Source organism: Elaeis guineensis, chromosome 12, assembly GCF_000442705.2.
Source record: "Elaeis guineensis isolate ETL-2024a chromosome 12, EG11, whole genome shotgun sequence".
NCBI classification, from domain to species: domain Eukaryota; kingdom Viridiplantae; phylum Streptophyta; class Magnoliopsida; order Arecales; family Arecaceae; genus Elaeis; species Elaeis guineensis.
The window spans coordinates 366163-438251 of NC_026004.2; the positions used below are offsets into that span (position 1 = coordinate 366163).

At 41.5% G+C, this 72089-nt stretch overlaps 3 protein-coding genes across 4 annotated transcripts in view; all 3 read left to right on the forward strand.

Moving 5' to 3' along the window:
* The first annotated feature begins 9526 nt into the window (after positions 1–9526).
* On the forward strand, positions 9527–26540 carry LOC105055659 (uncharacterized). The gene is made up of 19 exons (XM_010937568.4): positions 9527–9796; positions 11330–11433; positions 13311–13397; positions 13524–13599; positions 13707–13781; positions 13895–13948; positions 14754–14813; positions 15176–15292; positions 18790–18884; positions 19007–19212; positions 20664–20761; positions 21191–21294; positions 21375–21540; positions 21660–21782; positions 24047–24129; positions 24482–24623; positions 24722–24751; positions 25425–25495; positions 25596–26540. The coding sequence occupies exons 1-19, from the start codon at positions 9758–9760 to the stop codon at positions 26335–26337; spliced, it is 2472 nt and encodes an 823-aa protein (XP_010935870.1). The 5' UTR covers positions 9527–9757; the 3' UTR covers positions 26338–26540.
* A 5160-nt stretch (positions 26541–31700) lies between these two features.
* LOC105055660 (GCN5-related N-acetyltransferase 4, chloroplastic) lies at positions 31701–36720 on the forward strand. Of its 2 annotated transcripts, none has more exons than XM_010937570.4 (3): positions 31701–32032; positions 32916–33312; positions 36144–36720. In XM_010937570.4, exons 1-3 carry the CDS (start codon positions 31804–31806, stop codon positions 36427–36429), a joined length of 912 nt encoding a protein of 303 aa, XP_010935872.1. In that variant the 5' UTR covers positions 31701–31803; the 3' UTR covers positions 36430–36720. The 2 variants fall into 2 exon arrangements, with proteins under 2 accessions (XP_010935872.1, XP_010935871.1); XM_010937569.4 differs by having other exon boundaries at positions 31703–32032; positions 36141–36720.
* Positions 36721–68987: 32267 nt separating this feature from the next.
* The window catches only part of LOC105055662 (uncharacterized), a 4151-nt gene continuing 1049 nt past the window's right edge, over positions 68988–72089 (forward strand). The window contains exons 1-3 of the mRNA XM_010937571.4: positions 68988–69593; positions 70524–70824; positions 71844–72089. The exon at positions 71844–72089 is cut by the window's right edge and continues 1049 nt beyond it. Of these exons, the coding sequence (XP_010935873.2) occupies positions 70537–70824; positions 71844–72089 (534 nt within the window). The 5' untranslated portion in view covers positions 68988–69593; positions 70524–70536. The remainder of the gene's footprint in view (positions 69594–70523; positions 70825–71843) is intronic.

Here is a 72089-nt window from a genome sequence, read left to right on the forward strand (position 1 = left end):
AAAATCACAGATGACACCTCTCATGTTGTTTGCATCAAAAAAGACTATCAGTTTCTTGCACTATTTGACTCTCCATGGATATGGATTGCCTCAAAGGAGATAAGACCAAATTAAAACCTCAAGCTATGATTAAGAAGCATATGAGTACTATCTGCATGGATTTGTAAGATTAGTTATCTAGTTAATCATGGTTATCGATTCACTTTCCAATATAATATGTGTCATTTGAAGAATTGTAATTACATAATTAGATCCTTTTCAAGCTGCTTACAACTCCACCACGAGAATAGTAGTATCATACAAGTTTACTCCACCTGACATCACATTAATACTAATATAGAGAAGGATAACTCTCATATTCTGCTTGCAAAACTTTTTTTTTGGGTAAAGCAAATTTTTTTTAATAATTATCCAATACAACTAATAAGGTTGTACCCACCTTTCAATCAAAAAAATAAGTCTAGTTTTGTGCTTTTTTTTTGTATGCTTTTGGTTACCTTTAAAATTAGAGAGATACAATCAAGTACTTGCTCAAGTGGCATCACTCTTTCCCAAATGCCAAGGTGATGACAGCTCAATTTCGGTTATTATCTAGCCCATGATAGGTGGGTTGCATATCATGGCTGCAAGTGGACTTGAATTTGTGGCCAAGGATCTTACCATATTTTTAATTGTATTGCAAAATAAGCTAGAATAATAGGTTTTGCTTTTTTTTTTTTGTTCTCTAATAGATGGGAATACAAGCAATCAAATTCATCATAGCACAATTAATCTTTGAGTAATGGAGGTATTCACTCATCAGAATCCGAGAAGTAATTAATGGAATATCGATCAACATAAGTAATGCTATAGCTTAAATCAATCTACCTATCATAGACTGACACTTGGCATAGCGGAGGGCCAATTTCAGTAGGCTCTTATTATCAAGCTAATTTAAATAAGAAAAACTAAAAGATAATTTTTCTACTCGGACTCAAAACTCTAAGAATTTCAATCCTAGTAGGATAGAGACTTCCCATCCACAAAAGAGGCTAAGGATACTAAGTTTACATATCAAATTATTCTATATTACTATTTTCTTTTCCCCTATTGCCCAAGGCCTTACCTACCTTAAACATTGGAGGTCTCCTAGCCAGATTAACCCCAATGACCCCTTTTGCTCTTCTTTTTTGTGTGCAGATCTACATCTTTCCATGGCAAATCGGCACTCCATCCTCTACAAGAAGTTGATTAGCGCTCCCCAAGATTCTACCATCGTCGGATAAGATTTTGGGCAACAACAAATGGCGTAAGAACTTATCTCACCTTATTTTTCATTGGATCTGAGCATTTTCGATAATGATCTTACTATCGACACATCCGTGAGCACCTCAATGGTCATCTCTGCTTTTGCGACTACCATAGAGCACCGCCTTCTCTCCACATAGGATGTGAGTCTTATGAGATCATGATACGAGTCCTTGACTTGTTGGTTGCCTCTTCATGTCGCCTGTGACACGAGTGCCATGCATATAGGATGCATGACTGTATATCGCACCAATCATGATCTTCGAACCCATTACCACCATAGCTACCATAGTGTCTGCCACAATTCATCGCCGCAAGCCCCCTCTGCCTTCACCAATGTGCCACCACTTAGCGGCTATCTCATCTTGCCATTATCAATCCTTTTATACTAAGAGATCTAGTGCCGCCATCCATAGTTCCTTCTTTGACAAGCTCCGTATGATTGCATTATTGGCTCGAGCACCATCCCATCTTTGCCTCCCTCTTCCATCCGATGAGATCTGCCCTATGATTGAGCCTTCCGTGAACCTCCAACCCCCACCCACAATAGGGCACTCATTAGGAGCAGCCATCGTCTTCCTTGTATTAGCACAATCGCAGGTCTAAATCCTTCGCATTTGATGCCTTCCACCACCTATTGCCAAGTTGTCATCACCACCATTGATGAGCCTAGAGAAGCTTGACCTAAGGTAATGAACCAAATAAGTTCCCCTACCCTAGGTCGAGCTCCCCTATGAGATTGAGTGCCTCAAAATGCTCGTTGGCTACCAAGAGCTCTACATCGACATCACCATCCTCAACTCCATCCCTTTCATCATCGGCCTCCTCACAAGCATGAATTACCAGGAGTAGAAGAAGCATCAAGCTACTCTTGTCCTATCTATCGAGGGGATCCTGCATTGTCATCCATTTTTTTTCATTAAGTAGTTCAACATTGTCACCATTATTGCAGTTAGGGTCTAAACTCGAGACCTCACAAGGAAGAAAGAGAGTGGGTTGGATTAGCTTATTCCAAATGGGTATAGCAGAAAGATCTGATCCAAATTCAATTATCTTAAGAAGAACACCAATCAATGCCACATCAGCCACTACCACACCATCAAAAAAGAGGACATCAATGCCACATCAACTGACCACATTAGCTAGCCACAACAGTAGCCACATCGGCATCAACATGGCATAGAGCCACATCATCAACTACATTAGCCACCACATCATCAAGGTTGCCACATCAACATTATTTAACTGCATTGATCGGACTGATTTAAAGAGATTTGATTTCTTTAACCACCTAGTTCACCCATTTCTGAACCAAATTTTTAGACCAATTTAGACTAGTTCCCTACATTTTCAGATGTACTCTTTCTATTTTTGGTTGGTCTTTGTTTACCCTAATTCTATCTCTATAATTGATTTTTCAAATCTATTTCTTTAGTTCATCATTGCATAGTTACAATTATGGATAAAAATGATGCCTCCTTGTCTACTTTTACTATTTTGAATGGATCTAATACATCAACATTATTAATCTGGCTGCACTAGCTTGCAAAAAAATAAAATCTATTGAGCTCAATGGCATAGGATTGAAACCCAAGCAAAGACAACAAAGTAATGATAGCCGAATCAGACTACATTATATATCAAAAGCTTCAAATAGTTATGTGCACATATGTCACGTGTGAATTAATCATTTATGGTCTAATCAATTTGAAAGATTTCAAATACATGAGACTTAGGGATGGCAATAGGTCAGATATGGGTCAAATTGGCCAAAACCTTTACCAACCCTGTAATTAAAAATTTCATACCCACATATCCACCTCGTACCCACCTTTGGTCGGGTTTGGCCAGGTCAAGTAGAGATGTAGGTTGGATCATATCAGATAAAAAAGAGGGGTCGAATCAAGACAGATAGGATCGGATAAGGAACTTATCATGTGGACATTATAAAATAATTATAATTTTGAAAAAAAAATTTAGATTAAGGTTATATCTGATCGGATTTAGGATGGGGCAAATCATTATCCATCCCCAACACGAGTCTGCTTCGAATATTTTTTTGTAACCCATACCATCCAGAGTTTTAATTGGGCCAAGTAAAATCCATTCTATTTGGATCAGATCAGATATCCGATGGATCGGCTAAAATTGTCATCCCTAATGAGATTTAGCTTTCATAGCTTAGCTCTTCTCCAAATGATGCCCAAATATTCTTGGGGATTTAAGTCTTTGAGATCGCACTATGAAAATTATCCAATAAAGCTAAGAACTACGGAACCTCATACCAAATCTTAATTATGATTAGGTCCTCAGACCACAAGTAGTGCCTTAATACCAATTGAGAAAAAATTCTAGCTATGGCTATGTGTTCAGATCACAAGTGATACCTTAATGGCAGTCGAGCTAAAATTCTAGCTATGGCTAAGTCGGATGAAAATAGTAATCTAGCTTAAGCAATCACAAGCTAAAGCTAACCCAAGGAGGAAAATCTTAGTTACGATTAGATTGGATAAAACTAGCAGCCTACCTTATTGGTGCAAGTTAAAGCCAACCAATGAGGAAAGTCCTCCCATAGTCTAAGCACAGAAATCAACTAATGACCTGTCCAAACTTAACATGAGAGCAAAGGCAACCAAAGATCAACCTCAACCACAACTCTCTAATGCTAACCTCAAGAAGATCATAACCTCGGTGATAAACCTCAACCTTAGGAAGACAACCTTAAGCATTTGGACAAATTTTTTTTTGCTCCACTATGAATGTTAGAAAAATTTTAATTTAATTCTCATTAATTTACTTTTTATGTGCGAAAAAAATCTAGATTTGTCCAACCATGAAGGTAGCTCAGATTATGCACAAAAGACCTGAATCCATCCAGACATGAAGGTGATTTTGATTGTATAGAAGAGACCTAAATCTATCTAGGCATGAACGTAGCTCCGCTTATGCAGCAAAGTCTTAGATCTATCTAGGCCCCATAATGACTCCAAATAACTATAGGACAGAAAAAAGGGATAGCCAATCTTATTCAACGGCGACTCATGCAAGGTGACCTAAAAGAGGGCAAAACCTAAACTCTAGGAGGACTTAGGTTTAAAAATTGATCTTACACCAGACTCTTATGACTTGGCCCCTTGACATTGTGAATGAAAGGCAAAGGCAAAGATAAGCAGTTTCACTTAATAACAGCTTGTAGAGTTGACCTAAAAACTTAAAGGCCTTAAAGGTCGGACCAAGGGGCAAAGGTCTTGAAGCTGACCTCATGCAGGGATGGCTTTCTGAAGCCTACCATGAAAAGGACTGTGGTCTCTATGAATCAATCATAAGCAATAACGGCTTACAGAAAGTTGATCTTCAAGCTTAAGGCCTCCAAAGTCCAAACCTGGGGGCAAAAGTCAAACAGCTGACCTCAACAACTTGCAGTTAAAGAGCCGATCTTAACAACCCAAAGGTTAAAGAGCTGATTTAATAGATCAAAGGTCAAAGAACCAACTTTAACAGCTCTCAAGTTGAAGAGCCGGCCTTAATAGCTCTTGGGTTGAAGAGCCAACCTTAGTGGCTCTTAGCATAAAAAGCCAACACCGACAATTATTAGAACAATAAATAATCTAAACTAGTAAAAAATTGCATCCTTGGTTGCACTCTTGTCTTATGATTTTAAAAGATGGGTAAAATAAGATAACCTAAACTTGTCTATAGTTAGTTTATTTGACTATGTCATCTAAGCCCAAAAGAAAGGCTCGAACTAGAAAGTGAGGGATATGTGATATGGTTAAAATAGACTTGCCTATCATAAGCCGACATTCGGTACAACAGAGATCCAATTTTAGTAGGCCTTTCATTCCCAGGCTGATCTAGATAAAAAAAAAAAATCAAAAGATGATCATCTATTCAAACTCAGAGTTTAAAAAATCCAACGCTAATGGGATAAGGACTCCTCATTTACAAAAGAAGGCTAAGATTTGTATATCATATTGTTCTGCATTGTTCTTCTCTTTTCTCCTGCTTAAGCATTGAAGGTCTCTCGGCTAAATCAACTCCAACAACCTTCTTTACTTTTCTTTTTGTATGCAAGTTAGGTGATAATAAGCAGTTTACCGTGGTATTGTCTTGTGACAGACTTAGTTTGGGACTATTTTCTATTAAAAATATAATACAAAAGCAAAGATAGTGATTTTTTTTAAGAGATATTGTACTACACTATAAAGTCATGTTTTCATGTATTTTTTTCAATAAAAAAACTGTATTTGTAGGTTTAGTGGTAGAGTCCACCACCTGTTGCCAAGTTGTCATCACCACCATTGATAAGCCCAAAGAAGCTTGACCTAAGGTAACGAACCAAATAAGTTCCCCTACCCTAGGTCGAGCTCCCCTATGAGATTGAGTTCCTCAAAATGCTCGTAGGCAACCAAGAGCTCTACATTGACATCACCATCCTCAACTCCATCCCTTTCATCATCGGCCTCCTCACAAGCATGGATTACCAGGAGTAGAAGAAGTATCAAGCTACCCTTGTCCTATCTGTCGAGAAGATCCTGCCTTGTCATCCATTTTTTTTCATTAAGTAGTTCAACATTATCACCGTCACTGCAGTTAGGGTCTAAACTCGAGACCTCACAAGGAAGAAAGATAGTGGGTTGGATTAGCATGTTCCAAATGGGTGTAGTAGAAAGATCTGATCCGAACTCAATTATCTTAAGAAGAACACCAATCAATGCCACATCAGCCACTACCACACCATCAAAATAGAGGACATCAATGCCACATCAACTGACCACATTAGCTAGCCACATCGGCATCAACATGGCACAGAGCCACATCATCAACCACATTAGCCACCACATCATCGAGGTTGCCACATCAACATTATTTAACTGCATTGATCGGACTGATCTAAAGAGATTTGATTTCTTTGACCACCTAGTTCACCCATTTCTGAACCAAATTTTTAGACCAATTTAGACTAGTTCCCTACATTTTCAGATGTACTCTTTATGTTTTTGGTTGGTCTTTGTTTACCCTAATTCTATCTCTATAATTGATTTTTCACATCTATTTCTTTAGTTCATCATTGCATAGTTGCAATTATGGATAAAAATGATGCCTCCTTATCTACTTTTACTATTTTGAATTGATCCAATGCATCAACATTATTAATCTGGCTGCACTAGCTTGCAAAAAAATAAAATCTATTGAGCTTAATGGCATAGGATTGAAACCCAAGCAAAGATAACAAAGTAATGATAGCCGAATCAGACTACATTATATATCACAAGCTTCAAATAGTTATGTGCACATATGTCATGTGTGAATTAATCATTTATGGTCTAATCAATTTGAAAGGTTTCAAATACATGAGACTTAGAGATGGCAATAGATTAGATATGGGTCAGATTGGCCAATACCTTTACCAACCCCATAATTAAAAAATTTTATACCCACATACCCACCTCGTACCCACCTTTGGTCGGGTTTGGCCGGGTTAAGTTGAGATGCAGGTTGGATCATATCAAATAGATAAGAGGGGTCGAATCAAGTCAGATCGGATCGGATAAGGAACTTATCATGTGAACATTATAAAATAATTATGATTTTGAAAAAGAGATTTAGATTAAGGTTATATTGGGTCAGATTTAGGATGGGGCAAATCATTATCCGTCCCCAACACGAGTCTGCTTCGAATATTTTTTTGTAACCCATACCATCCAGAGTTTTAATTGGGCCAAGTAAAATCCATTTTATTTGGATCAAATCAGATATCCGATGGGTTAGCTAAAATTACCATCCCTAATGAGATTTAGCTTTCATAGCTTAGCTCTTCTCCAAATGATGCCCAAATATTCTTGGGGATTCAAGTCTTTGAGATCACACTATAAAAGTTATCCAACAAAGTGTAAGAACTACAGAACCCGATACCAAATCTTAAATATGATTAGGTCCTCAGACCACAAGCAATGCCTTAACACCAATTGAGGAAAAATCCTGGCTATGGCTATGTGTTCAGATCACAAGTGGTGCCTTAATACTAGTCGAGCTAAAATTCTAGCTATGGCTAAGTCGGATGAAAATAGTAATCTAGCCTCAGCAATCACAAGCTAAAGCTAATCGAAGGAGAAAAATTTTAGCTACGATTAGATTGGATAAAACTAGCGGCCTATCTTATTGGTGCAAGCTAAAGCCAACCAATGAAGAAAGCCCTCTCATAGCCTAAGCACAGAAATCAACTAATGACCTGTCCAAACTTAACATAAGAGCAAAGGCAACCAAAGATCAACCTCAACCACAACTCTCTAATGCTAATCTCAAGAAGATCATAACCTCGGTGATAAACCTCAACCTTAGGAAGACAACTTTAAGCATTTGGACAATTTTTTTTTGCTCCACTATGAATGTTAGGAAAAATTTAATTTAATTCTCATTAATTTATTTTTTATGTGCGAAAAAGAACTAGATTTGTCCAACCATGAAGGTAGCTCAGATTATGCACAAAAAATCTAAATCTATCCAGACACGAAGGCAATTTTGATTGTATAGAAGAGACCTAAATCTATCTAGGCATGAACGTAGCTCCGCTTATGCAGCAAAGTCTTAGATCTATCTAGGCCCCATAATGACTCCAAACAACTACAGGACAGAAAAAAGGGATAGCCAATCTTATTTAGTGGCGACTCATGCAAGGTGATCTAAAAGAGGGCAAACCTAAACTCTAAGAGGACTTAGGTTTAAAAATTGACCTTACACCAGACTCTTATAACTTGGCCCCTTGACATTGTGAATGAAAGGTAAAGGCAAAGATAAGTAGTTTCACTTGATAACAGCTTGTAGAGTTGACCTAAAAACTTAAAGGCCTTGAAGGTCGGATCAAGGGGCAAAGTTCTTGAAGCTGACCTCATGCAGGAATGGCTTTTTGAAGCCTACCATGAAAAGGATTGTGGCCTCTATGAATCGATCATAAGCAATAACAGCTTACAGAAAGTTGACCTTGAAGCTTAAGGCCTCCAAAGTCCAGACCTGGGGGCAAAGGTCAAAGAGCTGATCTCAATAACTTGCAGTCAGAAAGCCGATCTTAACAACCCAAAGGTTAAAGAGCTGATTTAATAGATCAAAGGTCAAAGAACCAACTTTAACAGCTCTCAAGTTGAAGAGCCGGCCTTAATAGCTCTTGGGTTGAAGAGCCAACCTTAGTGGCTCTTAGCATAAAATGCCAACACCGATGATTATTAGAACAATAAATAATCTAAACTAGTAAAAAATTGCATCCTTGGTTGCACTCTTGTCTTGTGATTTTAAAAGATGGGTTAAATAAGATAACCCAAACTTGCGTATAGTTAGTTTATTTGACTATGTCATCTAAGCCCAAAAAAAGGCTCGAACTAAAAAGTGGGGGATATGTGATATGGTTAAAATAGACTTGCCTATCATAAGCCGATATTCGGTACAACAGAGATCCAATTTTAGTAGGCCTTTCATTCCCAGGCTGATCTAGATTAAAAAAAAAAAGTCAAAAGATAATCATCTATTTAAACTCAGAGTTTAAAAAATCTAATGCTAGTGGGACAAAGACTCCTCGTTTACAAAAGAAAGTTCAGATTTGTATATCATATTGTCCTGCATTGTTCTTCTCTTTTTTTCTACTCAAGTATTGAAGGTCTCCCGACTAAATCAACTCCAACAACCTTCTTTACTTTTCTTTTTGTATGCAGGTTAGGTGATAATAAGCAGCTTGTCGTGGCATTAGTCTCGTGACAGTAATTATTTTATATTAAAAATATAATATAAAAATAATAATAATAATTTTTTTAAAAAAAATATTGTACTATACTACAAAACCATGTTTTCGTATATTTTTTTAATAAAAAAATTGTATTTGTAGGTCTACTGGTAGAGTCTGCTATAATTCCCTCTTTTCGGTGTCGTCCGATGCCACGCACCCACCGCGCTAACCTGGCCAATTGAGTCACCGGAAATGCCGCTAGTCAGGTCACAATGCATACCAGCCGGAGCGGGTCGACGAGAGTGTTTATCATCCCAGACGATCATAGTCAAACTCGGCGCTCGTCTCTTTCAGTCTAACATTTTATTGTTTTGTATTATTTATCGTTCCTCAGCTAGTAAATGTCCACCCTGTTTTGGGACCTTTCGCGATACCACCCTGCCCTCCCTTCCGTCGCGTCAGCAGCCGCCGCAGCGGCGCCTCCTCTCCCCAATCCTCTCCTCTCCTTTCATCTTCTCTGCTATTCTAAACAAAAATACACATAAAGAACAATCCCCGCCCTTCCGCTCAACTGCGGTTTTTCTTCCCAGTCCCGCACCCCTCCTCCTCTGCTGCTGCTGCTGTTAGGGTTTCTGCTTCTCTCCATCTCCTCGCGTTTCCTCGCCAGTGGAACGGGCCGGGCTCTCCTTCGCTGCTGCCGTCCGCAAGGACCACCGGATCTTTGGAGCAGGTCCTCCGGGCCAACCGCGAGACGAGATGTTCTGGCGAATCCCCAATTTCTCTGCTTCCTCTCCAGTGAGTAGAAACCCTAGCTATGATTTCCCTTCTAGGTTCTTAATGCGGTCGAAATTCATTCTTCTGCTGGATTTGACGGGAGTAGGAGAAAAAAAAATGATGGAATTTCTCCATGTCTCGATCTCACCTGTTTCTTTTACTCCAGTCAGTGTTACTTCCTGTCCCGTAGAAATTTTTGTCTTCTCGCTCTTATAATAAGCTTACTCGTTCTCTACCTGGCGTTTGTTTGCTAAATAACTTTTGTTCGCCAGCCCTCCCAAGTATCGTAGTTATTTTTGCCGAGTTCTGGTTTGCTAGATAATCACTGCATGCCATAATTCGGGCAACATTTGGTGAGGCTTGTCGAATTTGGTATGGATTTGTTTTGTAACCGCATCAGTTGACACAGTTTTAGTGATTATTTCTCCAAGTTTTTTTCTGAAGGTACCAATTGGTAACAATCTTTTCCATTTTTCACCCCCCCCCCCCCACCCCCCCCCAATAAAAAGAAGATAAATAACCTTTCCTGGCCTAACCACTCGCTGCAGTGGAGCTCGATTCTTGCTCTGCTTGGAGTTTGCTTGGGAAACATGAGCAGGTGTACCAACGTATGTTGGATCCTATCTAGACTGTTTCCATGGATCATAAAAAGTTGCTGTTACGAGCTCTTTATGGTTTATTTGGTATACCGTGCCAGCTGATAGGTCCGAGAAAGAGAGAAGCGAACTTACTGACCACTTCAGTGGAACTAATTTGAAAACTTAAAGCAAACAGTTGCATTTGTTGTAGTATGTACAATACCATCGTTCTGTGTAACAAGGATCGAGGGAGCACCTGAAGCAAGATCATCAGTATCTCTGATTTATTACTCCACTATCGTGATGATGAATCTAGTTCACTATTTTATGTCATATGATGAACTTTGCTGGCAAAATTCCTTGGTTTTAAATAGGATAGGAAAATTTATGAAATTTGCCCCAAGAACCCCACTAATGGTGCAGACTATTTTCTCGTTTCCTTTTTCAATTGTGATTGTAAATCTAATTAGGAGATACTTGGACAACTCTGATTATTGGGTCATGTGAACCTTTGAATGAGCAAGGGAAGAACTGGTGTCTTAAAGTTTGCTATGAAGTGTATTGCGTCCAGCATCTTTGAGTAAGTCATATACTGCTGCTTTTTTAATTATTTGATCTTGACTAGATATGAAAGCTTCTAGATAGACATCAATTTTTTTTTACTTGTCCACTTTCCTGTAAAACATTACCCTTTTTTGTCATGTCTTAGAAATTGTAAATCACTAACCCTTATAAAAAATGTCACAAGCTGTGGGCCCAAGGTAAACCCTACTGAACCTGCTGATTGTAATCATCAGACATTTCTGCTGGCTATATTCTAAGTCTATGACTTTGTCAGAAATATATTGACTTTTCTTCTATTCATTTTGTGACAGTTATAGTTTAAAGACAAAACCTCCTATTCTATTTATTATCCTAATAATGTACAACTAGAATTATTCTATTATTTCTTATGTTGTTGACATCGTTTTTGCAGGTGGAATTTATTTTGGACAAAGAGAACTTCACATTGGAAGAGCTTCTGGATGAGGAAGAAATAATCCAAGAATGCAAAGCTTTAAACGCACGCTTGATAAATTTGTAATATATCATATTCTATTTCAGTCTTGTATCATATTTGTAGTGTTAGGCAATATAAAGAAATGCAGCATGAAAGCACTAAAAATAAAGCTTTTTCGTCTATGATTGTCTATCTCCATCTTTTACTATTAGGAGACATAAATAACTTAATCTGCAAGCCTTACTTAATCTACAAGCCTTATCACATCTATATCTTCTTAAATTAAAGATCTTATTCATTTCTTATAAAGTTTGTACCTTGTGCACTTTCCTTGTATAACACTTACCAATGTTGTTAAGATTGGGATTGAGCCGTAAATTGTAGAGGGATTTAGATTGGATCAGATCATGATCGAATCACAGGTCATAAGATTTTGTTCTGGATTTTCTTCAAAAAATTTTGAAACATAAAAATATGAAAATTGAAATATGAGTCAACAACAAAGTAGAGAAATAGAAAACAAAAGCTATACATATAAAAAAAACTAGTTGGTGGGTGGATAAGTAGAGAATAAAAAACTGTACTTACAAAAAGCCTATTTTCCACCAATGTAAGCCCATAACTCAATGTCATCAACTTAAGCCAATAAATAGCAGGTGTAATGAAACGAACAACGTGTTTGGTTATCCAATCTTTTTAGATGGAATGTCTTAGAAAGAATAATGATAGGAATTTAATGTATGATTGTGAAAATACAAAAATCATTTTTCTTTAAAACAACATCAGCTCCAATAACTGGTTTGCTAATTTTACTACTTGAGATGTATGAGTAATAAGTAAAGCCATACTTATAAGAAATGGACTTGGACCTAATTTAATATGTAAATAGAATAATCAACTTGGGTCTTATGATCCAAGGGACTATATAACCCATAATACTAATCTAGATCTTATGATCCTAATTGATCCTGATCCGAGGATGAGATCTAGGTCATTTAAGTCAATTTTGATCTGGATAATAAGATCTACATTGTAAATTATGAGATAAGTAAAACGAGCGCAGTCACTACATTATGTTATAACTCTTCTAACTTAGAAAACATATTTCTCTTTATGTCTAGTTTTCTTTATAGAAGTATACATTTATAAAGAAAATCATTAGGATTAGTTGAGGATAGATGATCTTTTAAAATGTGGTATATCCGATTGTATACATGCCCGCATATATGAATATGGTCCCTTGACTGCACTGTGTTGCCTATTTGTGGTGCTATATTTGACCATATTGCATTTGGGCTGCATATGTAGCCTACTTAAATATTCTGGAGTCGGAGATACAACCCACTCTTATGTAGGCTGTTCAGATGAAGCAGGTTTAAACTAATGACTAGGTTTGATGCGAGGGTTTCAAGAATGCTTGATACAGTGTTAATAACATTATACATTAATTATGTGCTAACAAGTAGTACGCACTAAATGTTAGTTGTTGTTGTTATTAATATTGATATTGCTGTCATTTTATCCAAAAAATATTATGATCGCTATTGCTATTTTTATTATATTTAACATATTTTCTTTATTTTTATTTAGCGAAAAATGGTAATTGTATATGCTCCCACCTATGCTGTCTGCATACCACATTTGCACCAACTTATGTGGCCCACATGTTGCATATGCACGATGTGGGCCCTTGACTGCCTGCTTACCACAGCTGTCCTTTATAACATGGAAGATATAGGCATCTTGGTGTCTCCCTTTTTATGTCTAAATGTTTCAATTATTTGGTGGAAACATAACAAGCACCCATGGATTTAAGTAGTTGTATTTGAGGATTTCTACAATTTGGTGGATTTATTATCATGAAAACACAAACTAGTTATCATGAATTGTAAGAGTCAGGGATGGTCCTTTTATTGCAAATGTCGGTGAACTCATTGTATGCTTTATCCATTTCCAGTCTTAGAGATAAATCTCAGGTGGAACAGTTGCTGCGGTATATTGTTGAAGATGCTCCCGAAGATGCTGACAGCAAGCGATCTTTCAAGTAAGTCCAATTAATGGGAAGTTGATTATTGCTTTATCCTTTTCTGCATATTCTCTTTGTTCTATGTTCAATATTTGACATAAATTAATGTCATGACTTCCTTTTTTTTTTTTTAAATTGATCTAGATTTCCTTTCATTGCCTGTGAGATATTTACCTGTGAAATTGATGTTATTCTTAAGACCTTGGTAGAGGATGAGGAGGTATGTAGATATTTCATAAATCAAATTGATGCATCTTCTTTGGCCTATGTAATATTAGTTCATATGCTCAAAGGCACTCATTGTTGGCTATTCTTTTGCTGTTCCAGCTGATGAACATGCTGTTTTCTTTTCTTGAACCAAACCACACGCATAGTTCGATATTGGCTGCGTATTTTAGCAAGGTCGATTGGAGGATTTCTTTTTTATTTTGTTTTTACTTGATTGTTTATGGCTTAGAATCTTTTGTCCTTACCTAGTTAATGATCTGATCAAAACTCCTCCTATTCCTTCCTAGGTTGTCATATGCCTTATGTTACGGAAGACAACACAGCTTATGAAGTATGTCCAAGTAAGTTCTGATTCTCCTCCTGACATACTACTTTGCAAAAATAAAAGAAAGTTGATTTAATGCAATTCATGGATTTTATATTGACAACCCAGAATTGGATTGGTTAATTATAGGAATAGAAAGCCCAAATAGGCTTTGCAGGAAAGACCTTCACTTCAATGGTTTGCTGGGAATATTTAAATGCAGTCATATCTTAAAAATTCTTAGCATCTCCAGTTAGTTCATTTCCCACTATTTTATTATGTTTTTGGACTTGTTTCACAAAATGTCTCCTTGTTACTCTCGGCTTGTTAAAAAAAAATATGTAAACAGAAAACAAAATGAATAAGAAACATCACTAAGTAGAAACTTTTGCTACGTCAATGGTCATGCATATGTATGGCAGCTATGGCTGAAGCTAGTCTTTAATCTCTTACTTTGTTATTGTTATTAGCTGTTACTGTTGAAGTCAATAAGGTAGAAGATTAATATTTAAATTTGTGCTAATAATGTTTGTACTTTTTCACACTTATGTTTTTAAAATAAGTGCTTTCTTAAAGTCAAACATTAGTGGATCTGTTTCTGGGTTTAAGACTTGAATTGAAACATCATGAAGGGACATTTTTTTTTCAATTCATTCTAATAAAAAAATCGTTACTTAATGGAGAAAGGGTTTATTGAATTAAAAACATATTACTGATTGAAAAACAGTCTTACTTGTGTGGAGTGAATGCAATCTCTTAAAGTCATTCTTTATGATTTTTTTAAAGGTGAAGCCTCTAGATACTTTTCCGGTTTATATTAACGTGCTTTGTTTATCAATCAGGCCCATGACACCATTTTCCGCCAATTGGTCGATATGATAGGTACAACATCAATTATGGAGGTTAGTACTTCATACAGTTGTTTCTTCTTCTTCCTTTTTTTTTTTTTTTTTTTTGAAAATCCCAGGTGAAGTCTTTTCTTATCACAAAAGTGGAAGATTCATAGTATATTCCATAAGTTATACTGTTCAAGTTGTACTATTTTATCTTTTATGTGCTAGCAACTGGAAATGTTCTTTCATGGTCATTGTGCCAGTCTCTTGTTATTATATCATTGTGGATTTATGCCATGAGATCCTGATGTTTGACTAACTTTTGTTTTTGTCAGTTAAATTTAGTTCTTGTTTCTTTGGCATTAGCCTGAGTGATTATTCATCCGCTACAGAGTATATATTTTATGCTTTTATTTGTTTTCATTGAACAGATTTTGATTCGACTTGTTGGTGCTGATGATCATCTATATCCGAATTATGTGGATATCGTGCAGTGGTTGGCTGATACCAATCTTCTTGAAATGATTGTGGATAAATTGAGCCCATCAGTAAGTGCATCAAATTGCTTGTTTTCTGTGATGTTGGAATTATCTTATTAAAGTCACAGGTACCTTTTACATAGAGTATGTTGAAGCAACCTATCATTCATATTGGTGGTTCGTGGATGCTCTACTGCTGATCACATATTATAGTGAATATAATACCATTGAATCTATCAAATTCTCAGATTTTGCCCCTAATGTTATATGACTGATGGTGTGAAGGAAAAAATGCATTTTTCCTTGTAGGATCTTCCAGATCTAATGAGATCTGGGACGGAATATTTTTTTAAAAAAAATTATCCTACTTTATTTTAGATCTAAGTTTTATTAGATCTGATTCTTATTATCTGATATTTAATCTAAAATTAAAGCTAAAACTTGAGGATTAGAGAAATACCTCTAGGGTAACTAGATTACCCTGTAGATGATCACAGCAATGTCTGAGGTTCAAAAATAGCCACGCAGTCGTCTGGCCTCTACCGGTATCCACTCGAGCAGGATCTGGATCGTCTTCTCCTTGCGAATCTCTGCTTCAAAAATCAGATCTGGATCTGATCTGGAAGATCTTCAAAAGATCTTCTGAAGCTGGAACAGCAGCTTCTCGACAAATCCCTGCAGCCTTCTGATCAGGGAGCCACCACGCCTTGGACAAGCACCAGATGGACGCTCAACTTCTTAGACGTGAAGAGGGGAGAGAGAGGACCAGAGGGGACGTGGAGAAGTGGAGGGATATCAGACTTTTGCTGGGTATTGAGCAGAGACTATAAACCCTAGGCGCGGACAGGGTTTAAATAGACCCTGCTGCGCCATGCAGTGCCACATCATTCGATCAATCAGAAAATTTCAATTAATTCTGAAAAAACTCTGATTGGTGGAGTGATGTCATCTGATTATATCAGATAAGAACCCCACCAAACCCTCCTATTGTTGGCGCCAACACTGGATAGACACAGTGAGATTGGCGCCCAACAGTTTGAGTCGATCAAGGCATAGAGTTCTCATCTCATGGGACTCTATCCTTATCCACTTGGGGCGCACGCCCAATCTGATCTTGGCGCCCACTTTGAGGCCTAATTTAGCAGGTGGACACTTCACAAAAACTCTCCAATGAACTCTTGCCAAGTGGCCTTCAGTTCAAGATCCATAAGTCAACGTTTGATCGATGTCCTAAAACGGAAATGGTAGGTGACAGAAATTGGCAGGTGTTGTCTTAAATTCATCTCATGAATTAAGATGACTTTTCTGAGCTGGACTGGCTCCAGTCAGACTGAGAGAAACCTTCTCAAGGTTCTCTGGGTGAGTCAAATCACATTTGGCTCAATCGAGATGAAAAAGATTGCACGAGGAGAAAGTTAGGCTTAATCGTGTGCTAGCACGATTTTCTTGAACCTAATTGGATCTAATCCAAATCAATCGAGCTGGGCTAGCTCAATTGATGACATCCAGACCCTAACTCTTGTTTGTGTGACCCAGTTATGTTCATTTCCGTATGGTAATGAGACATGTCGTGATCTCATCATCGACATCATCGAAACTCCTTTCGATGGACTAGAACTCTTCTGATTCAGACAATTAGAATGATCGATCATCAAGATCATTCTAATTGCTCCCAAAATCCACCAGTGACACCTAGCAGTATATGGTGGCAACCCATCAGAAATGAAGACGAATCTCTCGATGCAGCTACCTGTATGATTGAGTTTCTCTTTCATGAGTCCCGACTGAATTAGGATTAAGGTGAACTCGTCAAACCCAACATCAGTCATATAAAACAATCGATCGATCCGAGTCCGATGTGAAATCCCAATGGAAAATTCTTTTCCATTATTTCACTCTGTCATGGCCATGGGCTTAAGGATTCGATCTTTCGATCATCATAGGACTACTCCTCTCATCTATCGAAGTTGATAGATCCCATCTTGATGCAATCTGGTTCCTACAATGAATATGCTACAGCCAACATACACTTCAGGGTTCCGAATGGCTAGGAGACCGAGTTATGGTGTAGTCAAATTATAACACACTCAAGGTGAACTGTCGATGCACCTCAGATCAAAGAACTAGACACACAGCTGCAGCATCGAGCTAGTCATCGACGAGAAGGTAGACTTCCTTATGACTGCTCCAGGTGGTCACGCTCAGTACTCTCGTTCTCAACGAATACCTGTACTGTTGCTCCGGTGTCTCCACACCGTAGACTCAAGACACATCTATCTTAAGGAAGCGATCGTACACCAACCTTCCGGATCGATCACCATTCTCGTGATGATCCTATGGTCAGGAGCTGTTTATGAGTTAGTTACGTAAATTCATGCCTTAAATTTTCAACTCTTGAAAATATGAATTAACATTCCTACTAACTCAAAGGATGTATCACAGACACAATGTATACAATGTGATAGTAGAATAACCCTTTTATTCATTTATAGTCAAAATTACAAATTTGCCCTTACATTTGTACAGGAATGTGTCAGCCAATCTGGCATATAGGGCACACATCTAACATGGTGTACTTAATAATAGTCCAAGACATACTTCTGGAGATTGGTTTCGTGATTCCTTTTTTATTAGTATCTTGTATATTGAACTAGTTGTAACTATAAAAGCAATCCTTCTGCTAGAAGTGGTCAGCTTCATGACTCTTCTCTTTCACCATTAATTCCTACCAAGACCTACATCCTTTGTCTATGTTGGCCTCTTGCTTGTTTCTCACAGCAAGTGGCTTATGTTGTCATTGGGCTCCATGGAACACCCTCAAGAATGGTACTTTAATGCTATACAATCATTTGTCTTTTCTTTTCTTTTCTTTTTTCCATGCTAGCTATGAACCTAAAGGAAGACCTCCATCTTTCTTATCCAGTCATGCTGCCCATGTATTAAGACTAAATAGATGCATACAATATCAATGCTTTGGGTCCTAAATTAGTTTGGGACTAGCAATACTGGCTCAGTTTTGGTGCTGATGTGCATATTGGTCCAGGTCCAATGTTGATATTTTTCTAAGACAAAAAGGAGATTTCTACAATCAAAATATTTTATATCCAGATTTTAATGTAAGAGATGATTATCTGAAGCTAGAATTGATATTCCTGAAATACCATTTCTATTTTGTTGCATTTTTTTTAAAAAAAAAAACTTAGCAGTTAGCACTTGGGATAACTCAGTAAACGGGATTCAATTGACATAGTTCCATAGAGGGCAAGGATTGTGATGGAGATTAGGGAATAGGGATAAGCCAATTCTGCCCAGCCCTGAACTTTTACTCCTGGGTAGGCCTCTTTTGCCAGGACAAAAATATTCTAGCACGGTCTAGGTATGAAATTATGTTTTTAGTGGAGTAGGGTTTATCTCACTCTGTTCACCTTGCTATTCTATCAAGCTAGGCAGCAGAGTCTCTATTCATGGTTGCATTTTAAATTCTAATGTATTCTCATGCATTCTCATATTTATATGCTAGTTGGTCATCTGTTTTTTATTTGTCTTATTATCTTTTGCATGAACAGAGTTCACCTGAAGTTCATGCAAATGCGGCTGAGGTGCTCTGGGTCATCATCCGAAATGCTCCATCAACTCTAGCTGCCAAACTTTCCAGTCAAAGGTATTTGGTCTTGGTTATCTCTATATCATCCTTCATTTAGATGATCAGTTTTCCTCTATTCTTTATGATGTATTCACCTATTTTTGGTTAATTGTTTGGCTTCACTTGATGTTTGTATGCAGCTTTGTTGCAAGGATATTTGGTCATATGCTGGAAGATTTGCTGTGTAAATCTGCTCTTGTCCACTCATTATCAGTATGCATTGCCTTGTTGGATCCTAAAAGATCTGCTTCTTCTGCTATTATCAATTCTGTCAGAAGTCAGCATATTTATGAACCGTCTAGTCATGTTGATCCTGAGATCATTTATGCCATGCTACCAAAATTGGGTACGTCATCAACATATATTTTATGTGTTCTGTTCCCATGATGCATTTTCTGCTAGCTAGTGTCATATTCTCATAATTTATCGTCACTTTTTATTATTATTTGCCCAAAAACTTGTCATTTTTGTTATTGTGTTCTTAACTTCTCAAGATTTCGGTGGTTGTGGTTTCTTATTTCAAAAGGTTCTTGCATTGCTTATAGATTGAATGGCAATGAGGACCTCTAGCATCATTTGGTATTATAGAGTGAGACTTTTCTTGCTGAGGAACTGAAGGGTTTGGGTGTTAATAGTTAAGGCATGTTACTATGACTTCACTTGGGGACTTTATCTTGGAAGAAGTTGAAGATGATAAGGTTAGCTTGCTAAGGTATAAAAATTGATTAAAAAAAAATAGGGGTTGGAAATGAATGTCATCTGGCAACGGGTTGTTTTAGTTTTTTCTATTATAAGTCCAATATGGAAGAAGCTCGGAGTCCCTAGGCTATTAATCAGATGTAAGATTGAGCATGTCCGCTAGACTTAGGGATATGTAAGGAAACATCTCTTTACTCTTAGGACTTCTGAAGTGTCATGCCATTTAAAATAGTTCACTAGCTGACTGACGGAGGTTATAGTTCACTTGGAATTGTCCAGAGTTCCATATTGTGGGGGAGAGAGTTGATAGGATGTAGTGTTGCCTCTTTGAATAGATTCTTAGTGTTCTAAGGATCAATGATAGGCCTGCCATGGGCCAGTGGCTAGGTGGGCTATCCCAAGCCTGCACTTCATTTGGGTTCATATCAAAAGTTGAATATTAGGCCCAAGCTCATCCTGGTCCAAAATGACATTATCCGAGCCTGGATTGGTCTGTGAATTTGGAGCATGGGGGTGTTGGTTGGTGGATAGTCCAGAGGAGGAAGGAGAAATGGTTGGATCCCCTTGTGTACATGTCATTAAAGTGCTAGCTGTTGATCAGCTGGTTGATCAGGCTATTTTTGTGGCCATAGACAGAAACCTGTCAGAAGATTATTTTTGCTGCGGAGAGACTGTAGACTTGTTGGTTCCATGTGCTTACCTAGTCTTCTAGTAGATCTCTAAGCTCTGTTAATATTGAGCTCTCGAAATGTTACTAACTTTTATTTATAGTTCTCTTTTTGAAACTTTTAATTTCAGAGGCCTAGATTGTTTTCTGTCTCGTAGGGTATTCTTCAGTCCATCTTGAAGTCCTGTGGTACCTATGATCTTGAAACCATTGAGCTTTATGATTGTCAATAATAACTCATTGTTCAGACTCTGCAATTAATGCGATTCTTATATGACTAATAACTTATTACATCCTCAGTTCTTTGTCAGTATTCACATGTTCTTTGGGGACTTCATTTAGTTCAATCCATTTAGTTTAGTCTGTCATAAGCTTGAATTTAGTTTACTATTGGTTGTTAACTGCACACCTTTGACCATGTTATTTTGCAGGTGACTTGCTTAAACGTTTGGATGTATCATCTGATGCGAATACTCTGCCTACTACTTATGGTCGACTACATCCTCCACTTGGGAAGCATCGCCTAAAAGTATGTACCTGCTAGAGTATAGTCATGCTTTAATTTTGATTCCTGTGTAGGCAATGTACCTTCTGGAGCATAGTCATGCTTTAATTATGGATTGTAACAAAATGGTTGACTAATTGCAATTTTCCATTGATTCCTTTGCAATGAAAAAAAAAAAATCAAAGGTTGTAGTGACAACAAAATAAATTATAACAGTTCAGCTTATACAAGATAATAACTAATACTATATTGAGTGTGACAGATATTTTTCTCATACACCAATATTTGGCCTATTCTTTGTCGTATTTTCTGTTCTCACCTAACTTGAAAATAAAAGCACTCTATGAAATTAATAAAACAATTTTCCATCTCTTTTGCAATTTCCAAAAGGTCTTTCTGTGTATTGTTACAGATTTAAACATTGCGTATAAATGTTGTATATTGGATTTCCAGATAGTGGAGTTCATTACAGTGTTGTTAGAGACTGGTAGTGAAGCTGCTGAGAAGGAATTGAGTAGATCTGGAGCCATTAATGGAGTTCTAGATCTCTTTTTTGAGTAAGCTACATTATCTGAATTCTTGGCAACTTTATGCACTTTGCTTATTGTATTGATTATGTTATGAATGATTGGTGCAGGTATCCATACAATAACTCATTGCATCATCAAGTAAAGAGATTGATAATGTCATGTCTGGATAGCAAGCATGTTGCGATTGTTGATCACCTCTTTTGTGAATGTAATATACTTCAGAAATTTCTACAAGCAGACAAAATTCCTTTTCTTTCTAGAGATTCTAGTGCAGTAAGTATTGGTGTAGTTTCTTCTTCATGGCTATTGTAGTATATGATGCCATCATTTTTTTACTTTTTTTTTTTTTTTAAATTGCATTATATTCTTTTAAATAAAATATGGCTTTACAGGTTACCATACCTGCTGTTGGAAGACAGCCACCTAGGGCTGGCTACATTGGACACATTACACAAATTTGCAACAAACTTGTTCAACTTGGATGCAGCAATGACCATATTCGGGCTTACTTACAGGTTAACTATTTTTTGGATTTCTTCTATCTGAAAAAAGCTAGTTTCATTGTATCTGGTTGTTCTTTATTCTTATTCTGTCTGTACCTGGAATATATCATGCAGAAGCTTGTTAAGTAGCTATTGGTAAACCTTTCATGGTGAGAAAACGTTTTACAACAGCTGCATTAAGGGCTCTAACTTTTTTTCTTTTTTCTTTTTAATTATTATTATTATTTTTTTATGAGGGCTGTGCATTCTTAGTGAAAGATAGTGGAAAGTATGGAGTGGATATTTCCTTCATAAGTTAGGGCCCTTTATGGAGATTGATGAAGCTTGAATAAGGAAATGTTAAACACTTGCTCCCAGTGTCTGTATTTCATTTAACCCTCACTGAAAATTCAGGTTGCTGGCATATACTTAGCCTAACTTAAAAAGTTAGGGAGATGTAAAAAATAATACTAACAACCAATCAAGGGATGCCATGTAACTGTTCAAGGTTAGGGAGCCTCATAGGAGGCACAGACAATTGTTTATCATCTTTGTTAGTGAGGCTTGCCAACCTAGCATCAGAGATTGCACCGGCCGGCGATTGGTTCAGCATGGTACGGATCCTTACCGTGTTGTTCTAGGGCATACCGAAATAGGAAGAGCCGGAGAGGGAGGGGGAGAGGGAGGAGAGAGGAACACACACACAGAGTCAAAAGTGTTCGAAAGTCCTCTTCATCGGGGTCATCTTTTTTTTTTTTTTTTTTGGTGGTTGTGGTTGGGGGGGAGTGGACAGGGGTAACAGGGGAAGGGGTTTTAATAGGTGAACCATCGTGCAGGCAGACCTGGGGTGGGTGGAGGTGGGTTTGTAGACCAACCCTCATCTTGATCCAAGAGATTGAACCATGCTGGTCCCCAACCGGTCCCCCCATTTGATTTGCCCTGAACCTGCTGGTTCGGCACAGTTCAGTGAACCATACTTGTTAGACCCAATCCTTGGGCTTATACAACTTTCCTAATGGTTGTTGTTGATGTAAAGAAGAGAACATTGAAGATGTAATGACATTACATCTAAATTGAACTGTTGGAATTTGGAAAATGTTGAGAGAATTGGGTTGTTTTTAGTTAAGTGCATATTTACTGGGATCTTGCTAATAAGGAAACACTGGAGTCTGGATGTTTGTTGGGAATTATAGTGGAGTTAGACACGAATGCCGTATGAAGGCCTATCAACTATACTGTTATTGAACCAATGAGTCATAATGTAATATTGTGGAAAAATGTGGTGGGCAGGAATAGAAAATGCTGAGATGTGGTCAGGCTGAAGCTGGAGTGAGGAATGAATATTTTGGAGGATGCTTAGTGGTATTGAGTGAGAAGAAAAGCAAAAGATAACCATGTGGGATGATATGGACATGCATAACAAGCATTTGAGGGAGCTCTAGTAAGGAAAGACTCTGTTTTACAGTGACTTGCAGAAATGGAAGTTATGAGGGATCTAGAAAACATCATTGTAAAAAGTTGAAGGATATCCTTAATAAAAGTCATGGATGATGACCAAGATAATAAAAATCATTGGCAGTTATCTATAAAGTTTACGGCAATTGTCATGAATTGTCTTTAGGGTAATGAGTGGTAGTTTATGGACATATTAATGTATTACACATTTGTATGTAAATGCAGTGTCTTTATCAGATAAGTTTTTAAGGGGTTAATTCTTCAGTTGTTATTGAACTACATACTCCGGGACAGTAGATATTCTAATATGAGATAATTTCAGTCTTTCATGCATACAATATGGCCAATAAGTGAATGCCATTTTATACTCTTGGTTGTGGATGGATTATTGGATATCTGTTCCATACTTATTTCGTATCTAGTTGATTCTGTACATTTTTGTGGCAAATTACTGAGTTTGAGATACCAAAACTATCATGATCCTGTTTAGTCACAAGTACTCTGTTCATGTATATAATTGTTTCTCTTAAAGTTATTGCAACATCCATGTCATCTTTTTCTTAAGGCTTTTGTAGCTTGGAGGGTTTGGATTGACAAAATATCAGAAAGAGGAGCAGAAAAAGGCTTCATGTGACATGGATTGAAGCTGTAGAAAGGATTTGGGAAAACCTAGTAGTGAGAGAGATGATAGGGATGAATCTCAACGAAGAATATGTAATACTGACCCAAATGGAATGTTCGGAATACCTCTTGTTCATTGTGGTTAAGAAAGCTATCATTCGAATAATATGATTTACTTCATGAAGATAACACTGCCTTAATACGTTTTTTGGCTTTTGTAGGAATCTGGAGAGTGGACCGATTGGCAAAGTACGGTACTATGTGAACGAAATGCTATGGAAAATGTTGACCAATGGGCCTGTGGGTATGTAAATGCTGCAATGGAATATATACTATTATTCTAACGGTCGATGAAGTATCAGATGGAGAATCTTTGTCCAAGGGCATGAAAATATATGAAGAACTGGTTTTTTGTTTTGTTAAAAGTGCACAACTACACTTGAATTAGCTTTGTGGATATAGATAATTTAGATTCTTGTCACTGCTTCTGAAACAATTAACTTTTCAAATAAGAATTTTCTTTTCAATTATCAATGCATAATGATCTATCTGCTAATTCTTTGTTGAGCTTTTAAAACCTTATTTGGGTAATTCAATAAGATGATCTTTTAAAACATTTTGGGTAATTTAGCAAGTTGTTCCCTTAATCTATGCAGCCGTCCAACAGCATTGCAGGAAAGAACAAGAGATAGTGATGAAGATGAACTTCATGAAAGTGACTATGATGTTACAGCCTTGGCAAATAATTTAAGTCAGGCATTTAGATACAATGTTTATGAAAACTATGATGTGAATGAGGTAATCTTCAGAGGCCAATATCTTGGACAGCATATTTTTGCTTCTTTACTGTTTCTGCATTTAGCATTATTGTGGTAACGAGGTGATTCTTCCTTCAGGTCCAGGGGTCACTCGATCAAGATGATGAGGTAACAAGCTGGTTGTTCTGGTTCCAATAGCATAATATATATCAGATTTACTGTATTACTGAAAACATGTTTCGGTTGGACCCACTGGTGTGGCTTCCCCCACCCCCCCCTCCCTCCTCCCAATTTCTCTTTAGCGTCCCCTTTTTTTTGAAAATGTTGCAAAATGTGGTAGCAGACAATAGTTCTCGTTGGAGTTAGATCTTTTCTTGCATGTTAGATGATCAGGAAACATGCTCCACTGATTCGTCGTAAGAACCAAACTAGGCTGTTGAATTGAACAGGGTCCCAAGGTTCCAGTTTTTCGTTTCTAGTAGGCTGTGTTTTTCAGGTCTTTTAAAAAGTCGGGAAAATGTAATTTACAAGAGATGGTAGAATATGAAACCAAAACTTGAATTTTTTGCAAGCTTTTATCTGGGAAAGTAACAATATGAAAACAGATAATTTGGTGCTATACCCATGCTATAATTGTAAAGTTAGTGACCAAATTGTGTATCACATCTGTAATGTTTAATTAAATAAATTATGCTTATTCAAGCAAGTGATGCCGCTGACAATATACTGACCTACTTAGCTAATGGAAGTCTCTTTATTTTCACGTGGACTATTAAAGAGTGTTACAGAAGTTTGAATGTCTATCCTTACGTCATGTTTTGACCAACCCTGAAAACTGCAGGATGTGTACTTTGATGATGAATCTGCCGAAGTTGTCATCTCTTCTCTGAGACTTGGAGGTGATCATCAGAGGTATATTTTATACTTTTTTTCTGTGTGTGTGTGTGTGTGTGTTTAAGAGGACTATCTCCGCTTACTTTTCCCCCACTTTCCCTAAAAAAAAAAATGGCAGTTGTCTTTTCACAAATTCCAACTGGTTTGCTTTCCAAGAAGATGGTATCACTGAGCCTGTGAGCACATCAGCTTTTGATAAAATGGATGGTATCGGTATCGTTGGAACTACTGACACTGGTAACGGTAGTGATGATGAGGTGGTGGTCGGAGTAGACGAGCTGACCAAGTCTGTGTCTTCTCAAAATGAGTATCCTGTGACCAACCCAAGTTTGAAGAATGAAGTTAAACTAAATGGGTTGACAGATGCAACAAAGGTAAATGTCGTTGGTGATGTCGGCCTTTTTCGGTTTGATGCAACTGAGAATGAGGACCTGTTCAATGATCATTCACTGCCTGAATGGGTCGGATGGCGTGAACCTTCTGATATTCAAGTTGATGGCTCTGGTGAATTTTCAACCACATCAGAACCTGTGGAGACGGCTGTAATTCCTACCGCTGACAGCATGACTGGAGCCCCTGCATGTGGGAGCCCTGTTACAGCAGAATTTAATGAAGCGGAAAAGGCCAATGCCATGATGCCTTCTTTGTTTGAAGAGGATGCGGAGTTTGTAGGTGTGGATATGGAGGGAGTGGGGAGGGCGGTGGAGAGAGCTTTGGGAGAAGGCATCAATGGAGAGGCAAGCGCCATGAAAAGGAACATTGTTCTCAAGGTAGCAGAACTGCAGAAGCCTGGTGAGGAAGCAGCTGGGATGATGAGTCCTTGGCGTGTAGAGCCAGAAATGGGTGTTGTTCAGGAATAGCCGATCCCCATCTAGCAATATTTCTTTAGTAGCTGGTGGTGTACATGTACAGTATCACCAATTCAGAGGTACATCTGGCAGAAGATGTACATGTACTGTATCATATTCTAATTCTGTTCATGTAGGAAATGGCTCGGTATGCCATGTCATTTGTGTTGTTGTTTCTACTCATTTTCATAATCATTGATAGCCTTCATCCTGCACTCTTTCTTTCGTTCTTTTTGTTCTTACTCCATGAGGAGCTAAATCTGGGTTAATTTTCGCATGTCTAATTCTTAATGGAAGTTTGGTTTCATCGAGTGATTCAGATTTGCAGTGTGAAAGCTGGTTGGTGTTAGATAATCAGCGTATTTGTTTGTGTTCCAGTCTAGTCTAGCAGAATTGATTGATATGATTATTTTGATTATATGATTATATCTGCATCAAAGCAGGTTACCATTGGTTTAAGAAAGATTTTTGAGGAATTATTGTTTGGAATGGTTCTTTTATGTGTATCTTTTGCCATCAAATTTAATAACAAAGTAGTATATCATCTATTGTTGATAAAAAGGTACTGTTATCAAGTTCAATTAAAAATTTTAAATAAAAAAAAATTATTATCAACTATGATCGGTTAGTTGGTAATTTTTATTGTTTTGATAAAAAAAAATTAAGTTTGTTATTGGATGGTGTAAGATTTATGCCGTAGAATCATTTTAATCAATAATTTATCATGATCCGGTGCTTCATTTATATAGGTACAGGTATTTCCTCCCTGTTTTTTTTTTAATTTTATTTATTTAAATTTTTGTGCATATCAGGTTTAGATTGTGGCTGTCCTGTTTTATCTTTTTTATTTTATTTTATTTTTAACTTTTTGATACCGCCCATTGTGTTCCAAGCAAGTCTAGGGCATGTGGATGGCCGCCAATACAATTTGCGAATAACCTAACCGCCGGTACGAACTACGGATCTCGAGACAAACAATTGAACCCATTATCTCCTTATTTTAAGGATTAGCGATTGCATTTAACAGGTGGACTGTATAATTCCATGAAATTAGAGATAATAGATTTGCAAGATGGTTTTTTGATGGACCGCTTCTCTCTTCAACGCTTCCACCGGCGTGGCTGTTTTAAGCCTGATTAGTGATTATCGATGCAATCATTCAAATATTTTTCTGAAACTTCTTCCCAGTTCTCCATGTATCTATGGTAATTGATGGACTTTCCTTACTGTCGACCGTCTGATCTTGATCGCGTGACGTATTGACAGGTAGTAGACCAGACCGCGTGGTTGCACTCGTGCGGGTGCTCGCATCAGCATCTGTTTCCGGCCAAAGGTGCAATAAGTTTTATGCGGACGGCCAAAAAACACTAATGCAAAAATTATGGCAACACCCTCTAAGTTTGAGTATTTATATTTAGACTCTAAAATTTTAGTAGTATTAATTAGATCTTAAAACTTTAAAATCATTGCAATGTTTTTCAGCTTTCCATCAGAGAATATTAACATACGACGGTTACCTGATAGTTTAATTTTTATGAAATTTTAAAACTGCTCTTTCAATTAACTTAGCAGGGAATTCTTAGTGAAAATTCAAAGAAAAAAAATATATATATATATTTTGAGATCTATACAGATAAATAAATAATAAAAGATAGAGTACTTTAAAATTTATGCAAGCATGAGAATAGACATGACCAATGGGGCTCGGCCCGGGCACGAGAAGGCCCAGAAATAAATGGGCCAGGTCTGCCCCGATCCGGCCTGTTTAGTAAAATACCCTTCCAGGCCCGATCGAAGGCCCAAATTTATATGGGTCGAGCCTGGCCGTGCTAAGCTCGTCAGGCCCATTTTTATTTTTTATTTAATATTAAATTTTTTAAAAAATAAGATTTTTAACTTTCAAGATTAATGTTTAATTTTTTAGCTTTTGATTTTGAAAGAAAACTGAGAAAAAATGTTTATTATTGAAATATGCATATAGAAAAGATTATGAAAAAATATCTCAAAATTTTTATTGATAATTGAATTACGTGTTGTTCAAATTACGAAGAATGCAAAGATTCAAAAAAGAATAATTAAAAAAATACATCATAATTTTTATTCATATTGAAAAATAAAACTTGGTATGTTTATAAATTACAATTGTTGAAATCCTGTCTCGATAATAGAAATTGTGGTTTCGTTGGTGGTGATTGTGTTCATATCATCTTCAAAACTTGTTAGATGTCCGTCAATGTCTTGGAGTAGTCAATCCTTGAAGTAGATATATATCTCTATAGTTTTTTTGTTCATTCTGCTTCTTTTCTCATCCAAGACTCGTCCACCGACACTGAATGCAGACTCTGAAGCGACAGTAGATATTAATATGGTCAGAGGGGATAGTAGACCTCCCTATCCTCAAATATAGCCGTTATATGACTATTGGAGAGGATAAAAGTGATGTTTTTCTAAAATTTTATCATTTAAATTTTTTTAAAAAATTTGCCGGTTTTATTATCGTTACGGGCCTGTATAGGCCCATAACGACTCTAATCATGTCGGGCTCAACAAGCTGGGCCTGGCCCGGCCCGCCTTGGGCAGCCCGTCGTGCCAGGTTGGGCACGGGTAGTGGGTCGGGCTGGGCCTAGTCTTTATCGAGCTCGTGCCAGGCTCGGCCCTGGGCTCGCAAACCTCAAACCCAGCCTGGCCCGGCCTGACCGTTATTGTTCATTACGGGCTGGACCAAGCTCGACATGCTTTGGACCAGCATCGGGCCGCCTATGGGCGGCCCGATCCGTTGGCCACCTCTACATGAGAATGATAATAAATGGAGTATTTTGAAATCTGTGTAAGCAAATGAATGACAAATAATAAAATGCTTTAAAATCTGGATGGATGGTGGAGGATAGACTGTTTTGAAATCTGTACAAATGGATGAATGATGAAGAATGGGTGACTTTGAGATTCGTGCAAGTAGATGGATAACAAAAAATGGAGCACTTCGAAATTCAAGTAGATGAATAATATAGGATGGAGTACTTCGAGATTTGTGCAAGTAGATGTATTATAAAAAATGAGGTATTTTGTGATCTATACAAGCGGATGGATGATAAAGAATGGATTGCTTTAAGCTTTGATACATAGATAGATGATAAGAGCGGAGAACTTTAAGATTTGTGCATAATAATAAATGATTGAGGATGGAGTATTGTAAGATATGCACAAGCGGATAGATAATAGAGGATCGAGTGCTCTAAGATTTATATTGGCAAATGGATAGAGGATAGATAATATATGATGATGTACTTTGAGATCTATATAGAAAGATAGATGATAAAAGATGTAGTTTTTTGAGAGTTGTGCAAGAAGATAAATAATAAACGATAGAGTGCTTTAATATTTGTGCAAACAAATAGATGATTAGGATAGATTGCTTTAAGATTCATGCAAAGTAGATGATAAAAGATCAAGTGCTTTAAAGTTTATGTGGATGAATAAATGATAGAGGACTGAGTGCTTCGAGACCTGTGCAAACAAATAGATCATAGATGAAGCACTTTGGGAGTTGTGCAGGTCGATGAATAACAAAGAATGAAGTTCTTTTAAATTTGGGCATGTAGATAGATGATTTAGATCGGAGGACTTTAAAATCTATGTGGACAAATAAATTATAATAGACTAGATGCTTTAAGACCTATACAGATGGATGAATGATAGAAAATAGAGCTCTTTGAGATTTGTGTAAGTAGATAGATGACCAAGGACAATCTTTTTGAAGTAAGGTATTTCTATTTTCTTCTTCACTTCGTTCACATCATTAAGATGTAGATAGATGGTTGGGTCATATTGCAAGAAATTAGAAGTTTTGATGGCTAATTGGTACTTTCTAAACTTTTAGGGCCTAAGTTTGCATGGTCCAAATCTAAAAGAGTGTCTCTTATTTTTTTTTAAATAATTTGCATGTGAAAAAAAATCTACACATAAATATATTGGAGGACATCCACATTGAAAGTCACAGCACCCACCTTGACTCCTGCAGGTCGATGTATCTTTAAGTCTGTGTCAAAAAATTACACACACACCCTACAAATTTGAGATATTGATACTTAAAATCCAAAGGTTTAAACAAAAATCAATTAGCTATTAAACTTCAAATCTATTGTAATACAGTTTTGTCATCTATCTCCATTATAAAATATTATCACGTGAGGATCATATTATAACTAAACTTTTGTAAAATTTTGGAACCACCCTTTCTACTAATTTAACAAGAAACTATTGTTTAGGTGTAAATTGAAAGGAATTTCTTTGAGATATATGCAAGTGGACGAATGATAAAAGATAGAATACTTTGAAATTTATGCAAATAGATGAATGACAAAAGATAGAATATTTTTGGATTTATAAAAGCAAATTAATGATAGGATGGAGTATCTTAAGATCTATATAAGTGGATGTATGATAGAGATTGAGTACTTTTAGATACATGCAAGTAAATAAATGATAGAGAATAAAATACTTTAAGATCTATGCAAATCGATGAATGATAGAGGATGAGCACTTTAAGATTATGCAAATAGATAAATGATAAAGGATAGAGCATCTTGAGATATATGCAAACAGATGGATGATACAGAGTGGAGTGCTTGGAGATTTATGTGGGTGGATGAATGACAGATGATGGAGAATTTTGAGATCTTGGTAGACAAACAAATAACAAAGAATGGATCACTTTGAGATCTATGCAAGCGGATAAATAATAAATGATGGAGTGCTTGGAGGTCTATATAGATGGCTAGATTATAGAAGATAGAATGCTTTAAGATCATTGCAGATGGATGAATGATAGAAGATTGTGTGTTTTGAGATTTGTGCAAGTGGATGCGTAATAGAGTGCTTTGAGATCTATATAGGTGGATGGATGAGAGAGGATATCTATACAAGTAGATAGATGATAGAGGACGAAATGCTTTAAGAGCTGTGTAGATGGATGAATGATAAAAGATATAATGCTTTAAGATTTATGCACATTAATAGATGAAAGAAAAAATGCTTTGAGATTTATAAACGCAAAGGATGAAGTGATTTGAGATTTGTACATAAAAAATAGATGATAAAAAATAAAATATTTTAAAATTTGTATAATCGATGGATAGTAGAGAATAATGCGGGTTTTGAGATAGTGTGAAAGCTGCCGTCCATCTTTTCTGAATCAAAGGTATTTTTAGGTTTTTTAATTTTTTTGTATTCCAAATAAATGGCAATCTATTATGTCACAACGTAATTGAAGTTTTGATGGTTGGTACGTGCTTAAATAGTTCAAAGTTACAGGGGTATTGTAGTAATCTCCTCTGTCAATTTTATCAATTGTGTGGTTTAACAACGGCGCTGGATGCGTCACTTGTCGGCAACGTGGCACGGGAGAGAGAGGGAGCGAGCACCGAGAGAGCGAGAGAGGGGGTACCGGAGGCGGGGCGAGAGAGAGATTGTAGGGGAGTGATGAGCGGTAGGGTTCCGCTGGGACTTTCTCCATCTTCCTCGCCCTCCCTCTGCCCGTCCCCGGTGCTCCATGGTAACAACAACAATAATACCCAAACCCCTGCCCTCCGCGGCCCTCCTGGGCTCGGGGTAAGGGTTAGATTTTCTCGAAGCAGCGGCGGCGGCAGAGGCCTCCTTCCCTCCTCCTCCTCTCCCGCTCTCGGAATCCGGAACCCCTCGAGACCAGCAGGTAATGCCCTATCTTATCTACCAATCCAATTTTGTATCCTCCGATTCCTCTGAGGTTTTTCAAATTTGATGGTTGGCTTATTATTATTATTATTATTATTATTATTGTTATATCGCTGAAATTCGCACGCACGACGACATGATGAACATCTGCGTTCCTCGAATCGAACCGCTAAAAAATTCACGCTCCTCCTCGCCGATCTGTCTGCTGACACGTTTTCGTCGCACAGAATAGTTATCCATCCCTCTGTGATCGGATAAGTGCCGGGATCTGCGATACTCGGATCGGATCATTGAGAGCATGAAGCGACAAGCGGGCAGGATAGGATTGGTCAAGTTTCTTTGTTCTTTATCTTAATGTTTCTTAAGGGCAAAAAGGGTTTGTTCGGCTTCACATGGTATTACAATGAAGGATAGCGCGCGAGGACTGGAGCGGCTGATGATTTGGTTGTTGTTTTGCTTCCACCTACGTCATTTGCCTCGGAATTTAGGTATCTTTCACCTAATTATGAGGTTAGGGGCCAGCAACTTTAGAGAAGAGTTTTCAACTTATTTTTGCAACGACTGGATCGTTGTCCGTCCTGATTAAACTCGTCGAAGCAGACGGTGATTTTTCTACGCTCATCCAGAAAGTCTCATTGTATATCAATATCAGAATACGATCACCCAATACCACTTGTTGCAACATAGCATCCCTCTCCTCCATCTGGGGCACTACTCTTTGTCTGTTTTCAACGTCATGTTAGATCAATGGAATTGGATTTGCTCATCAGTGTGGAACAACTTTGTCTGAATCTGAGCATTAGGGTTCAGTTCTGTCTCGCCAATTGCCTTGTTGATATGCTCTTTGAAAAATCATTCAATCATATTGCTTTCTTGTGTAGGAATTTGCAAAGCCAGTCAATCGGTTGATTTGTTTCCCTCCCTTTGCCCTGAGGTGGTTGTTCGAGACGCACGACTGGAGGACTGCTGGGAAGTGGCAGATACCCACTGTAGCTCCTTCTTTCCAGATTATACTTTTCCAGTAGATCTGGTTCTGAGGATCGACCGATTTGTGGCATTGCTATCTGGATTCTCGGTGCCCCCAGGTTGCATGAGGACATGCCTTGTTGCTGTCACGGGTACTTCAGTCAGTGATAACATATATGTTGGATGCGAGGACTTCAAAGTTGGAGGCTTTGAGGGAAAATTCAGCTTTAACAAGGGATCGGTGGCTGGAATTCTAACGGTAGATACTGTGGCTGACTTCCTTCCTAGAAAAGGTCCATTTCGACAAAGAAGGTTAGTCATTTTTCCATGTTCAAAAAACTGTGGGTGCTTAGATTCTTAAATTTATCTTGCCGGACCACGCACATGCACGCATACGCTCTAACACCCCTGAGTCTGTGTTGCGTTTATTTCATTTATGTCTGTTAGATGAAACCTTGATCTGCCTTTGAACTTCATAGGAATGTAGTTACATCTTTAATCAGGGCTTGGTTATAGAGTTCACTCAGCATTCACTGTTTACAGCTTGTAGCAGAGATCCTGTGGATAAAGATGTAGTGTTACAACATTCACGTGTAAATATGATTACTGCTAATCTGATGCATGGACAATATGCATGCTGCAAATTCCGCTAGTTATAGTATAAATATTTTGAACCCATAGATTCAAAAACTGCAGGAGCAGGATGGTACTATCAGTATTGTACCATTCTGACATGAAACTGACAATGTTGTAGGTGTTGGGATGCTAAAACCATCCATACGAGTACCCACTGTATTAATTGTATTGCTTTGTGTTTGTGCATGCTGGTCAGTAGTAATGATTTTTCATTATTTTTGATACTGTTAGTTTTGTTACATATTGTCCATACAAGTATCATAGCAATACCATACCTTTGTAATGGGAAAAATGCATGTGGTGTGGTACTGGTATTTAGCACCTTGATTCTAGCTTATGATACACAATCATACAAAAAAAAGACAATGCATCTGGCTGAAATTGTCATGAAAAAATCTCGCAATCTTTTTACAGAAGGAAATTCATTCTTTCTTTAGATATTCAATGCTCATTTTATCCTCATAAGAAAATATGAAATAAATTATGTAAATTGTTTAGCTAATGCTTAAAGGATCAGAAGTAAAGACATTTTTTTGGAAATCACAGTCACATTTTGGTACTCTTTGGTTAGATATAAATTTTTCCATTTAAACCGAGGCCAGGCCTAGTAAGTAGAGGAGCTGTGCCATGTTTGAGGAGTTAGCATAAAGGAGAGAAAGACAAGATGACCTAGGAGATTGGTGATAATAGATACTAAGACTTTGCATTAATAGAGCAGCCAGCATTTCACAGGAATAAATGACACAATCATGGTTGGGATGATGCTAGCTGGTTTTGATGGTTATCAGCAAAGTTTTAAGTCCCGACGGGATTGACGCATTCCGACTATCCTGTCCTATTCTTATGAGAAAATGGGACTAGGATGGGGTTGCGACTCTAAAACTAATCCATGTGGAGAGAGAAGAAAAAAGAGAAAAGAAAGAAAGGAAGAAAAAAAGAAGAAAAGGAAAAAGTGAAAAGAAAGAAAAGAAGGAAAGAAGAAAGGAAAGAAAATGAAACAAAAAAAAAAAGTAAGAGATATAGATTGAGGATATTTACTAGGATGCATGATTGGGACCGACGTGAGGATGGAGTGGGACAGCAAGATATCCCATTCCACAGAGAAATCAGGATACTCCTATTCCATGGGATTTAAAAATTTGGTTATTAACATTAATATCTTGTATCTTACTGACTAATACAATATATATATATATATAGCATGATAACTTGCATGTCTTCATTTCTGACTTGCCTTCAGCATTCCTAACACAATCTATTTGCCTGTCGAACGAGGAAAGGAGGATAGCAGCTGGTAAGCCTTGTATTGAGGGTTTGATCTGTGTTGATTGAACTCTAGGGGGGGAAATAAGGAGGGGAAGATCAGGAACATCTTTCGGATGATCAGAGCTGTTTTGAGTGATTAACTATGGGATAATCACTTATGTTACTTAATAATTGAGATAATGCTTGTGATTCAGAGAGAGAAAGATGTGTCTATTTGAAAAACATATTGAGTTCTTAACTGGGTTTTAATGCTCCTCTTGATCAGCCACCCTTTTTTTGTTTGGGATGGGGGGAAGAAAATTTGTCTTACTGAGTTTAGTGTTGCTTTTAAATGACCACTGACTTATCCATGAGAACCCTCTAATGAAATTAAAAGTTTTCTTCAGCAACTATGCCCCCATCTTCATCCGCTCTTTTATTTTCTTCAATATTATCATTCTCTTTCTTTTCTTTCCTGCTCTTTCCTTTTCCTTCGCTTCTCTTTTATTAGTAAAAACTCTATGTCTGTTTGTTTATGTTCCCCCTTGTTTTTTTTCCCCTCACCTTATTTTATTTTCGTTGATCATAGTTGATATGCAATAGTACAAGTTCATATTTACAGCTAGCATCGACAGTTGTGAGGGTGAGTGCTTATGCAGTGATAGTGCATTGTCCATCTGGACGTGTGCTTCCACCTGATAGTATTACACCTGTTTGGTGGCTCAGATAAGCTCAGAGCTAAGAGAGTCTTCTCATACCATTCAATGTATATATACTTGTATAGCCTTTACATCATTTGACACTATGGAGTTTTCTGCCCACGTAGGCATACTTCCATAGTCTCTTTATTTATGAGATTACAGTTTTATCATGGGAAAACCCAAGTCCTATTCTACCGGCTTTATTTCGCTACTAACCCACCCTTTGGATTCAAAAGCCGGACAGCATTGTTGAGATAAACTCTATCTTGTAACATATCTTGTATGAGAATTCAGTAGGTACAATGTTTGAGAACAACAGATGAGTAGGTGCTGTTTTATTGATTGTTTAACAGCAGAATGGATGACCTGTAGAAAAGAGAATTCTTGATATCAGTGGTTTTGATGCATTTGCATTAGTTTAATCTTTCCAGCTGAAGTACTCAAATCATGAGGTGAAATAATTTAAATATCTGACATCAGAGGTTCAATTCTCAGTTGTTTCGGTTGAGTTGTGCATATATTCGGGCAATATTTGAACTAACCTTGAAGTTTATGCAGAAGTGGGGTAGCATATATATCTAATGTTGCAGTTCGGGAGGCAGACAGGCGGAGGGGCATCGCCAAAATGCTTATTGCCAAGGCAGAGGCCCGAGCCCAGAGCTGGGGCTGCCGTTCCATCGCACTGCATTGTGATGCAAGCAACTTGGCTGCCATGAGATTGTACAAAGGCCAGGGCTTTAAATGCATCAGCGTGCCAGAACACGCGAGATGGCCCCAGCCAAAGACTTCCCCGGGTACCAAATTCAACTTTATGATGAAACTACTGTCGCGAAATGGAGCCAGCTGATGGAATGAATAGGTGTGGGTGCTGCATTTGCTGCTGTCAGCCCAGCGCCTAATGGTTGCAGAATGGGTTCGGTGGATTGTGTATATATCTAGTGGAGTGAACAAGTCGAATTGCCATAGATCATGTTCTCCTTGATCATATTCAGTGGTCCATGTATTTACGCTGTATTTATGCTCGAAAGCTTGTCATATGTTGCTCGGCGGAGGAAGATGAAAATGTTGTATGGTTATGATTCTGGTCTGCAGTTAGAAGCCCAAACCAAAATTATAATATGATGCCACTCTTGTTGCCTGATCGTTTTAAGACTGGTTTAGTGCTCTTTGGGCCGGTCCAGAGAAGGGAGACAGCATTGTGGCGGAGACTTTTCATTGTTTCAGGTAAACCATTTCCACTTTGCACGGTTAAGATAAGCTGATACAAATTGCAAAGAGTGTGTTCTGCTTTGCATAATAATCTGAAAGGAAGGCTCAAAATATAAAAATTTATGATAAAGCAATAAAAGATCTGATGTTTAATTTCAAATAAAACCATAAGAGAGGACAATAAGATTAAAAGAGTTAACACTGAACAGAGCTTTAACAGATTGACATAAAGAACCAAGTGAGGAAGCCATAATGTGCAGCAAGTAGCATGGTAGAAAAAATGCAGAGCATAGCATGCCGTGAGACCTTGATGCAATCCAAACGGTGAGTTGCATGGTAATTTAGAAAAAAATTGTGGTAGCTACACTTCACTATTAACTTCATCAATGTGCATAAAATTATGCTACAGTATCATAGCAAACTAAGAAGGTAACGTATCCCTCAAGGAGAAAGAACAATTGCTTAAGAGAACTTGTTTGTAAAGATAGTCAACAACTTGGTTCTGTTCACGATAAATATGAAAAATAATGCAAGTAGGAAATCGATTTATAATATTTAAGATGTCCTGAAAAATGAGAAGATAAGCCATCTTGCAAGAGAATGCACCTGTAAGCCATTGAATTTCTGTAAGAGAGCCATTTTGAACATATAAATCATTATCCCAAATTGTTGAATAGGGGTTTTAAGCCCATACCAAACTGCTAAGAGCTCTGTATAAGGTACCGAGCACGGAGAGAGAGTTCCACAAGCATCTTTGATAATACAAGCAGCCTTGACTACTTGAGATTGGACTACAGCAACAAAATTTAATATTAACCCTCCAAAGGAAGGAGGTAGTCAGGCTAAAGAATTGGGAGAAAGAATGTGTTATGGCACATGAGGGCTACCCTAAGACTTCGACTGGGAGTTAGATAAGAAAGCTTGACTGATGCCTTGCATATAGGAAGATAATTGTCTAAGCAATGTAGAAGAGAAGTACATTGATATTGAAAAATCTTAGCATTGAGAGTATTCCAGATTAATCATGCTATGTTACTCACTGTTGCATTTGGTGCATCGCGAGGCAGCTTTGGGAGATAACATGGATTATCTTATAATAGATTGCTATCATGATATAAAGTGAAAGATTTTATTAAATTTATGTTGATCGTAAATCAAAAAAGATTTTAATTTATTTAAAAAAAAATTATCTTTCTCATATAAGATATTTTTTAAAAAATAAAATTATGAAATCCATAAATCAGAACAGATAATACTTCACGTGTTGAATCATGAGTCTTTGACCGCAATATTGACACCTACTGTGGGGCCTATGTACCTCCTTCAGATTGTGAGACTCCTTCAGCTGACACATCAGTTTGTGATAAAAATAAGGAAGACATCTTCCATCCGTACACAAACTCTTTCTTGATTAGGGGACTATATTGTAGTGTAGAGTGGAGGATTTCATTAGTCCTACGTTGATAATGAGTTAAAAGGGACTCTGGTTTATATAGAAAGAGATCATCCTTTCCACGTGAGATGCTTTTTAAAGGACAAAACAGTGATGCCCATTAGCCAGAGCAGACAATATCTCACGTACCGAGCTATGAGCTTTTGACTGCAACAATTGCTACTATTAAATTATCAAGAACATTGATTACTATATTTGATACACAGAGATAATATTGCAGTAAAATTATTGAAAATCTTGATTGATATGTTTGGTATGATAATGAGATTACCGATAATATGAAATCAAATTCCTACAATACCTCTAATAATTTTGCCCTAGTGCTCTTTTTTTTTCCCGATGAGAAGTAACGAGAGAAATATAGGTGTGGTAGTGACGTGAAGAAGTGGCGGGTGAGGAGTGTGAGGAACTGCGGGCACTTAGGAGGTGAGGAGGGGGCGGGTGCGCGTGGACCCATGGGAGTGGTAGGGATAGGCATGGAGGAGCTATGGAAATATGGTGGGGGACAAATGGCGCAACAATTGCTACTATTAAATTATCAAGAATATTGATTATCATATTTGATACATGCAGATAATATTGCGGTAAAATTATTGAAAATCTTGATTCATATGTTTGGTATGATAATGAGATTACCGATAATATGAAATCAAATTTCTACAATACTTCCAAAAATTTTATTCTAGTGCTCTTCTTTTTTTCCAATGAGAAGTAACGAGAGTAATGTAGGTGTGGTGGTGGCGTGAAGAAGTGGCGGGTGAGGAGTGTGAGGAACTGCGGGCACCTAGGAGGTGAGGAGGGGTGGGTGCATGTGGATCCGTGAGAGTGGTAGGGATAGACATGGAGGAGCTATGGGAATGTGGTGGGAGACAAAGACAGAGGAGCTGCGGCCGACGGTGCACACAAATTAGCACACGGTGGACCAGCTCTTTCAAGGATAAGTCGCCAACCAAGTGAGGTAATAGTCGTTTTCCGCGCATCTTGCCAAGTCAATAATATCCCAATCGTTTCTCTGTATATTTAATATTGCATCACAGTCTTGACTAGAAATAAGCTGAATACAGATCTAGTTGAAGGTATACTATGTTGTGTGTTTTCTGCCGTTCGAACATGTTTTTGTTTGTTGAAACAATACCTGCATGCTACGTACGCTTATTCCAACAATATCCCAGCCACTTTGACGCTCGCCTAATTAACACTGATCAATTAAACCACATCCAAATCCATGTAGTTCTCATCGATCGCATGACCTGATTGCAGCAAAATTGCAACTTAACATCAAGCATGTCCCATCAGCTTGATTGATTTCTTTATAATGGTTGCTTTCCGTGATACGGTTTCGATCCGCACGCGAGCGACAGAATCGCACCTGGATCCCAGCCAGCGTCTGCGCATCCAATGGGAAATGCGATCGAGCTGGGCGGGCGCCGACGATCCATGCATAAATCAAGCTGGCTACCGACACCATGATGCATGTAACTCTCACATGCATGGCCAAAGGCAGCAAAGGTCTCACTCATGCTTTGCCCTAATCAGTCTGCTCATCCCGCAACCTAGCTAGGTCAAGGTTAAAACCCTTCCAGAATACTCTTCGCATCCATGGACCGCCAGGACCATCCCATCAGGCTGCTTCGACTTCATAATTAAGTCTTGGTGGTGGTAAAAGCCTCAAGACCCAGTGGACTCCGATTCGGATGCTCAAACTTCAAGGTTGGAGTGCAGGTTTCAGATGCATATCGGCTCACATGGCCTCAAGTTTCGGTAGACGTTTCACACATATTCCAGTAGGAAAGTTTGTTTGTTTGTTTGTTTTTTTTTCCTTTTCTTTTCTTTTTCCTTGAAGTGGACTCCTGGTTCAGATCGATAATATGCGGATATCAAGGTTAATTTGTACACGTTTCACTTGAAAATTGGTTCAAATGCTCAGGCCTCAAGCTTCAACACAAGTGTCAGCGGCATATAGAAATTTCTGCCGTTCAGCTGCTCTCAAACCTTTCATGCGTACGTACCATGCATTACCGGCAGAGAGAGGGTTTCACTCTCGAACACATTTTCAGTGTCTCATTACCAGCGAAAGTGTCAGCTTCATATCCTTCTACTTTTCTTGTTGTGCACAAATTTCAGCTGCGCATCTATATATCTATTTTTTTTTCTTTTTCTTTTTTGTTCTGAATCCGAATTGGAACCCTGTATCTATATTCTCTTCTTCTTCTTCCATCAGCTCTGTCATGTAATTATTCCGTGTCGATAAAATTTTGAAGGGCCAAGCCACCCTTTTCATTTTTTTTTTTTTAAGAAAAAAGAATTTAACAGTTGACATGAACCACCGAACGAGGTGCACCATAAACTTCTCCTGATCCCATCAACAACAACAAAAACTTCTATCAGATTGGCTCGATCAATCTTGGGCTCGAGTCGCTCCTCAGCTGGCTTGTGACTGTGGGCTTCCTCTTCTCCATTCCTCTCCTCCTCCCCCTCTCCCTGTTTCTTTCCTCCCCACCACCCCCACCCCAAACCCCTCTCCTTTCCTTGTATTTATTTGACCATTTCACCTTCCCTTTCCGCCAATCCTCCGTTAGATCATCAGCTGCTCGCTTTGATATCTGTGCTGACTGATCGGTCCCCTTAATGAAATGGTGGCCTCCATTTTTCTTGAAAAAGTTAAAAATGTTTTTTTTTTTTTTTTTTTGTGATGACAAATACGCTGCAATTGTTTACAGCTTGCTGCCCGTAAGAGAGAGAGAGAGAGAGAGAGAGAGAGAAACGCGCCCATTAGAAGTAGAAGTATTCTCATTGATTTACATGAAAATAGAAAATATCTCATCGTATGCTGGTGTGTGCTGCCGGTGCCGAGAATTTCATCCATCTACTGAAGAAGCCTATCAATTAGACATGGCCAACGGACCAGGCCAGACCTGGCCCGGCCCAAGCACGAAAAAAAGGCCCAGAAATAAATGTGCCAGATAAGGTCAAATCCGGCCCGTTTAATAAAATATCCTTTCAGATCCAGCCTAAGGCCCAAATTTATATGGATCGGGCCTAGTCCGATCCGGGCCCGTCTAGGCCCGTGCGGGCTTGGGCCGTGCTAAGCCCGTCAAACCTATTTTCATTTTTTATTTAATATTAAATTTAAAAAAAAATAAGATTTTTAACTTTTAAGGTTAATGTTTAATTTTTTAGCCTTTGGTTTTGAAAAAAAAATTAAAAAAAAATTATTATTGAAATATATATAAAAAATATTATGAAAAAATATCTTAAAAATTTTATTGATAATTGAATTGCGTGTTGTTCAAATAACAGAAAATGCAAAGATTCAAAAAAAAATAATTAAAAAATATATATCATAATTTTTATTCATATTGAAAAAGAAAACTTAATACGTTTGCAAATTACAATTGTTGAAATCCTATCTCGACAACAGAGGTTGTGGATTCATAGGTGGTGGTTGTGTTTGTATTATATTCGAAACTTGTTAGATGTCCGTCAATGTCTTGGAGTCGGCTCTCCGCATCTGGCCAATCTTTGAAGCAAATACGTATCTCTACAGATTCTTTGTTCATTCTACTTCTCTTCTCGTCCAAGACTCATCCACCGATGCTGAATACAAAGTTTGAAGCGACAGTAGACACTAGCACAACTAGAGGAGATGGTAGACCTTCCTACCCTCAAATATAGCTGTTATATGGCTGTTGGAGAGGATAAAAGTGACATATTCCTGTAACTTTATCATTTAAAATAAAAAAAATAAAAAATTTGCCCGTTATGTTACCGTTACGGGCCTAAATAGGCTCGTAATGGCTCTAACCATGTCGAGCCTGACCTGCCATGGGCGGCCCATCGTGTCGAGCTAGGCCTGGCCCGTCATAGGCAGCTCGTCGTGCTGGGTCAAGCATGGGTCGTAGGTCGGGCCGGGCCTAGTCCTTATCGGGCTCAGGTTGGGCTCGCGAACCCCAAGCCTAGCCTGGCTCGGAGGAATGGGCTGGGTCAGGCAAAGCTCGTTACTATTCATTATGGGCTGCGCCAGGCCCTCTTGAGCTGTGGGCTCCATTAGTGGGTCAGATCTAGGCTAATGGCTTAGGCGAGTATTTAGAAAAGCCAAACGTGGAGATGTTCCAGCTTGGAGACTGCGGTTAATGCAAACGGCAACTCTAACACCTAAATCTAAATGGTAGGGGCTAGAGTGGTAGAATTTTTCTTGATTTTTATCTTCATACTAGCTTAGAATCCCGTGTGATGCACGATATGTGATTATTTTTTCTCAAATAAATCTTGTGATAATCAACGATCTTGATTCCGTGAAGCTCCTTCATAAATTCATAATTTCTTATTATTTTTATCTTTAATCATTTTTTAAGCCTTTCTATCTCTCCTTCTCCTTCTCTTTCAATCCTCTCCTCACACACCTTCCAACTCTTTCAATAGTAGAGTTAACAATATTGACCATTGGCCAACACTATCACTAATAGCCACAGCATCTTCGAGCTCGGAGTGGAGTAAAAACATAGCAATATAGTGATAAATGATAATTTTGTGAGATATCGATCAAAATCGGTTGGTAAGTGACTTCCAACTACTGGCTTGTAAGAGATTTAAATTTTAAAAATTAAAAAAAAATAATATTTAAATTTTAAAAATTTAAACTATAAAAAAAATTAAAAAAAATAAAAATCTAAATTTTAAAAAAAAAAATTCATCTCTTCTTTTACTAATTTGATCCTCTCTTTAAGATTGATGTATCGAATTTACGAAATGTCAGATGATCAGTATCTATTCTTTGAATTTAAAAAATAATTAAAAGTTTGTAATTAATTAATACTATCCAAAAAAATAATTTATAATTAATCATATATTAGATAACTATCTTTCAAATTTCAATTATTGCTCTTGGATTTCTTATTTAACTATCAAGTCTATATGACTTCAAAAAAAAAATTAAGAAGTTTCAACAATAGAGTTCACAATAATGAAGGATTTTTATGGTTATCTTTTTTTTTAGAATATTCTTTTTAATTTTTTTCTTCTTTCTTGCTCTCTTTTTTTTTATTCTTTTTCTTCCTCCCCCTTCTTTTCTTCACAGGACAGAGGAAGAAAAACTGTCTGAGCCCTGACGCCACCGCAGCCGCTTCACGCATGCTAGCCCCATCACTGCAGCATCCGTTTCACATACGTCAGCACTACCTCCACTGCCATGTCGACGGGCACTGAGGGCATTGGAGCATTACAAATGGAGAAGATATGGATGTGTGTCCCCGTGGCGCCCGTTTCACGTGCATTGATGCTGCCTCCACCTTCACATCAGTGGACGCCGAGGGTACTGGAGCATTGCAAATGAAGAAGGCCCGGATGTGTGTCCTGAGCGATGTCGAGAGGAGCATAACAAAGGAAACACCATATATAGTGCCGAAGGAGTGGTGAGGGAGTGAACCAGTGACGTGAATGGCATCGGAGACCCCCGATCCACTAAACTCTCTACCGCTACGGCCCCCTTTTTAGCCTCCACCTTAGCTCCACCCTCTACATCATCGCCTCCTCCCCTTACCTTGCCCGTGAGCTCTTTAAGAACCACGACACAGCCATCTCCAACTGCCCCCAGACCATCGCAGCCTGCCACTTCGCCTAGCGCCTGTGGAAGTCCAAGCTCCTCGGCCCCCCGATCGTCGACCTCCTCCACCTCGAGTCCCGCGTTGAGCTACTCGACCTCCAGGTCTCTCACTTGATCGAGGCTCCCGATGACAAAAAAAATATAGAAAAAATCAGGAGAAAATGAAGAAAAAATCAATGAAAACAAAAGAAAGACAAAAAATTAAAGGTAAGACCCTTTCCCACCTCGCCGTCCCACCCATAATGCCACGCACCCCCACCAGAAGCACCATTGGCCATACCATGGTTGCAGCCCTTGCAAGCCCTTTCCCCATTTCTCTCTTATCTCCACGCCAAATCCATTCGGGAATCGATTTTCGTCCTCGAGAGTGGACGAAGTGGAAAGCTCCCGCATCAACCAGAGGACCTTCTTGTGGTTCCTACGTCCACTCTGACCATGGTTTTCGGTGCCCCCTACTGGCCCTCTCCGCCCATCCCACCTCTGCTCCGGTTGCCGCCAGCATGCGGATGCACTCCTCTGAGCCCTGCTCACCTTTCTCCTCCTTCTGGTTCTCCATCCTCAGGAGTCACAATCGGATGGAAGGCTTGAAGAAGAAGCCGAATAGGGAACCTCACGCGCGATCGAATAGGAAAGCTTGGGTGATCCACACTGCTACCTCCCTTTGTTTCTAAATGCTCACATGTCAAACGGAGGCTTTTCTATTGAGAGGCCTCCATTTTAATATATATATATATATCTTCTCAACTTTAAAAAATATCAAATTATCCCTTCAAATTTTCAAGATGTTACAAATTGGTCTTACCATTTATCTCCGTTACTAAAATGATATCACATAACCATCACATAATTTATTATTTTATAAAATGACTAACTTATTCTTGTGCCCATCTTCTTCCTCCTTCCTCCTCTCTGATTGCTCTTCTTCTCTTCCATCGCCAATATTCCTCCTCCTTCCTCTTTCTTTCCCTTCCTCCCCTTCCTCCTCACCTTCTTTTCTTCTTCATCGTCTTCCTCCTTTAAGCTCTCCTATGAGCCCTCCTCCTCCCCCTTCCTCCTCATTGACGATCCATCCTCCCCCCCTTTCTCCTCATCTATTTCTCTTCCTCCTTCAAGTCTATCCACAAATCCTCCATAATAGCTCCTTCCATCTCTATCCCTTCCTCACTGACAACCCCTCCTCCCCTTCCTCTTCTCATCATCTTCCTTCTCCAAATTCACCTATGAGCCCTCCTCTTCGATGGCGGTTCCTTCTACCTCCGCTTATTTCTTTCCTTTCTCATCATCTACTTCTTTTTATCCTTTTCCTCCTCCAAGCACATCATAAGCCTTCTCCCTCCATGATAGCTCCCTTCCATCTCTGTCACTTCTATCTGGCAACCCCTCCTCCCCTTTCATTTTCATCTAATTCTTTTTTTTCCTTGTCCTTCTCCTCCAAGCTCACCTATGAGCTCTCCCCCTCCATGATGTCTCTCTCCACCTCCGCCCCTTTATTGTCAGTGACCCCTCTTTCCTCCTCTTTCTCTCCTTCCCCTCCTCCTCCTCCACCAATCTCAGCTTTTAACGCTACTCCCTTTCCATGCCAATCTCTGCAGCGTCATCCTCTCTCTCCATGGCCACTCTCTCAATCTCTATCCTTTTCTCACTAGCGATCCTTCTTGCATAGCAAGAGATATTTTTGTCTATTAAAATAAAGAGGAATATTGTTTATTGATAAGTGATCAGCACGATCATTTTGAAATATTTTAAAATTTTGAAGAACTAATTTAATATTTTTTTAAAATTAAAAAAATATAAATAAAATTGAATTAAAATTAAAAAAATATTTTTATAATTTATTTTTAAAATTAAGTTTTTTTATTTTTTTAAATATACTCGAATAATTTCGATAATATGATAGGAATGATCAAAATAGGACTAAAGTCGTTTGGTTGTCACTAAAAGCTAAGAATTCTGGTGGGATCACCGTACCTCGCTCATAATTCGATCACATGCTCATGGTACAACGACTAAAGTATGGATGTAATTAAAAGTTTTACCAAGTTTCTTGACTTAATTGTACATTTTTAACCTGGTACCATACGTAAGTTTTTCTTTTATATTAAAAAAAAAAAAATCTAAGAATGCCCATATGAAAAAGGTAAGAAAGCACAGGATTTTTAAAACCAACCACTTGTATTTTTCTTGTCATTTAAGAGACCAAAGAGGGAATGAAATTTTGATGCGCAGACACAAGTTAGCATTCTAGGTATCAGTTATACATGGATCACAGCGAGGTCTATGTCCAGCCTAAGCTCAGTAACGCTGACATTTCGATTAAATCAATTGTCGACCCTTTTCCTTCATTTACGACTTGATCAAGAGATTAGCTAAAGCCTAAAGCAAATAATTATTTAAAAAAAAAAAAAGAAAAAGGAAAGAGGTTAGCTAAGCAAGCATTGGAAGAAGGTGGACCTCCCGGTCATGCGGGCTGTGATTGGATATTTTCAACCTAGGTGGCGGCGCGGACTGCCACGTAGGTGCTCGCAAAGTCTAATATTAGGCGGAATTAGGCCCCTAGTCAATTAATCAACCCCTGGCCACCGGCGGCCGCTGATGGATGTCAACAGGAGACGGGCAACCAAGCACCATCGAAATTAAGCCCCTGTCGCTTTCGGGAGAAGAAAATATGGGGGCCTCCTCCTTGTTAGTGTGTCGCACACCAAGAAAAGACCATCCATGACTTGCCAGGCCCGCTCACGATAGTTGCACCCCAACTAACAAGCCTCCCCATGCGGTCAGCCATCGACGCAGTCCATATACTTTTCACGCACATCATCATCATCCAAATATTATTATTATTATTATTATTTTTGGTAAGAAATCCAAATATTATTTTTTGCCTTGTTATTGTGGTGCTGTCAGTCCAATTTGGGTAAGCTGATTTGCGTATTGCCAACAACTCTGAATCGAAAGACGCTCTGTTGTTATCACTGTTTATGTTTTAATCATTACTCAAGATCCAACGACTCCGTGTTTTTTTCTTTTTCTTTTTTTGTGCCGCAATATTTCTAGCATAGGGTTCCACCAGTATTCCAACTTGTCCTTGAGCGGCGGACATTGATGCTTATGGTTGCAATTTGACCTTGAAAAAATTATTGGAATTATGAGTCACACCATTGGCTTTCATGGGCATCTTAGTAGTTTACTTTTAGTTTGACCCGAAAAGCTTTCGTCAAGAGAAGGCGACGTGGGTTTCGGGTTGTATCTTTCTTCTTCTCCTTCTTTTTTTTTTCGCGACGTCGGCCGTTGGATGGCACATTGCGCGAGATGGAACGGTGGATTCGCGCGAAATTCCTTTTTTTTTTTTTTTTATACAACGCGCGAAAGAATACAACCCCGTCCGGCGAGGTGTCCCGGTCGAAGAAGGGACCCACCTCTTTCACGTGCCGACTGCAGCCGGCCACGTGTGAGCTTTGCCGTCCTGCGTTCCATTCTACACCGCCGTGATGACATGGGTTCTTTTCTCTCTCTGTCCCTATCCACCACCCCCATTATTTGTTTCTTGCTAAAAGATCCACCACCCCCAAGGGAAAAAAAGAACACGTTTTATTTGGGCCCTCGATTGCCCTCCTCTCCTCATCCCGCTCTTTTAAGCTGGCGCTTTGCGCCACGATGGAGTCGAATGCAAGCCTTGTACTGTTATATCGATTATGACCTAAAAAATACACAGAGCAAAGTTATTAAATTTCAACGAGAAATCAACCAGCATAGCAATATATGCAAGTAATTTGCAACAAAAATTCTCGTCTTATATATCAATGGTCAAGACATCTAAGTTAAGTGTGGACCACAATTTCAATGATATAGTATGCCGCATATATTCCATGTTTCTTAATTTATTTGTTTAAAATTCCATCTTCTGAAATATGTGTGTGTGTATTTCTTTTTACTGTCTCGCCCATCCAATCCGATTGAATTTTGAATGCTTATGATATTTTGAGAGCAAAACAAATTTTTAATGCATGTCCAGCACATTGTTATGCAGGATTGGTGGATTAACTTCGAGTCTCTGGCCTGGATCGGTTAAATTTTAATGTTTTCTCGTATATGTGTGTGTGTGATGTATTTCTCGCTGCTTATTGCGTGGGGAAGCGGTATTCTATATCAGTCGTACCTGCTAAAGGGAGTGTCTCGGCATGCAAAAATAGGCTTGTTTGGTCATCACATGCATGCAGAATAAACAGTTCGATATATAGTTCAACCGGCCAGTCCTGCTGTCTGACTATAGCTAGTTGCAACCTCGGATTGCTTGTAACAGGGGACAACCATGGGTACGGGCCGGTAGGCCAAAGTCCAACCTTGCTCGATCCTGTGTTTGCGTCCAAGTCCTCCCCGTAGTTGGATCGATCGACTTCAAGTTGCATATATATGCATCTCGTTGACATTTAGGGCCCATGCATGCATGGCACATGGGGCTTATCACATGCCGGCCGGTGAGTGTGGGTCTGGGTCCGCTATGGATCGAAGTACCACTGGGTCCAGTCTAACCAAGCGTTTGTTATGACTTTCTCATGGAAAATCCCGGGATAAATTTGTCGGGTACATAAATTCCAGCCTAGCTACATGCACGAGTGCAAGGCGGAGCTGATAATGAGAGAGCGAAGGATCGATGGGAGAGAGGCTGTTGCAGGAGCTTAATTTGCATGCCCGAGCAGCAAGAAGAACACGTCACATGGCCTGTAGGACCATGTCTTGCCCTCCTGAACCATAATCATATCAGTAATAAGTACTATTTTATATATATATATATATATATATATATATATTATTGCTTTAAGCTCTCAGATCCACATCCCCTTTTTAATGACCAACATTGGATGCTTAGCGTTTAATTCAAAACCCAGATGCGACTGCGCTTTTTCTTCATACAAATTAATTTTAAGTAAAATAAAATAATAATCAACGTCACGGAGAAAGAACAGTAAGCAAGTACTCTGAGCAAGGCACGTGTCAATAATCCTTGCTTGCTGCTGCCGGTAACCCGCGCCTGTCGGTGGCCGGCGCTTTCAGCCCTTTCACCTTAATTAACTAATAGTGTACCATATACGTCCTCCATCTTGTACAATATCATTAATCATGGAAAAACATATATGCCAACGGATTTTTTTTAAAAAATACTATATTTTATTAATTTATTTTAAACATACTTCTGAGTGAAATTTATTTTTAAATTTATCATTTGGATGCCATTTAAACTAAAATCGTAAGTTCAACTCATAATTTTGAATCTAGATAACCATAATCATAGATTAAATCGATGAATTTGAATTTAAAATTTAGCTAATTTTAAATTATAAAATTATAAATTAAATCTATTATTTTACAAAATCATGGGCTCATTGGGATTTTTTTTTTTTTTTTTCAGATGCCTTGGTGCTTGTGCATGTGTGTGTTTGGAGTCCCCGACTCCGTGCAAACCAACACCCCACCCCACCTCTCTACCCTCCCGACATCGTGCAAACCACCAACCCACCCCTCTCCCCACCCCACACCAACACCCGCACCCCACCCTCTCGACTCCACACAAACCACTCCCTCCCCCTCCCCACCCTGGTGCCCACAACCCACCCTCCTAACGAGCTCCTCCGTGCTTTCTGGCATCCGTATCGCAGCCCCCCTCCTCCCTCCACTCTCCGACGAGTGCATTCCGACCCCCCACGAGCTCCATCGTGCTCTCTGACACCCGCATCATGGACCTCCCCCCCCACCACACTCCCTTCGCGCTCCTCGGTGCCTACATCCCACCTCCCACAAGCTCCTCCATGCTCTCCAACGCCTGCATCTCAGCCCCTTGCCTCTCTCCTCCCCCCACTCCTCGATGAGCTCCTTCACCCCAACGCTTGCACCCCGGCCCCCCGTGACTTCCTCTATAGCTCCGCACACCCCCAACCCCCTGCCTCGGTGCCTGCACCCCACTCCATCCCTCCGCGCCCCTCCCCCGTGACACTCCCCATAGTTGCCACACTCACATCCCCCCGCCCCCCCTCTCTCACTCCCCGCTCACTCCCCGTTGGGCTCCTCCGCCCTTGATCCCTCCCCATCCCTCCACCCGACGTGCTTGTAAGTCCACCTCGCAAGTCTTTCGTCAAAAAAAGAATGAAATTATGAAATCATAGATTGTACCCATGATTTTTTGTGCCACATCAACCACTTGAAATTGTGGGTTAAACTCAAGATTTTAATTAATTTGATTTTGAAATCGAGGATTCAACCTACGATTTCACATGTGACACCTGCGGGACGGTTGATCCAGAAATAAATTTCACTTCGAGATATTTTTGGAATAAGATATTAAAAAATAATATTTAAAAAAATTCTATAGCCAACCACATATTATAATAGTATATAAAATATTAAAATTAGTTTATAATAGTGATTAGATGAAGATATTTATTATGGTGTAGAAAAAAAAGATATTATTAGTCCCACATTAATTGAGTCAAGAAGGACTTTGATCAGGGGTGACAATTGGATCGGATCAATATAGATTGAGTCAAAAAAATCATCTATCCAAATCTAATCTATTTATTAAATAGATTAAAAATTCAGATCTGCATTCGATCTATTTATTACACAGGTAATCTAATCTGATCCGCTTAATCTATTTATTAAAAATATCGAATTAGATTAAATGGATTAAACTAGTTAAACAAGTTAAACAGGTCATATTAAATATGTGAGAGATGGGTTAAACATGTTTTAAACAAATCTTAAACGGTTAAATGGGTTAAATAGTTTCAACATATTATCTGACTCAATCCGATCTGAATATTAAATAGATTAAATGGATCAAATATCTTAACTCTAAATCTGACCTAAACATTAAATTAGCTAAGCGGCTCAACCTATTTATGGTCTAAATCTATTTCGCTTAAATCCAAACATGTTTATGACGGGTCGAATATGGATCAGATCATATTTTGTCGGTCCTAAATTTGACTTATATAATAAGAAAATACTTTTTGAAGAATAAAATCATGAAATCCATGGATCAGAATAAATAATATTTTATATGTCGAGCCATGAGTTTTTGACCATAATGATAGCGTATCAGATAGGGGGCCACTCCCGTAACTATAAGACTTTTTTTGTCCATACATTAATCTGTGATAAAAATAAGGAGAAGGACATCTTTAGTTTGTACCGCGACAAAATTTAAACTATATATTCAAATAAAAATATAATTTTTTTTTCTTTTATATATATATTTTTTAAAAAGATAAATATGACAATACAATCGTAATAAAAAAATAAAAATCTATATTTTTAAAGGAATCGAATCCAAACTCTATAAACGATGCTCAAATTTTGTTTTAATCAATTTGAAATACATGGCGTTATAACCCCATCATTGCGGTTTCCTAATCTTATTTTATTCACATGACATGGGAGACGTTATTGCAAACCAGACAACTGAGCGAAATGCCTGGATGAAAGTTTGGCTTTTTATAAATTGATGCCGTGAGTAATTTGACAATCTATTCATGCTCCATTCTAATCTATTATATATCTTTAAATATAATAATTTATATAATCCATAGAGAATGCTCAACTCTCGGACCCTTTACAATTTTTTTCGGGGCCTTGTTGCAGAAGAAAAATTATCGTGCTAAATATGTCATAATATGCTTCCAAATAGATTTTCATATATTACAATGGAGCTAGAATTTTTTTTTTATCCAAATTTAATTTTTTTATTTTAGAACTCTATATGTATGGCTCATACTTGATTTGGATATAAATTTTTTATATTAGGATTAGATTATACATGAATCCAACCCAATCCGAAAAATACATTAGATCAAAAATTTTAATCACTCATAGCATGATCTGACCTTTTATTGGACTCAGCCTAAAATCTTCTATTGCATTGGTCTAAGTTCAACATTATGACTTTAATAAAAAATTAGATTATATTAGGGTCACTCGTAACATGATCTATCCATACGCACCCCTAGTCATATGCATCAAGTAAAAAAATTATTGGGGCCAAATCTTAGAGATCAATTATATATAGAAATTAAATTGAACTACAGTCAAAATATGAAGTTATTGGTGAGTAAATATTCAAAGCAAAGAATTTTCCAGATAAAGAAATGTACTACCAATTACTAGCTACTTTAAATATTCTAAATATACGAAAACAAAGATTTTAGAAAAAAACATTGGTGTATATTTTTATTTTAGATTTTTTGAATGTATACTCTTCTAAATATGTAAATCTATATAAGTATCCTCACAAAGATGCTATCTGGATATATGTCTTTATAAAATATTTATTTTATGTGTATATCATTTTTTTCTTACTTTTCTGAATATATACCTATACTATCTAATGCCGTCAAATAACGAGCAATTTAAAATTAAAATGATTGAATTATACTTAAATGATAAATATGCAAAAGGCAAGACTTATAAGGGCGGGGGTGTGTAATTTCAAATATTTAGAAAGATATAAATTTAAAAAATATTAAAAAATAATTAAAACTTGCCATACGTTGATACTATTTTTTTTGATCATTCTCCTCACTCTCTCCAATTAGGAACGAATGAATTATCTTTGTTAGAATTCTTCTTTTTATACATCTATCTCGCAAGGATATTTCCATCATAAAATAACATACTATAGTAAAATATACTATACTATATTATAATATAATATATTACAATATAGTGTACTATAATATTATATAGCATAGCATAATAATAGTATAATAATATAATATAACATTATATAATATTATGCCTCTCATTATTAATACATATTATCACATAGTATATATTATTTTAGCGTAATATTATAGTAGTATTATAGTATGATATTATTTTCATATTAATATAATATAGTATAAAGTTTAGGGGTATTTTGGTCCTATAAATAGCTTTCCAATGAGTTTTTTTTTTTTGGTTAGAAATGAGGAGCAACGCTGACATTTATACTAGAGAATTACAAAGTAGCAACCCATTCAAAGGACAAATCAACCGAAAAAGAACATACAGAGCAACAAGAACAGGAACATAAAGAAACGAAAACAGAGAAAAAACGAAGCATATAGTAGAAGGAAGAAAGAAACCATCAGATTTAAAAATTTATTTCAGAATATATCAGAGCCTAAAAATAAGGAATTAAACACACCAGGCAACTCCCAAAAAGAAGTATAATTATTTTTAAAAGGCTGCAGCATGGAAGAGATAGGAGCAAAGCGATCAATAATACCTTAGGCCCTTGTTGGATATGAAGTTGTAGCAAAATCATCCTACAAAATGGCATAAAAGGTAGGATTGGAACGAAGGCTATCAGACATAGAATAGTCATCATGTAGCTTTATGCCTCTGAGTGCAAATTTTGCAATAGAATTAGCAGGACTATTTGCTTCCCTCGGTATATAAGTAGCACAGAAGGCAGAGTATGAAGCCCTCCAATCAAAGATATCATTCAATATAAGGTATTTTGGCCGAGCATCAGGCACCGAGATGAGCAAAGAAATGAGCTTCAAAGATTTACCTCTGTTGCGGCCAATCGCCTCGTCGCCCGATCGCCGGGAAGCGTGCACCTGCAAAAGGAAGTCCGCACTGACCGGAGGCGGCTCCGGCGGGGACCCTCCGACGGTCAAGTCAGAGAGGTGACTGGGCAACAGTGAAATGCAGACAGAGAGCTCTGAGAAGGAGAGAGGGAGAGGAAGAGAGAGGAGCGAGCCTGCGTATGTGGGAGAGACGGACGGATCGACCCCTTGCACTGTTGCCTTCCCCGGTATATATAGTGGAGCTAGGTATGGCGCCGTCATTAATGGCGCGGACAAGTGAGGAACTGTCAACTCACTGTAGGCTGTCAGAGCTGCCGTGAGGATGTCACATCGCCGCGGGGGCTTTCAAATCATCAGGGTTGACAATGCCTCTGGCAGGACAATGCCCCAAAATGGTCATGCCGCATGTCCGTGTCAGAGCTGACAACGTCTGGCGGCCGTACGGTGGTTGGTGGAGTCGGTCGACCCAAGGTCGGTGGCCAGCAGAGTGTCGTCGGACTCCTCCGTCGGTCGGCGAGCTTCATGTGGGTCGGCTACCGGACCTCTGGGTTCAATCGGTCGGGAATGGACCGTGGAATGGCCGCAGTTAGCCGCTGATGGCGTCCGTCGGCCTGTCGCCCGACCTACGATCGGCCAGTCAGAGTCGTCCGTTGGGCCGTTGGTTAGTCGGTCGGGCTGCCAGCCGGTCGGGCCCTCCGATAGTCGGTCGGTCGGTCGGTGGGTATCCCCCAACAGTTGCCCCCCTCCACTCCTAAGTCGGGTGGTGAGCTGGCGACTAGGAGTGGATTTGTCGTACGCGAGGATCCGACCGTACCGCCGGTTGATACGGTGTCCGGCGCCCTGTAAATGTCGAGAGGCTTGCTGGCGTCCGTCGCCTAGTCGGCGTCAGACGTCTAGTCCTATCAGCATCAATTGTCAAGTCGGCGCCGGACGTTCCGTCATGTCGGATGTCCCGCCGGTGTCAGCGATAAAACCGGCGCCAGATGTCATGTCCCATCGAGAAGTGGAACCATCATTCCCGCCGCCCCTTCGGGAACACCAAACGTCGCGTCCCATCGCGCCAAGTGGCGTGCGGCCATTGGTCTGCGTTCGGCGGAGCGGATGGAGGCGACGTGGCGCGATCTGAAGGGTGGTGCGTCGAACCGTCGGACCGTCGAGCGGCCCTGATGATGCCACGCGGCGAAATCTGGGGAGCCTTCGTCGGTCGTGCCTGCATCTCGACCGTTGGGGGGGGGCACTATATATACAAAGTCACCCCCCACACGATTTTTACCGTTCTCATTTTCACCGTCGAGACTCTGCCGCTTGAGCCTCCGCTCCAGGTACTTCTCCGCTCCGCCCTCCATTGGCGATTTTTCCCTTCCAAGGGCTAGAGTAACTTTCCTCCTCCTTTCTCCTCTCCTCGCCATTTCCTTGAACTCATGGCCAGGACGTCCCCACGAGGTAGTCGGTCGGGTGAACCGACCGAGGATACTCGGTCCTCCCCGGAGGTGGAGGCTTCTTCACTTTCGGGGCCGAACGTCGATCGGCTCCGGGAGCAGTACTGCATCCCGGAGCAGTTTCGGCTGTTCGCCCCTGGCGCCGATGGTCGGGTCAATAGCCCGCCCGAGGGCCAGGTGGCGTTCTATCTGGAGGATCTCCGGGCCGGCCTTAGATTCCCGGTTCCGGAGTTCGTCCGGAACATTCTGGACTATTACGGGCTGTGCCCGACACAACTTGCGCCGAACTCGGTTCGGCTGATAGTCAGCTTTGCCCTCTTGTGTCGGCTTTTGCCGACCGAACCTCGGATCTCTCTCTTCCGAGTTTTCTTTGTCCTCCGACCCCACCCTAAAGCCCGAGGGTGGTGGTACTTCATTCCTCGGAAAGGGCTCTCTTTTATTACTGGTCTTCCGACATCCATTCACGGATGGAAGAACCAGTTCTTCTTTGTGTCATCCTCGGCTCCATGGGGGTTTGCCGCCCGTTGGGGGAATCCCCGTACCGATCCGAACGAGAACAGTCGGGTGGAGGCCGACGATCGGGAGGACTTCCATCGGCTAAAGGACATCTCGATGCCGAAGCAGAGCGAGCTCGTCACCGAGCAGGCCTTGTACGACGCCGGCCTTAGCCCGGTCCCCCGTTTAGGTCGGTTTGCATTCTCCCGACATCTTCATTTTCTTCACTGCCTTCCTCTTTAACTCTGACCTTTAATCATCCTTTTCAGATATGCCACCGAGGACGCGACTGTCGGCAGCCGACATACGGCATCATGCCGTAAAGAAGAGGCCGGCAGCCGGTGCCGGGCCGTCGCAGCCTCCCAAGAGGCCCCGCGTGGTTCCGCCGAGCGAACCAGCCGGATCGGAGGCGGAGCCGGTGATCGCACTGTCGGCGCCGACAGTGCTTGAAAACGTCCCGCCCGAGGGACCGTCAGTCGGTGGAGCCACTTCGCCCGACCATCGAGCGGCTGATCCTGTCGGGGGCACGCCGACCGACCGACAGATTCCGGAGGTTCGGGAGGAGTTCCGCGAACCTGAGCAGCCGACGCATGCCACCGCCGTGCCGTCCGCCGAGACTCGGTCGGGTTCGAGCTTGCCGTCGATCTCCGACGTCAGGGCCTGGACGGCCAGCCGAGGTAAGGCCCCAATGGCGTCGGGTGACGAAGGTCGGTCGGCGGGCGGGTCGGCCGATTTTTCGCTTCCCGAGGGTGCGTCGGGCCTGGCCAACCACGACTTGGCCAGGAGACTATGCCAAGGACTGCTCCTTCCTGCCGACATCGGAGCGATGAAGAACCAGCGTGTCTCCGACATGCTGTCGTCCTTCTATCCGATGCTGATTCGGGTAAAGTCCCTTTCCTTCTGTTTTTAATCGTAGCCTTGCAAGCTCGGCTTACTAACAGTCGGTTCTTCTTTTTGGTGCAGCTGGTCTTCAACATATCCGAGCTAGAAGCCGGATATCGGAAGTTCGGGGACATGCGCGCGGCCTGGAGAGACAAGGTCGCGAGCCTCGAAGCCGAGAAGGCCGTCCTCGTCGACCAATTTCAACAGTCGGTCGACCGGGAGAACCGACTCGAGGGGGAGGTCTCCCGATTCTCGGAGGAAGTCTCCGGACTCAAGGAGGCCAAGGCGTCACTGGAGTCGGAGCTCAAGTCGGCAAAGGATGACGCTGCCAAGAAGTCCCGAACCATCCGTCGGCTCCGACATGAGCGAGACAGTGTCGGCAAAGAGCTGGAGGCCGAGCGCGAGCAACTCCGAGCAAGCCTCGGGAACCTCGCCAAGGCCGAAGAAGGCCTTTTCGCCGCGCAGGCCGACGCAGACGTCGCCAAAGCCGAGGCAGAGTCGGCAAAGGAGGCTTTGGGTCGGGCGATCGAGGTCTTCCGGGACTCGGAGGAGTACCGCGAAGAGCTCTTGGAGAGCGGCTACCTTTCGTACCAAGTTGGGTACGAGGATGCCCGGGAAGCCGTTCGGAGCTTGTACCCCGAACTCGACCTCAGCGGCGTGGTTCTGCCAGGGTCGGAGGCCCCAGCTGCGGAGGAGGCGGCCGGACCAGCTTCGGACGGTCTCTCCAACAGGGCGGAAGCCGAAGACGTCGCAGAGCCAGTTGCCGAAGATCGGTCGGCCCCGACGGATGAAGTCGGAGCAGAACCGCCGACCAACTCGCATCGTCGTCCTGTTGAGGACGTTGACTCCGACGATTAGTCGGTTTTGTTTTGTCTTATGCTCTGCTTCGACCTATAATCGGGCTTCGACCTTATCTTTGTAGATAAAATTTCTTTAAGTATTGAATGAAACTTCCCTTTACTTCCTCCCCTTGTTTGTAATGCCAACATGTCTGCAATGTCGAACGTTAGTCGCTGACTTAGTCAAGTCACTAACTCGCATAAGTCGGTAGGACTTCAGCAACTTGTTCAGCCCCGAGAGTAAAATGTGTCCTGACTTTAGGTCGGGTTCCGACAGTCGAAGTCGTCGTCCGGCGCAGTGTCGGGGAAACGATAGTAAGTCGGGTTCCCATACCCCTGCGTCGGGTTCGATGTTTTTCGACGTCCGGTGGTAAGCCGAATGTCGTTCAGCCGGCCGTTGGTCGGTCGGCAAGTCGTAGATGCGACAAAGGTCGCGTCGTGTGATAGACGGTGGTAAGCCGAACATCCCTCGACCGGCCGTAGCTCGGTCGGAAGTCGCGACAATAGTCGCGTGGGTTTTTTGCCTTTCTTCGGTTGGGGCCCGATCGGCCTGTCGGCCGACGGATTCTGCCCGAAAATTCGACCGTAGAGGGAGCATGAACTCCCGTTCATAAGAGTCCGTCGGCCCTTTGTGAAGGTCCGACAAGTCGTCGAAGGAGTATTGACTCCCGTCGTTGTAGATGCATCGGTCCGTGTAAGGGGCCGATGTGTCGTCGGTGCCAGATCCGCGTCGGTGCGTCGGGGCTGAGCGCCGATCGGTAGTGGAAGAGTTAGATCTCCAATTTTTCAAACTGAACATGTATTCCGACAATTGAATTACAGAATTCACTGGCAATACAGCTTCAAGTTGTCGGCGTTCCAAGTCCGAGGAATGGTTTTTCCCTCAAGGGTTTCCAGCCGATAGGCTCTCGGCCCGAAGGTGTCAGCAACCTTGTAGGGTCCTTCCCAGTTGGGAGCCAACTTCCCCTGGTCCAAGGGCTTCGACACCTCCGCCTTCCTCAAGACTAGGTCGCCAGGCCTGAAGAGCTTTGGTCTGACCTTGGCGTTGTAGTACCGGGCGACCCTCTGTCGGTATGAGGCCATTCGGATTTGAGCCTCATTTTGCAGTTCGGGGAGAAGGTCTAGGTCGGCCCTCCGGCTTTCGGAGTTGTCCAGCTCGTGGTACTGCTCGACCCTTGAAGACGGCAGGCCAATCTCGAGCGGGATCACAGCTTCTGTCCCGTAGGCCAAACTAAACGGCGACTCCCCGGTCGGGACACGGGGGGGCGTTCGGTAAGCCCATAGGACGGAGCCCAGCTCATCGACCCAGAGACCTTTGGCTTCGTTCAGTCGGGTCTTGAGTCCATGGAGCAAGGTTCGGTTCGTCACCTCAACCTCACCGTTGGACTGTGGGTGCCCGACTGAAGTTAGTCGATGACGGGTGTGGAACCTGGCGCAGAAGTCTTTGAAGCCTTGGTTGTCGAATTGCCGTCCATTGTCGGTGATGATGGTGTGCGGCAATCCGAACCTGAAGATGATGGACTTTTGGACGAAGTCCTCCATCTTTCGCTCGGTGATCTGCGCCAAGGGCTCGGCCTCGACCCACTTCGTGAAGTAGTCGATGGCGACAACGATGAACTTCCTTTGGCCCGACGCCGGTGGGAAGGGGCCGAGAATATCGACTCCCCACTGAGCGAAGGGCCACGGAGCGACAATGGGAGCGATTTGGCTGGCCGGTTGGTGCTGAATATTGGCATACTTCTGGCATGGCTCGCACCTTCGGACCAACTCTGCCGCATCCTTTCTCATGGTCGGCCAGTAGTAGCCCTGTCGTAAGACCTTGAAGGCTAAGGACTTGCCCCCCAAGTGATTCCCACAAATTCCTTCGTGAACCTCTCGGAGGGCGTAGTCAGCGTCGGTCGGTCCCAAGCACCTGAGCAGAGGGAGGGAGAACGACCTCTTGTAGAGTCGGCCGTCCATGATCACATATTGCGACGCCGACCATCGGAGTCGCTTGGCCTCCGCGGGATCTTCGGGACTGGTCCCGTCGGACAGGTACTGGATGATCGGGTCCATCCAACTTGATTCAGACGTTAGCTGCTGTACTTCTTCGACCCGATCGATGCTCGGCTGTTGGAGGTTTTCGACAAACGTCCGACCCAAAGAATCATAGGCCGACGTTGCCAATCTGGAGAGAGCGTCGGCACGGGCGTTCTCCGTCTTGGGGATGTGGGAGATCTCGAAATGCCCGAAGCGGGCCACGAGATCCTTTACCTTCTGAAGATACTTGATCATGGTCGGATCTCGCGCCTTGAAGTCGCCCTTGACCTGCCCCACGATCAGCTGAGAGTCGGAGAATGCCCGGAGGCTGTCGACGCCCAGTTCCTTCGCCATCCTCAAGCCCGCGAGGAGTGCCTCGTATTCGGCTTGATTGTTGGAGGCCTTGAAGTCGAACCGGAGGGCGTATTCGGTGACTACCCCATCCGAATTCGTGAGCAGGAGCCCGGCCCCGCTTCCCTGAGCGTTGGAGGCTCCGTCGATGTGAAGTACCCAGGTGGGGATCGGGTCTGGCTCAGAGACCGAATCTCGTCCCGGGCCTTCAGCTCCCGACCTTCGGTCGGTCGTCGGGCATTCAGCGATGAAGTCGGCCAAGACCTGAGCCTTCAAGGCAGGCCTCGGTCGGTACTGAATGTCGAACTCGCTAAGCTTCATTGCCCACTTAGCGAGTCGTCCGGATGTGTCGGGTCGGCGCAGTATGGCCCTCAGGGGCTGGTTGGTGAGTACCACGATGGCGTGGGCCTGGAAGTATGGTCGGAGCCGCTGCGCGGAGACGGTCAGGGCGAAAACCATCTTTTCCGTCTCCAAGTATCTGGCTTCGGCGCCGTGGAGCATTTTGCTGGTGTAGTAGATGGGCTGATGGGTTCGGCACTCGTTTTCCCGAACGAGCACCGAACTGATCGCCTCAGAAGATGTGGCCAAGTAGAGATACAAGGTCTCCCCGACCTGTGGCTTTACGAGCAGCGGCGGGGAAGTCAGGTACTTTTTCAGGTCTTCAAAGGCCTGTTCGCATTCATCCGACCAAGAGAAACCGTTCGCCTGGCGCAGGGTCTTGAAGAACGGGAGGCACCTTTCAGCTGATCGGGAAATGAATCGGCTAAGAGCGACGATTCTTCCGTTCAGTTGTTGGACCTCCTTCTTGGTGTTCGGATGACGCATGTCGAGGATCGCCTTTATCTTCTCAGGGTTGGCCTCGATCCCTCTCTGAGAAACGAGGAATCCGAGGAACTTCCCCGAGGTCACCCCGAAGGCGCATTTGGTCGGGTTAAGCTTCATTCGGTGTCGTCGAAGGGTGCGGAAGGTCTCCTCGAGATCCTGAACATGGTCCGGGATCTGCGTGCTCTTTACCAGCATGTCGTCCACGTACACCTCCATGTTACGCCCGATCTGGTCTTTGAAGACCTTATTGACGAGTCGCTGGTAGGTGGCGCCGGCATTCTTCAATCCAAAGGGCATCACCCGATAACAGTAGAGGCCCTTGGGGGTCACGAACGCGGTGTGCTCCTCGTCTTCAGGCGCCATCCGGATCTGATTGTACCCGGCGAAGGCGTCCATGAAGCTGAGCAGTCGAAATCCGGACGTCGCATCCACCAGCTGGTCGATCTTCGGGAGTGGAAAGCTATCCTTCGGGCATGCTCGGTTCAGGTCGGTATAGTCGATGCAGATCCTCCATTTTCCGTTGGCTTTCTTGACCATGACGACATTGGCGAGCCAATCGGGATACGTGGATTCCCGAATGAAGCCTGCTTCGAGCAGCTTGTCTACTTCTTCGTCAATGGCCTTCTGCCTTTCTGGGGCGAAGGACCTTTTCTTCTGCCTCACCGGCTTCATTGTCGGGTCGATGTTGAGTCGGTGAGTAATTGTTTCTGGAGGGATGCCCGACATATCTGCTGCCGACCATGCGAATATGTCGGCGTTGGCCGTCAGCAACTCCGCCAGTCGGTGTCGTTCGGTGTCGGGCAATTGAGACCCGACCCAAACTTTTCTGTCGGGATTTTCTCCTACCGGGATCGCCTCGAGCTGCTCGGCCGGCGAACCCCGCTCTCCCTCCTCCCGTTGATCCAGTTTTTCGATTGTCAGGGGATCCTTTGTCTCGTCGCTTTGGGCGGAGATTTGGAAGCATCGTCGGGCGAGCTGTTGATCTCCGTGCATCTCCCCGACTCCATTTTTGGTCGGGAATCGAACAAGGAGATGGTACGTCGAGACGATCGCCCTGAGGGCGTTCAGTCCGGGTCGCCCGAGTATGGCATTGTAGGCCGAAGGAACTTGGACGACCGCGAAAATGAGGGAGACTGTGCTTTGCCGTGGTTCGGTACCGACCGTCACGGGCAGGGTGATTTCTCCTTCTGTCGTGACGGTGTCTCCGGCAAAGCCGATCAAGGGCGTGGAGACCCCACTAAGTCGATCAGTCGGTAGTCGCATTCGGGAGAAGGTCGAGTAAAACAAAACATTTGTCGAACTTCCATTATCAACAAAAATTCGTTTTACATCGTAATTGGATATTGTCGCCGACACAACAACAGCGTCGTCGTGGGGAGTCTGGATGCCCCGAACGTCGTCGGTCGGGTCGGCGGACCCTTTCGAAATTTGCCGAGATACCCCCGGCGGATGAGATTTTTGATCTCATCCTTCAACTGGATGCATCGCTCGGTGTCGTGGCCGTGGCTCCGATGGAACCGACAGTACTTCCGATGGTCGAGGCCCTTTGCCTTCAGAGGCGGAGGCCGTCGCAGGTATTCTTCCCCTTCGATCTCCATCAAGATCTGCGCACGGGGAGCGGAGAGAGGAGTGTAGGAGTCATACCTGGGATGCACCGACCTCGGAGTCTGTCGGCGGGGTGATTTTTGGATCTGTCGGGGTGGAGAAAGCCGACTATCGGCCGGGGGCCTGCTTGGTTCGGCGGGCTCCCGACCTTTTCTTCGCTTCTCCTTCGGACCCCTGGGCTCGACCAAGCGTCGGTCGGACGCTCCTTCGTCCGCGCGCATATACTTGTATGCGCGCTCCAGTAGCTCGGCGTATGTTCGGGGGAGGGTCTTGTCCAGAGAATAAGTAAATCGGGACGACCTCAGGCCCCGCTTCATGGCTGAAACCGCCATGTCTTCGTTGAGGTCCCAGACCTCGAGCGTGGCCGCGTTGAATCGCGCCACGAAGTGTCGAAGCGTCTCGTTTTCCCCCTGCTTGAGGGAGAAAAGGCTATCCGACGTTCGCGGCGGCTTTCGGCTGGTGCTGAAATGGGCCACGAACGAGTGCTCGAGCTGCGCGAAGGAATGGATACTGCCCGATCGAAGACCGGAGTACCAAGCCCTGGCAGCCTTGCGAAGTGTAGCGGGGAAGCCGATGCAAAAAAGAGCGTCGGTTGCCCCTTGAATCGTCATGAGAGCTTTATAGCTCTCGAGGTGGTCGACTGGGTCGGTGGAGCCGTCGTATGGCTCCACGTTCGGCATTTTGAACCGACTGGGAATCGGCTCATCGAGGACCAGTCGAGAGAGAGGCTGGGCGGTCTGGAAGTCGACGTCGTTCGAAGACTTCTGGCCGTCCATCTGCAGTTGGGCGAGCCGGCGGTCGATCTCCTCGAACCGTCGCTCGTAGTCGTCCGCTCGTCGATGCTGGGAGACCCCAGGAGTGGAGCCTCCGGAGGATTCTGAAAGAGAGGCCGACGGTGTGCGCGGCCGCTTTTCCTTCCTCGCCCGTTCCAACGGGGAAGGAGAGGGCCGCTGAGACCGTCGGTCGTCGCGCCGTGGTCGCCCCTCCTCCTCTCCGTGGGAGCGCTGTTGAGAGCGCTCGCATGGAGGCGACAGGGGTCGGCACGGCCGTCGGCGGCTGCTCCTGGAAGGCATAGGTCGGGCCGCCGGTTGTTGCTGGAGGCTTTTGACTGCGTCGGTCAGTACGGTCATCTGCCGTACGATGGCCGCAATCTGGGCCTCCGTGGTCACTGCAGGGTGCGGAGAGCTAGGCTCCGCCGCCGGTGGTGGTGGAGAGGCCTCTTCCCGGCGGGAAGAGCGCCTTGCCGACCCAGTGACTCTCGATCGTTGAGCTCTTGTCTTTGTCATGCTGTCCCCTTCCTGGCGCGCCAATCTGTTGCGGCCAATCGCCTCGTCGCCCGATCGCCGGGAAGCGTGCACCTGCAAAAGGAAGTCCGCACTGACCGGAGGCGGCTCCGGCGGGGACCCTCCGACGGTCAAGTCAGAGAGGTGACTGGGCAACAGTAAAATGCAGACAGAGAGCTCTGAGAAGGAGAGAGGGAGAGGAAGAGAGAGGAGCGAGCCTGCGTATGTGGGAGAGACGGGCGGATCGACCCCTTGCACTGTTGCCTTCCCCGGTATATATAGTGGAGCTAGGTATGGCGCCGTCATTAATGGCGCGGACAAGTGAGGAACTGTCAACTCACTGTAGGCTGTCAGAGCTGCCGTGAGGATGTCACATCGCCGCGGGGGCTTTCAAATCATCAGGGTTGACAATGCCTCTGGCAGGACAATGCCCCAAAATGGTCATGCCGCATGTCCGTGTCAGAGCTGACAACGTCTGGCGGCCGTACGGTGGTTGGTGGAGTCGGCCGACCCAAGGTCGGTGGCCAGCAGAGTGTCGTCGGACTCCTCCGTCGGTCGGCGAGCTTCATGTGGGTCGGCTACCGGACCTCTGGGTTCAGTCGGTCGGGAATGGACCGTGGAATGGCCGCAGTTAGCCGCTGATGGCGTCCGTCGGCCTGTCGCCCGACCTACGATCGGCCAGTCAGAGTCGTCCGTTGGGCCGTTGGTTAGTCGGTCGGGCTGCCAGCCGGTCGGGCCCTCCGATAGTCGGTCGGTCGGTCGGTGGATATCCCCCAACAACCTCTCAATCGAATTTGAGTAGCATGCAAATACAGAAAGACAATCTTCATTCCTAACCATGTAGCAACTAACTCACCGTAAAGAACAGATGAGATTGATAAAATTTTGGTACCCAAGGAATAGATAGGACCATTAGTATCTTGAATAATAAAAGTAGAAGACACAGTGCGATCAGCAACAGCAGTATCATAATTCACCTTTAAAAATCCAGATGAAAAGGGTAACCAACGACAAAGATCTACATAATTGCTGCCAGAAGAAGACAGCTCAAAGCTACTCCAGTGCCTCAATTGATCCATATGATTAAGTTGAATAGTTGCTGAAGTTGAGAGAATAAAATAAAAAAAAAAAAAATATTATGAACAATCCAGATTGGGGAGCAGTCAGTTTGAGCAAAAGCTTTCCAGTGAGTTTAAGATGGTGCTTTTATGGAGAAGTTTTAAATTGGGGTTTTTGGGAGGTAGAATTTTTTCAGCTTTTGAAAGCATCCAAAAGTTGTTCCATACTTTTTTACCAAACATTTGTATGCAGGCTGGAAGTACTCTTTGGATTCCAGAAAATATGTTGGCCCTTTGAAAAGCCAATCTCGAATGGGATTTGACTCTCCCATTCTGTCTCCTTTTTTGAAAAATAAATTCTTTTATTTTTCTGAAAATAAGGAGGAAGAGGATTCTTCCCCTAGTAGATACAAATATCTGCTGATAGGGCTTCAGCAGGGAGGGAGAGAGAGCAAGCCAATATGTAATTGAGATGGACAACACATGAGAGAGCGATCAATCACGTGCCGGAACCACGTTGCGGCCCTGGAATCCAACTGGCACGATCGTGGATCGCAAAAACGGACGCATTATCGCATGGGCCCTCCAAGGAAAGGAATTTGCCCACCCCTTTCATGCATGCACGTTGTACCTTTTTTTTTTTTTTTTTTTTTTTTAAATTTCGGGTCCGTCTTTCGCTCCGGATTCCTCCCATGTGCCCCCGAGACTCATGTGCACCGTCCATCCGGTGCACACAGGTTCGGGTATATAATCTCGGCCACTAAACGGCGTCGATCCTCCTGGACCCCGGCGGTGCACATGGTGTGAGGGCTGTCGCCGAGCGGCTGTGACGTGACTCCACAACTCACTCTCGGAGAAAGACGGGAATGCCCTCAGATGATATTTTCTAGCGGGACAAAAAGGTCACACAGTCGGTCATCCATCCTGACTCTGAGAATGCGGATGAGAAGGTGAGAGCAACGAGCGAAAATGAGCTTGCAACCACATGGTGCTGAGCAGTTGGCATTCAGCTCGACTACTTTAATAAACCATAACCATTCCTTGTGCTGCTAATACAAACAGCATCATGATCTTTTTTTTCTTTTTTTTTTTTTCAAAATAAAAATAAAAAAAGAAAAATAGAGAAGTCATCATGATTGTTCTATTCCAGAAGATCTAACTATGAGAATTTAATACCCGAGCCAAGCAAGTGTATTTTTGAATGGTGCGGTCGCCGAGACTGTGGAGTTACTAAATCAAGTCCTGCTCGCATTTAAAAAAAAAAGCATGATGCTGAAGGTTTGTCTAACAGTTTGCAGTTGAGCAGTCCCATGTTCCCGTCTCTTTCGTGGAACCTCCGGGTGGTTACATGTGTCGCAACTCCTCCGCTTCCGGCTAGCCTAGACTGATTGATCATTAAACCCAAGGAAGAACCACAATGCGAGCTGATTTAGATTCAAAAATACCTTAGTAAGAACTGGCCCGATCCAAGGCTGCAACGTCTAATTGAGCTAGCGACAGATCATGGACCATTCGATCAATTTCCGGAGCAAATAAATAGCCTCGCAGCACATGTGGCATGCAATTACATGCGAAGACATGGATGTTGACTCCATTAATTGTAAGGGACACACTAGGCGTGAATTTGAATCCACCATGCACTCTGTCGGTGCTCTCATATGGGCCTTTTTTTTTTTTTTTCTTCTTCTTTTCTTTTGTTTTGTGTGCGTGCGTGCGTGTGTTGTAAGATGGCGTGTCCCCTTGTTAGCATGATATTCGATAGCTGGGCCTGCTCTCTGGATTTTAAAATCTTCAAATACTCATTCCCACTATAATTTTATATATATATATATATATATATATATATATATATATATATATATATATATATATATATATATATATATATATATTGTTTTTGGTAGTACACAATTTTAAATTTTTAAAACCAGTCGGTGGCAGGTGTGTGTGGACAATACATTCAACTTCGACCAATCCTTCTTCTCCAGGCTCCTATTTATGAGTTTCTGGTTGCTCGTCGCCACCAACGTGGGCCCTCTCTGTCTGACGCTATGCGATGGCCGATGGAACAGCTTCAGTTCAGCATAAGAATGCCCCAGGCCCCCAGGAGCTTCCTTTTGGCTAATTCAATTCCTCCAATCACTTGTCCAGGTAAAAGAGGGACGAATGAGCCCGATCGGGCTACTTCTCTCTCGCACTTTATATATTCTCCGTTTGGAGGTGTCTTGCCGAATCATGCGGACTATAGTTTGCTCATTCCTGGGAGGAACAATTATTTTCTTTTCCTGGGAAAGAGAGAAAAAGAGGAGACGAGGGAGTAGAATGGAAGGGATTGATGCATGGAGTACAACGCAAGTTATTAGTTAAAGAAAGTGGGAGCGGGGGAGAGGAGCCATCATTTCGAGGAGCACAAACACCATCGGTTGTGCGGTCACTTTACCATTTAATTTATTATTATCATTATTATTATTATTATTTCCTTTCTTCATTATTAATTTGTTTCTCTTTTCCAATTCACCATGTCGTTGCCTTTCGAAGTCTCCGGATTTCGTAAAAGAGCCGCGGGGGATGGTATTGGCTGGTGGTTTGGTAATGTGCTGCGGGTGGAGAAAAAAAGATTTAAGAAATTAAGCACCCATTCACACAGCGGTCATAAATAAATTGAATAATCTCCCCAAGTGGAGAGTCGTTGATGTGGCACTTCCACCAGTCACCGAAACGGGCCGCGCAATGCTGCAAATCTAAGCATATGCTGCCTCGTAGCCTTATTAATGCTCTGTCGCCCTGTCACATGGAAGAAGGAGAAACTGAAATTTATCTTCCGCCCGTGCATCGCACATGGTGATTCGGTGGCGAAGCATGCGGTAGATCAAGATCGAAACTCACAGATCCATTTGAACTTTTGTCCTGTTACGATGAAATTTACTTTAATAAATTATCGATCTGCATACCCTTTTTTTTTTTTTTTTTTTGGTTTTTTGCCCCCACCAATCACCACTTTATCAAATTAACCGGTGTCCACCACTTTTTTTCGCATACAATACGTGATGGGTGTCTGGAGACTTATTTAGGGTTACTCAAATACGAAAACTATTTCATGGCATGCATTTTTTTTCTTTTATTTTATGAAAAAAAGTAATCAAAATTTAGTACCAACATACACATCTCACTTTAACTATTGCAAAGGTGGCAGTTGGGGTGATCATGATTTCAATTTAGACAATAATACCTTAAAGAATAATAGATAATTGGTAAATGTGAAAAATATATATTCGGGTTCAAAACTCTTATGCACTGGTTAAAGAATTATGTGCAATACATTCACTGTCGTTGAACAAATTATACTTAATATTCTACTCCTATTGTTAGAAAATGAGTAAATAACAATTATTTCAACCCCTTATTCCACTCCAAATCCTTAAAGCCAATATCACTTGCTATCTTTCCATTAATCCCGCGCTGGATCCACATAGTCATATATAATTATTTATTTATTGTCTACACAATGTATCCATTTGAAAAAAATCTGACAGATGGTTCTATTTTGTAAGACAAAATCACATTAACCATCTCAAATTTTAAAATAAAAAATTAATTATTATAATATTTTTTATTTTTGAAAACTGTTCTTATGGTCTAAAATTCAGGAAGCTAATACTACAGCAGACTGGATGTCAGCTTTTATTTTGTTCTGACCACTCTGATGATTGAATTTGAAGATAGAATAGAAATTATCTACTGAATTTATGAAATTTTTTGCATCTTAATCTTTTTAGATTATTTCTATATCAGATTGATGTGATCGTTTGTTTGTATAAAAAAAAAAATTTATTGATCATTTATGATGATATTTTTTTTTATTCCTCTATTGCACGATGATAATGAATTTCATTCTTTTATTGATATAGGTATTGAAAAGTAACCTTGTGCCCATCGATTTACCAAGCCATGGCCCATGGAAGTCAGAGGAATAGAATCACGGAAGTTACGGTGACCAAGCGAGTCAAGTGAGATCAGAACATACAGCTTGGGCACAGGGTTATAAAGAACGGTCGTCCTGACCCTAACGAGCTAAAAACGACTCGCAGGATCTCTTAACCCGTGTCTCAATTGGCTCACCCACATCGGCTGGCATCATGTTTCCGCATCGCATCGCAGAGATGACCGACAACCCGCTGGTGAACCGACAGTCTTAGCCGTAAATACGATAACCATAGGAAAAGAAAAAGAAAAGCTGCGATCGTGCGTCCTTTTTTTTTCACCATTCCTTTCTGACACTCGTAAGCTATGGTGCCCAAGCATGCTTCCCAACGAACAAGCCATCGCATAGAGCGTGAGGCGATGGGGAAGTTCGAAGGGTGGGGGCAAGTTTTGGTCCCAAGTTGGGGCCTCCAAATTTATTCATTTAAAAAATAGATTTTTTTTTTTATCTTTTAATTATCGTACTCTCTCACTGCAGGAGAAATCATGAGGCGGAGAGCCAAAAGAAATAGAAAAAAGAAAATTTGAAGGAGATAAAAATCAAAATCCGGGGAAACGGTGGAGCCTGTGGTGTTGTTTGTGTGGGCCCTACACCCGAGAGGAAGACTTCAACTTCACGACAGTGGGGATTCGATGACAGCTAGCAATGAGAGAGGCAGGCTTACCTACCGTAGCGGTAGTAATACCAGCTGGGATTTTGACGAGATGGGAAGAAGACGCGGAGCTGTACTAGTAGTGGGAGCTCCCCAAACTTCAACTTCGCCTCCTCACGTTCGCTTCTCGAGCTCTTTTTTAAGGCCTTTCCCCATTTGCCCCCCGCCCACACTGTCATTCTCCCCAACCCATTTCCCCTTCACTGGCTCCCTCACCACCCCACTCCTTTCCTATCTTTTTATTTACTTCCCACCCCTTCACTTTCTTTCTCCGTCTCCATATTCTGCTAGCTCCGGTTTCTGGCTGCCTCCACTTGGGCTCGCCCTCCACAATGGAATTGTAGACAGCACACAAGGAATTGCCTTCTTTTCTCGTTAATTTGTCTCCGGTGCTGTTGCTGCTGTTGTTCAATTATGGACCGCCAGGCCGCGGAATCCAGAAAGTGAAGACCATCAGTCCATCTTCCAGGCTTCCCCCATCCCATCTCTCCTTCGTTCAATTTCGCTTCAGTTGCTTCGAATTCTAGCATTCTCGCGCGGTGATTTGGCTCCCATCCTTAGTCCTCAGGAGTTGATCCAAAGGCCTCCCTGTTTCTCCTCTGTCTTATGCAATTAGGTGTTAGTGGTGGAGTTGGTTTTTCTTTTCTACTCTTATTATCATTGATGTTGGCTCGAGTCTCCTGGCCTGCTTTGAATTGAAGCTGCTGCTCTCGAATCAAGGTCGAGCGTACTCGATTCGAACCGGAAGTAAAAGGTATCCACCATTTCTCTGTTTGTTTCTTATCCAATTCTTCAATTCTTCACGACAAAATCGCCTTCAACTTCTTGAATTTTTGTTTCAAAAGCTTGATCCTTTTTCTTTTTTCTTTTTTTTAATAGAATTTTTCCGAGTCTCGCATTTTTGAATTTGGGAAGATGCCTTGCATTTCACATGCTCAATTCTATATGAAAGGATTTTTTTTTTTTTTTTTTTTTGGGCCCAATTCTTTTTATTTATTTTTGCTTTTTTTAAAAAAATTAATACGAAAAGAAGGGAGGAATAGACTCTCATGAAACCGATCGGTTGTTTCGTTTGACTTCCCACACTTTTCGGGCAGAGCAGACGGCAACTGAAGGAGGGGAGATCTCCTCTTCTTCCTCCCTAGGCTCTCGCTGGCCCTACACGCTGCATCACCGCTCACCAGATGGTGATCGTCGCAGGCTAGACACTGATGATTTAATTAGTACTTCCAAGTTTTACTCAAGAGGGAAAAAAAAGAGGAAAAAGTCCAGTTATGTTAGGGTAAATCAATCCTTTCAAAATTGATCTCCTGAGATTTAAAGCCGCTGTAATTATTGATGACGCGTTCCAAGCGATAGTTGTCCACCGCGTACGACCCGCGCGAGGTTAATTAATTTTTAAGCTGCGGGAAAAGCTGAGCATATCTCCGCTGTAAAAATCGCTTATTTTGCCGAAAACGGAGTCCTTAGCTGCTGTGGCTCTGCGATTCGCCGTGCTACGTGCACGAAAAATGTTAATGAAACAACTCAAAATCTCGGGAAGTATACGCCAGAATTTCTTTCCATACATACTCATACGCATCTCTGTAATGTTGGTGTATATATGGATAGGTAGATGTTTGGCGCAAAACATGATTTACTGCTTGATTCATTTTCTCTTCTTCTTGTGTGATTTATTTTCAAGGTTGGTGGGTGGAATGGCGACGGCGATGAAGAAGTACGTGGATGACGCGATGGCCGAGCCGTTGGACGTGATGTGCGGTGGTCTCTTCGATCACATCGACGACTTGCTGGACTTCCCCAACGATGATGACGTGCTCGGGATGGTGGACCCCCACGGTGGGCCCGCCCCCGCTCCGTCTTTCGCCCCGCTGCTCCCTCCCTTTGAGGCCGATGGCCTGCTGGGCGGCGGCGGAGGGCACTACAGCAATGGCTCTGCTGGTGTCGCCGGTAGCGGCGACCGGGAGGTGGGAGAGCTCGGTCCGGTAAGTTTCGTGGTCTTTTAGCTTTTTCGCTCGATTACTTTACTATTTCATCCTCATCATAATTAATTAATTAATTAATTAATTAATTAATTTAAATCATAAAAGGTAGATAGATAGAGGAGATTATTAGCAGTCCTCCCGGGCCCCAACGGTCCCACTCATCCTGCCTCCACCCACCATCTACCGTGCAGGCTTTGTGCGGTTCGCGGAGGGCTCGCACATTTGGTGTGACCATCTTGATATATAATAGAAATATCTAAAGTACCCGTTCAATGCAGCACCCAGACCGACACCCCTCGCACTCTGGCTGGTGTGTTCCCATGGGCCGGACGGTGGGAACTCGAATGTTCAAGTAGGTGTGTTAGATGTCTTCCATCGATATATACTTTTATGATGGAAAATTGACGTCACAAACAGTACCTTCTTTCTAGAGAAGGGTGGGTTGTAGACGTAGGTACGATGCTTTCGAGTGTGGAACCCGCATCTTCTTTCTACCTATGCTGCGTCGCACCGACACTCAAGCTCCTACTTGACCATTTATCAAAAAAAAAAAAAATCTGACTTGACCATTGCTGTTCCTTTTATATCTTAGACTTGCATATGGTAATAATTCATTAATTTACCCTACACACACTCTCGAATGTCCAAACATAAATAACTTGCTTGCGGGTTAAAGACATGGTAAGACATAAACAAAAATCAACAAAAGAAAAATATATATCTTTTTTTCTTTAGGCTGTCTGTACCATCTCTTTTTTAATTTATTTAATTTTAGCCATAATTAATATAATATTTTTAAGAAGAAGTTATTGTATAGGACGCTTTATATAAATCGCTTACGTAGCGGCAATGATTGTTGTTTTTAGCAATAAATTTTTACTAGATACGAATATATACTTATAAGGTTGGGACAAAGTTAACTCTCAGATTCAATTTAATAACTCAGTTTGTGTTCTTACGTGCTGGTTTTCACCCCTCTTTCTTCTCTTCGTTACAAATCATGTTTTGTTGACATGCAGTGCGACAACCTAGACATCACCCAACTGGAGTGGGTGTCCAATTTCTTCGACGACAATGATTCCTTCACTCTCGACCTTCCCCAATGCACGGCTGCCCCCACCGCTCCCACCTTGGGCGCCAACAACAGCAAGGAGGACTCACTCTTTCGCACCTCCAGCCCTGTTTCCGTCTTAGAGCGCAACAGCCTGAGCAGTGGCGGCAGCGGCGGAGGTGGCTCCTCCTCATCCTCCTCCTTATCGTTCTCC

Coding starts and splice junctions, on each gene's coding strand:
- LOC105055660 (XM_010937569.4), top strand. CDS start 31,804: ATGAGCGGTAGGGTTCCGCTGGGACTTTCTCCATCTTCCTCGCCCTCC. Junction 32,033..32,915: donor GAACCCCTCGAGACCAGCAG/GTAATGCCCTAT, acceptor TTTCTTGTGTAG/GAATTTGCAAAGCCAGTCAA. Junction 33,313..36,140: donor GGTCCATTTCGACAAAGAAG/GTTAGTCATTTT, acceptor AAGTTTATGCAG/AAGTGGGGTAGCATATATAT.
- LOC105055659 (XM_010937568.4), top strand. CDS start 9,758: ATGTTCTGGCGAATCCCCAATTTCTCTGCTTCCTCTCCA. Junction 21,541..21,659: donor TTTCTAGAGATTCTAGTGCA/GTAAGTATTGGT, acceptor ATGGCTTTACAG/GTTACCATACCTGCTGTTGG. Junction 24,752..25,424: donor CACTCGATCAAGATGATGAG/GTAACAAGCTGG, acceptor TGAAAACTGCAG/GATGTGTACTTTGATGATGA.